This window comes from Macrotis lagotis, chromosome 2 (genome assembly GCF_037893015.1).
Source record: "Macrotis lagotis isolate mMagLag1 chromosome 2, bilby.v1.9.chrom.fasta, whole genome shotgun sequence".
In the NCBI taxonomy this organism is placed as follows: Eukaryota; Metazoa; Chordata; class Mammalia; order Peramelemorphia; family Peramelidae; genus Macrotis; species Macrotis lagotis.
Genome location: NC_133659.1, coordinates 237,376,864 through 237,439,751, shown reverse-complemented (window position 1 = coordinate 237,439,751; position 62,888 = coordinate 237,376,864). Strand labels below are relative to the sequence as shown.

General features: G+C 37.2%; 2 protein-coding genes across 11 annotated transcripts in view; one reads left to right on the top strand and one right to left on the bottom strand.

The window, feature by feature from the left end:
• Positions 1–25,403: 25,403 nt before the first annotated feature.
• On the bottom strand, positions 25,404–49,898 carry SH3BP5L (SH3 binding domain protein 5 like). Of its 7 annotated transcripts, none has more exons than XM_074225238.1 (8): positions 49,399–49,575; positions 48,783–48,985; positions 47,638–48,251; positions 37,518–37,580; positions 36,891–37,019; positions 35,923–36,084; positions 33,977–34,150; positions 25,412–33,047 (listed from the first exon to the last, which is right to left on the bottom strand). In XM_074225238.1, exons 3-8 carry the CDS (start codon positions 47,821–47,823, stop codon positions 32,598–32,600), a joined length of 1,164 nt encoding a protein of 387 aa, XP_074081339.1. In that variant the 5' UTR covers positions 47,824–48,251; positions 48,783–48,985; positions 49,399–49,575; the 3' UTR covers positions 25,412–32,597. The 7 variants fall into 7 exon arrangements, with proteins under 7 accessions (XP_074081342.1, XP_074081341.1, XP_074081339.1 ...); XM_074225239.1 differs by having other exon boundaries at positions 48,835–48,985; XM_074225237.1 differs by lacking the exon at positions 49,399–49,575 and adding an exon at positions 49,618–49,898 and having other exon boundaries at positions 47,638–48,985.
• Positions 49,899–59,818: 9,920 nt separating this feature from the next.
• The window catches only part of ZNF672 (zinc finger protein 672), a 16,622-nt gene continuing 13,552 nt past the window's right edge, over positions 59,819–62,888 (top strand). For 3 of the 4 annotated variants that reach the window (XM_074225228.1, XM_074225230.1, XM_074225231.1), the window contains exon 1: positions 60,430–62,888. This exon is cut by the window's right edge and continues 302 nt beyond it. The gene's annotated coding sequence lies outside the window, so the exon portion shown is untranslated. Of the gene's footprint in view, positions 60,038–60,429 lie in introns of those variants that run through there. The other variant, XM_074225229.1, reaches the window with a different exon arrangement.

Genomic DNA, 62,888 nt, shown 5'->3' with positions numbered 1-62,888 from the left:
TATGTAAAGATAATTTCAACATTCATTTTTGTAAAGTTTTCTCCCTGCCGTCCTTCCCTTCCCCCACCCTAGGACAGCAAGTAATTTGATACAGATTATACATGACAATCATGTTACACATATCTCCATATTAATCATGTTGTGAAAGAAAAATCAGTCAAAAAGAAAAAAATACAAAAAGAAAAAATGAAAAACAAATTTTAAAAGGTAAAAACAGTATGTTTTTATCTGCATTCAGATTCCATAGTTCCCTCTCTGGATGTGAATGGCATTTTCCATCACAAGTCTTTTAGAATTGTTTTGGATCGCTATATTGCTGAGAAGAGCTAAGTCTATCATAGTTGATCATCACACAATGTTGCTGTTGATATATGCAACGTTCCCCGTTCTGCTTACTTCACTCAGTATCAGTTCATCTAAGTCTTTCCAGGTTTTTCTGAAATCTGCCTGCTCATTATTTCTTATAGAACAATAACATCCCATTATATTCATATACCACAATTTATTCAGTCATTCCCAGAAAGACAGGCATCCCCTCAGTTTCCAATACTTTGCCATAACAAAAACAGCTTCTAAGAATATTCTAGTACATGTAGGTCTTTTTCCCTTTTGGGATTCAGAGCTAATAGGGATATTCCTGGATCAAAGAGTATTCACAATTTTATTGCCCTTTGGACACGGTTCCAAAATGCTCTCCAAAATGGATGAATCAATGCACAACTTCATCAACAATACATTAGTGTCCCAGTTTGCCCATATCCCCTCTAATATTGATCATTTTTCTTTTTTCATTTATCATTTAGCCAGTTTGATAGTTGTGAGGTGGTACCTCAGAGTTGATTTAATTTGTTTTCTCTAATAATGATTTAGAGCATTTTTTATGTGACTATAGATAGCTTTAATTTCTTCATCAAAACTACTTATTTATATCCTTTTATTATCAATTGGGAATGACTTGCATTCTTATAAATTTGCCTCAGGTCTCTATAAATTTGAAAAATGAGACCTTTATCAGAAACACTGACTTGAAAAATTATTTCCCAGTTTTCTGCTTTCCTTCTAATCTTGATTGTATTAGTCTTGCTTTTGCAAAAACTTTTCAATTTAATGTACTCAAAATAAGCCATTTTCATTTCATAATGTTCTCTATTTCTTCTTTGGTAATAAATTCTAATTCTCTCCATAGATGTGACAGCTTAAATGATTAGGAGATGCATTCTTGATCAAAGGACAGAGGCAATTACAAAAGCTAAGACAGATAATTCCAAGTACTTGAAGCTTAAAAGCTTCTGTACAACATTAATATATCTAAGAAAAGAAGGGAAATGATCTGAGGGGGAAAAATATTTGTATCAAATTTCTCTGAAAAGTTTTTGGTATCCAAGATGTATCAAAAATGTATAAATATATATTATATATGCATATATGTATGTATATGAGTCATCTTGTGTATGTAACTAATATCCATTCTCCAACAGATTAATGGTCAAAAGATATGACCATTTTTCAAAAGAAGACTTGCACATTTTTCACAACCACATAAATGCTCTAAGTCACTAATAATAAGAGAAATGCAAATCAAAACAAACCTAAAGTTTCACCTCATTATCCTGCAAATTGGAAAAAAAATAACAAAAAATGCTAATAGTCAATGTGGGAGGGTTTTGTGGAATGATAGACACACTAAAACATTGTTGGTGAAGCTGTGAATCAATTTGGAAGTATACAAATAAGGTAATTAAAATGTCCATACCCTTTGAACCAGAGATTTTAATCCCAGGTTTATATCCCCACGTTAGGAACGTGTGTGTGTGTGTGTGTGTGTGTGTGTGTGTGTGTGTGTGTGTATGCGCACTGTAAATTATCATCACCTGGTGTCCTTGAGCACCAGAGCCTTGATTTGCTATGGGAGTGGGAGTGGATTAGGGGACTGGGAAGGTATCTAAGCACCAGTATTTTGGTAAATAAATGGAGACCTTGGGGACCTTGGGGGACCTTGGAGTACTTGGGGAACTTGGGGATCTTGGTACAAAGGGAGAACTTGTCTTCCTTGTCTCCCGCCCCTTCAAGGTTCACCTGGGGAAGATTGAGGGAGTCCAGAAAGGGATTCAACATATGTCAACTGAACTGGGAATCAACATCCCAAGGAAGTTATTGTTTAAGAAAAAAGTCACCAAAGCACTCAAATTTTTATAGCAATACTTTTTGTGATAGCAAAGAATTAGAAACAAAGTATTATTGATCATTGATTGGGAGTAGCTAATCAAAATGTGGTACATGAATGTAATGAAATATTATTGTGCTGTAAGAAATGGCACATGGGAGAAGCCTAGAAAAATGAATATGAACTAATTCAAAGTGAAGTAAGCAGAACCAAGAAAACAATATCCACAATGATTACAACAATGTAAATGGAAAGAATAGCCACATAACAAAAAATTCAAAAATGAGGGTAACAGGGGCAACTAGGTGGTACAGTGAATAGAGCAACAGCCCTGGAGGACCTGAGTTCAAATCCAGATTCAGACACTTAATAATTACCTAGCTGTGTGACCTTGGGCAAGTCACTTAACCCCATTGCCTTGCCCAAAAACAAAAATAAAAAAATGAGTGTAACAAAATTATTAAAGATCAAACAAATGAAAAGATATGAGAAGACACTCTCAATTATCTATTTTGTGGAGATAGGAGGTCCATAGTTATTAAATATTGTATGTTTTGGGGCTCATGAATTGTGCTTTTTAAAAATATTATTTGTTATATGAGACTACTCTGGGAGGAAGAAGTAAGAAGAAAACTGGGGATAACTTATGATGATGCAAGAAACAGAAGACATCAATTAAAATAATTCTGTGTGCTCTTGTCTGCAAAGTCAAGGAAAGTAGACTGAAGAATAATTAGATAGGTAGGAGGTGGAGCAGGAAAGAGTGGTGCCATGAAACCCTGGAGAGAAAAATAATACTGTCAAAGGTTACAGAGATCAAAAAAGATAAGAACTGAGAAAAGGTCATTAGATGTGATGATCAAGGTTTCTTTGAAGAGAATAGTTTTACTTTGGAAAAAATTAAGAGAAAAAAAAGGAAAGGAGCAGGAATAACTATTGTGGACTCAAGGAGTTTGGCCACAAAAGGGAGAACATTAGGAGGATGATTAGTAGGGACAGAGAGATCAAATACGGGATTTTTTTGAGAGTGGAGGAAACAAGCATGTTTATAGGCAGAAGGAAAGCAGCAAGTAGATAGGCATTGAATATTAGTGAAAGAATGAAGATTAAAAAAAGGGGGACAATCTTCTGGGTACAACTGAATGGAATGGGATCACTTTGCATGTAGAGTAGTTTACCTTGACAAGAAGGCCCATCTTTTTATGTGAGACAAAGGTGAGGGAGGAAAAAATCAGGAAGGCCTCTAAATGGTATGTGATGAAGAGAAGAAAAGAATAAGCTCTTAGCAAAGGTCTCAATTTTTTTTCAGTAAAATATGAGTTAAATTTCTCAGTTGATAAGGTGAGGTGAAGAGAAATTTGGAAGGTTTTGAAGGGGGATGAAAAGGTTTGTAAGAGCTGCTGTGGAGAATAGGATAGCAATTCAATTAAAAGAGATATAAAAGATATTGTGAGGATCCTATATAAGGTATAGTGCTATAGTGAGGATCCAATTGAGATTATATAACATGAATTTGTAATAAACCCAATTAGCATGGTTTCATAATTTTCACCTGTTTCATTCAGCAACACCAATAGGAAAAACAGCAGGGGGTGATGAGAATATTCCAACACTGGGAAATGTAAAGGGTCAAAATGGAGAAGAGAAGAAAATGTAGCCAGTGTAAGGATAATGACCTGGGAAATAATTAACAGGTGGAGAGACTGGAAGTCTGGGAGAGAACAATGGGAGAAGGAAAGGTGAAAGGATAACATTGTAATTCCATAATTGTACCACAGCCAAATGTGAAAAAGGATAAAGAAAATGAAGATCTCTAGAGCTCAGAACAGAAAGGAGAATGTGGCAACAGGAAACCATAAGAGAACACAGGGACAAAAAGAAAGTCAACTCTATTCACATTACACTACTATCTCAGATATCTTCACCAGAAGATCAGGAGAATTTTTTTTTAATTTTGAGAATTGGCTGAGAAATGAAATGTGCATGTGGCCTAGAACAGGACATTTGGGAAACCCAGAAACTCAATTTTGCACAAGCATGAGAGGAGTGGGTAACTAATTGTCATATAATCGTCAAGGATAGAAGGAATTGGGCCAACCATATCATGAGAATATCAGAAAGACGAGGTTCTGAATTGATCCCCATGGAATAGATGTTTAATGATCTTATCCTAGAGAAAGGTACTTCAAATAGACACTCTAACAAAGATTTGTGGAAGGTTTTATATATCATTAATTCTGAGTTTATAATCCACTAAAATTCCCAGACTTTTTTCATAGGGAATATGTGCTTTTTTTGGTAACATTTTCATAGTTTGTCAGTGTTAGAAGCAGAGTTTAACCCATACACAGGAAGAAAATGAGAGCCAATAAAAAAAAAAGAGTAGTCCCTATCCAATTGCAGATTTAAAATTAAGGAATTTCCATGATGCATAATCATGATAAAGAAAAAGAATATATACCTTCATTTGAGAATCTCTATCCAGTCCTTCTGACTTGGAAAATTAATACCCTGGGAAAAACTAGATAAAAGTAAATACTTTTATGTTGGGTTTCCTTTTATCTTAAAAATGGTCTGGTCTCCAGGATAAATAATAAAAAATAATGACAAGAGATTGCTGCAATTCTTTCAATGAACCATCAGTAAATTCTTATAATTCTCTTATAAAATAGGGTTTGGAGGAATTCATTTACTGCATCCTACTTATGGCAATGGATATTGAACAGTAATGCATCAAATGAAGTTACTGGCCTCAGTTGACCTAAGTGACTTTCTCACTTCTTTCTTAGTGATAGGGGAAGGAATAAAATTCTGTGACACCCTACCCTGCATTACCTTCCCACTTACTTCTTTGAGTGATTCTATAGCAGGAGAGTTTGACAATGAAGGCCCAGATGAGGATAGTTTTTCCTCCACTGTCCACAAAGATTCAAACCAAGTAGAGGGCAGTCAATGGTGGGCCAGTTATAGCATCTTGGCTCCAGAGATTGTGGAGAGAACCTTAAAAATAGGCGATAAAACAATTCTATAAATAATGACAGTCAATAAACTAGATCAACTCTGGTCTCCAACTGGTTTATGAAGAAAGGATTCTTTACCAGGTTTGTGGAGGGGTATTTAATCACAGAATGAACTGCATCCATTTTAATAGTAATATGGAAACAGGTGCTATTATCAGTGTGAGGAACCATTAGAAACATTCTTCCACATCCTTTGTCACTGTAGTACACACTTGAGTGGGGATATAACCCAACAGCCCAATGCCATCTTAGACTAGTGAGGGTCATTAAAGTGCAAAACTCATCAAGGTAGGGGTGGCTAGGTGGCACAGTGGATAAAGCACCGACCCTGGAGTCAGGAGTACTTGGGTTCAAATCCAGTCTCAGACCCTTAATAATTAACTAGCTGTGTGGCCTTGGGCAAGCCACTTAACCCCATTTGCCTTGTAAAAACCTTTTTAAAATGGTTAAAAAAACTTACCAAGGTTCAAGTAAATTTGACTAGTGTAGTGATGGAAAAGATGCTTTGTTCAAATTTATTAATCTTTGACACTGACTAGCTCTGTGACCCTGAGCAAGTCACTTAACCTCTGTTTGCTTCAATTTTCCCATATGTAAAATGAGGATAACAACATCTACCTCATTATTGTGAGATTGAATGAGATATTAAATGCAAAGTGCTTAGCATAGTGTCTGACACATGTTCTTCAGTCATTTTTTATTTGTGTCTGGTTCTTCATGATCCCATTTAGTATTTTCTTGGCAAAGATATTGGAGATCTTTAGCATTTCCTCCTCTGGTTCATTTTACAGATGTAGAACCTGAAATCCATTAACATGGGTTAAATACCTTGCTCAGGGTCACACAGCTAGTGTCTTGAGACCAGATTTGAATTTAGAAAGATGTGCTACATACAAAGTGCTATTATTGTTATCGATGGTTCCTTTCAGAAAATATATTTTTCTGAGTGGACAAAATTGAAAAATATTAAGTTAGTACCTGATTCAGGAGAGCTCCAGAGGGTTTGTTAGTAACACAATAAGAGTAGAGGTTCTGGGAGATTAGAATATGATTAATGATTTAATACTATTAAAGTTGAAAATGAGTAGGAGGTATGCAAATCTCATGAGAAAACTGATGGTATAGGACTTGATTAGATGGTGCAGGGATATAAATATAAATATATATATATATATATATTATACACACACACATATATATAAAACATATCACTAAGAGACAATCCACAGGATTAATATAAACTAGAAATGATCATGTCTTCCATCATTTTAATAGGTTATAAACAATTTTAAATGTTAATTTGAGTGGTAGTTTTATCTTGCATAGAATTATTTGCATAAATCATCTTGTTTTGCTTGTTGCTTACAAATAACAGATAATCATTACATGTTTACATGTATGGATTTTAAATTTCTGTTGTTATATTTTATTACTACAGGTGTATACTTGTTTAAAAAGAAAGTTCTGAAACAAACCATCATGTGGTTATAATATTTATATTTTTAATGTTAAATGAACAAAGGAAAAATATCTGAGCATAGGAAATAAACATAGGTGACCTTCTCCTATTCCAACTTCTTCCCTGTTTATATAATTTAGATACACAGTTCTCCAAACCAAGATCCAAGCAACCAATCTGTACTCCTCATTCTTTATTCTATTTTTTCCTCTCTATTCCTGACTGCTTTTAGGGATCCTACTGACTCATCCTTTCAGTATCTGCTTATTTTTATTGCACTTTTATTTCCAATTATAATTCAAATCCAGTGATCAAGGTATATTAAGTCATTGTATTTCTCTTCCTTTTTGTGAACCACATCTGGCTCTGCCCAAATGTGTCTTTCTCCCACCCCACATTTCAACTGCCAATCTCTTTTTGCCATGCCCTTTTTCATTTTCACCTCTAGTAATTGTTACTCCTGTCTGATATTATCCTCAATTCATGTCCATTGCATCAAACTCTAAATAAAAATTCTTTTCCAAGAAGCTTCTCATTATGAAACACATATAATCCATTAGTACATACTCAGGCTATGCTGCAGAGGTTGTTCATTTGTCTCTTTTTAGTTAACATTTTGTTTTACCAATGTCACTGAGTTGCTCAAGAACAAGAAATGGTCACTTAATTTCTTTTATATCTTCATTCAACCCCCTGAGTACAGATAGATGTAGATACCTAAGAAGGAATTCAATACACACCAGTTGAATGAATAAATAATTTGAAATTTGTTTTTTTTCCCTTAACCATTATAAACTCATAGCTAGTTTATTTAGTTATAAAACTAGTTTAGAAAGAAGTGTTTCTTTCTTGTATTTAATAGCATACTATTGTGTTGGGACCAAGGTTTTTCCCTTTATCTACTCCCTCTTCCAAAAACCAATCAGTGAGGGAAATCTCTCTTGAAGATTTACCCAGGCCAAGATCTAATCCAACAGTAAAAGTTATTCTAAGATACATTTCTGCATATTGTGCTTGCTCAGATAATATGGGGAAAAGTTGATACTCCTTTTTGTCAGAGAGGTTATATGGAAATTAATATCACTTTGACCAAGATTTGGGTGCCCCAAGTCACATACTCCAAGACCCCCATTTTAACATAAACAACCTCCCATTATGCTAACCATTCAGAGTTGATTAATATCCCTCAGGAACAATTACTCTTTGAAGGTCATATAAACTGTGAGCCCACTGTCATGAGGGATCTTTGGTCTAAGAGAGAAGGCAAAATGACAATCTTTTTATTAATAAATGTGTTGGCCTTGTTTTTCAAAAAAGAATTTGTCACTGTAGGAAGCAACTAAACATAATTCAAAGAATTGATCTCACATCTTTACATTGATGAGCATACAAAGTCTCTTGCTTTAACAAAATGAAAAAAATGACCAAATAATCTCTAGAATAATAGCAGAAAAATACCATTGTCAGTGAAAATTGTAGATATTGATGAACCATGCATTTCTTCTAATTAAAAAAACATTGATTCTGTGATTCAGTGGCTGGTCGACTGGATAGAGGAATGATCTGTTGTAAGATTACTCAGAAAAGCACCATCCATGGAAGGATGACCAGTAGAGATGGAATGGAGAAGAAAACTGGACCTTTGGATTCCAAAAGGGATCTAGCATTCACACAGATCTTCTCCTTAATCCAGAAAGGGAAATCATATAAAGTCTTAACTTCTCCTTTACAATCTTATTCAGAGTCACATTTCTTCATTATCATGTCATAGTAAGACTCACCTGCAAAGAATCAGAAATGAATTTCTTTTCCCTTGCCTTTTGTGAATCTTCTAAATTACTCATTCAGGTTTTTACTCCATGGAGCCTTTGTCTTTTTGACAAATGTAGAGTCCCAGTTCCTGGTCTCCTTCAATCTTCCCCAGGCCAGTGTTGAAGGTGTGGGGGGGGGGATGGGGTGGGGGAAGATAAGGATTACAAAGGAGATAAGTACTCCATCAAGATCTCCAAGATCTCCAAGTGCTCCAAGTGCTCCTTTTATTTACCAGAATAAAAGTGCTTAAATACCTTTTCAGTCTCTAATCCACTCCCACTCCTGTGGCACTTAACCAAGCAAGGTTCTAATGCTCAAAGGCATCAGGTGATAATAATTTACAGTATTCCCAATACACAACAGTTCCCAACAGACAAAGAAACAAAATCTCCTGTTATAGAAGTGATTCAGTTGCTACTGATAATATCCCTAAAGACTGAAGCTATTATTTTATATCCCTAATTTCACTGAAGTCATTCTGTGAATTGTTATCTTACCTCTCACTCTTTCATTGGGTCTAGGTTTAAATCTCTCCAAATAATAAGTTCAATAAACTTCCTCAAAGAAGTTTAAGTTTCTGATTCTAGAATTATCAGCCCTGCCCTATCCCACACTATTCCTATTCATATTTTCTATATCCCAACTGAACTGAACAATATATATATTCCCCATCCTCCCCCCATTTTTATTTCTCCTTCCCCTATCTCTGTGCCTTTACCCTGAAAGAAATTTTCCACAACTCCATCAGAAGAGGAAAAAACTATTCCCATGGTTGGTGAGTGGGGCATGGATAAGACTATCAAGAAAAGAAGACATGATAATGATGACGATGATGATGATGGTTGTCCTTCATTCCCAAAGAAGACTATGACATCAGGGACTTGCCATGACAAGTATATGAATTGGATTTGAGTGAGGGGAGGCTGTGCTAAGTCACCAGTCTCATTATCTCCTCCAGGGTCATCTGGATCTGGTGACCAGATATGAATCAGGACAACTGGAGATGGCCTGGGATGTGAGGCAATCAGGGTTAAGTAACTTGTCTTAGTTCACTCCAGTAAAAAAAGTCTGAGAAGGATTTGTTAGAATGGTAGGAGCAGGGAACATGGACATAAAAATTAAAAGAGGAGAGAAAATCCAGAAGAAAGAAGTGGACAAAATGTCAAAAGTTGCAGAGGAGTTAAAACTAAGAAGAGAGAATTGGAAGTAGGACTTAGTCATTGAGAAATTCTTGGTACCCCTTCATTTAAATGAGTGCTAGGATAAGAAAAGAGATTGTTTATTTTCCCTAAGAGTTTGATTATAAATAAGAAAAAATACAGAACAATAACTTCTTATTATAGTTAGGTATGCATGCATAACTGATGTATGTGGCCAGAGGGGATGAGATGGATAAAGGGTTGCGATCTTTCAACAGGTTAAAAAGTTATGAAAATTACAAGCACATGTATACCTCGATGGTCTTACCCTCATTGTGTGTGAAAGGGGGAGGGATAGAAAGGCAAAGATAGAATTAAGAGGATGACAAAAGTTAGCAAAATCTCTTCTTCCAAGGGGTGGGATTTATGATTTCAATATACCAATGCCAACAGAATAACTCCTACTATCCTGTCTCCTATCTATAGTGGGAAAGAGAGCCTGGCAGGTGAAGGACAGGATTTCAAGACACCCTCTGTTTACCATTGATCTAAAACAGAAAAATCTGGGAAAATTTTTATACAAGCTAATGCATTTTCAAATTCTTTGAAAAAATTCTGACTATCATTATTATTATTATTATTATTATTATTTAAAAGGTGATCAAGTAAAACATCAATAACTACTAATTTAAACTACTAGTTTCCAATCACTTCAAAAATTTTTATAATATTAATCTTAGCTAGGCTAATCTTGCACTGAGTGTCCTTAAAAGTATGAGAAAGGAACAGAAAAGTTTTCACACATCTCACTCTATAGGAGATCACATTTTTATAACCACAAATAACTCAAAGGTGCAAGGAATACAATATACTACATCTATGTGCTGGATTGCTTTGTTATGGGTTTTTTTTTTTTTTTTGCCATAGAACAAATTAGAGCCTTAACAATCCTCCCCTAAGGTATCTTCATGCATGTGTTAAAATCATACAAAATTCCTTAAAAGATGTGGCAGAAAAATTTTTTCCATAACCCTCTGCTTATTCTATAAAGCAAAACACAAAAAGGGAAACATACATTTATCAAAAGTAGTTGTTGGGGCAGCTAGGTGGCATAGTGAATAAAGCACCAGCCTTGGAGTCAGGAGTACCTGGGTTCAAATCCAGTCTCAGACACTTAATAATTACCTAGCTGTGTGGCCTTGGGCAAGCCACTTAACCCCATTTGCCTTGCAAAAAAAAAAAAAAAACTAAAAAAAAGGTAGTTGTTATTGTGCTAAACATTATCCATGATGCAGTTCAAATTGAAAAATACTACATATTAATGGACACATTAGACTGATTACACCAATCTCCAGAAGAATGCAAATTTAAATAAAATCTATAATCACTCAAAAGAGCTTAGGTCTAATTATGTATATAAGAAAAAAACAAATGGTTGAAGAATGTCTATTGTCAAAACTATGGTATGCAGTTGAATGGAATTGGTCTACCAGTAAATAAGTCATACTTTATTTTACTGTTTCTCATTTTATTGCACTTTACAGATGCACAGTGAAATTAAATCCAGCATGTCACCAATGAAAAAATGTAGTATAAAAATTGTCAATGAATTATATAACCAAAATGAGTGAGATAAGAGGCAGATCATGAAAAAAGATCAAGAGACAAAGAAGCATAATTAAGACCTGGAACAATAGTAGAACTATAACTGAAGACCTCAAACTATAGTAAATTTGAAGCTGAAAAAAAATGACAATATATAGATTTAAGGTCTATTGCTTTCACGTTGTTCTTTTTTCAATCTTTTCTAATTCTTCTTGACTCCTTTTAGGGTTCTTGGCAAATATTCTTAAGTGACTTGCCAATTCCTTCTCCAGTTTATTTTAAAAATGAGAACCCTGAGGCAAATGGGATTAAGTGACTTGTCCAGAATCACACAGCTATTAAGTGTCTGAGATGGATTGGAACTCAGAAAGAGGAGTCTTCCTGTCTTCAGGTCCAGAACCCCATCCACTGCACCATCTAGATGACCATTGCTTTTATGCTAGCAAGGATTAAGAAAAAGTAATTAAGAAAAACCAAAAAATCTGTTTGTTCTTAATTATAATAAATAAAATGATTCATTCAGAACTTTTTCAACTATTTAGATTTCATTGGGGAAAAACAATTAGCAACTTTAACAAAGTTGCAAGATTAAAAAAAAAAATGATGAGTATTTCTATATAGTTCCAACAAAATCCAGTCAGGAAGAGAAAGAAAAATTTCTTTAAAATAATTACAGATAAAATGGATAATTTTGATTACATTAAATTAAGAAGTTTTTTCACAAATAAAACCAATACAACAAAGATTAAAAAGAATACAGTAAATTAGGAAACAATTTTTAAAACTAGTGTTTCTGATAATGGAGATTGGTTTAGAAAAATCTGGGAAGATTTTTATATAAGCTAATGCATAGTGAAAGGAACAGAATTAGGAGAACATTATACCCACTGACAGCAATATTGTAATGATAATTGTCTATTCAGTTTAATTAACTACTCTGAGTAATACAATAATCTATGACAATTCCAAAAGACTCAGATTGAAAAATGCTACCCACCTCCAAAGAGAGAGAACTGAACTGAGTGCAGGATGAAGCACATTTTTTTCATTTTATTTTTCTTACCACTTTTTGGTAACATGGATAATGTTTTACATGACTTCATATATATGAAAAGTATCATAGCTTACCATTTCAATAGGTGGGGGAAGGTTGAAGGTAGAGAGAATTCAAAAGTGAATATAAATTTTTCCTAAAAAAGTATCACTGGGGATCCTTGATATTATATCTTATGTTTATTATATCTACATAAGAAATCCAGTCCACAAACCTAATCACAGGAAAGAGAACAGATGAGAAGCTGTTTAACTGTTAAAATGTAATCAAATCAGGTGGTCCTTTTGAGGTACAAAAGAAGCAGTAATGATGAAATATAGATCATATCCCCTGGGCATTTTAAAGTCAGTTCAATGAGTCTAGGAAAAAAACTTCTAAGACATCTCCTCTACTGATGAAATGAAGAGAAAAATGCAGAGTTGAAGAAGGCTAAACTTTGAGAAGCCATGTAGTTGGAAAAGTGGAAATGTCAGAGATAAACACCATAAAGAAAGGAGCCAAGGGGTGGCTAGGTTGCACAGTGGATAGAGCACTGGCCCTGGAGTCAGAAGTACCTGAGTTCAAATTGGGCCTCAGACACTTAATAATTACCTAGCTGTGTGACCTTGGGCAAGCCACTTAACCCTGTTGGCCTTGCAAAAACCTAAAAAAAAAAACAAAACTTTTACTTCATCTATATAATGAGTGTTAACCATAAGTATTTGCTAGTCAGGATATGTCTATTGGAAATGTAGTTAAAAAGAAACCACTTGTGTGGGATAAGAATCCACTTAAAAAAATATAGAGACTCCTCTGAGCAAAAAGGAAAGTTTATTTTGGCTTTTCTAGAGAAAAGGGCACACTCCAAGTCTCACAAAGGTAGTGAAGATCAAGGATCTGCCTCGAGGTGACAGTCAAGCAAGATTGTATGACCTAGCATGATTCCCCCCCCTTCCAACCTGATTGGTTAAGGTTTTCAGAGTTACTATATTTATGTGAAAAATCTACCCAGCAACAAAGAGAAGAATAAAAGGTTTTCATAAAATATTACCTCACCATCCAGATGGCGTGGAATTAATGTGTGGGTATGCAAGGTCTTCTAAGGAACTCTACTATCTTCTTAGCTTAGTATTTATCAAACAAGAGAAGCCAGGCTACTGTTCTCACAGTATATTATCAAATAGGTGACTAACTAAGACTGCAAGGTCTCTTCTCTGAAAGTATTTCCACTCTTTCCCTCCCTAACAGAATCAATGCAAGGTCTTTCTGGAAATAGTCCACTGTTTCACTCCCTGGCAGAATCAGGAGGGTGTCTGACTGAGAATGCAAGACCTCTCTCCCTCTTCTAAGAATAGTCTAAGAGTAATTGTCTTTGTTCCAATGATTTTTAACCCTGGAGGACTTCACTAGGAATATTAACTCTTAAAAGAGAATATTCCTCTCACACTGAAACCACGAAGAAATAAAGAAAGATCTAACTCTGAGGTGGTAGACCAGGATCTGAACAAATCAGTCATTGGGATGAGAAGTAAGTAGGTATGTTTTAACAATTCTGATCATCACATCATAACACACCTTCACTCCTACAACTAAATGCAGAATTGCTGAACTTGCTTCCTCAAAGATGAAAAGTTCTACAATATTCAACATCTAAATGCTAAACCTGAAATAATTACCTAGATTTTTTGTGAAAATCCTGTATTTAAAAGCTACCAGATTATCTTTACTTCTCAGATTCTCTCATTTTCTCTCTGTGTCTGTCTGTCTGTCTGTCTGTCTGTGTGTCTGTGTCTTTCTGTCTCTCTCTCATATCAAATTTATTACATTTTTTTGACTATGTAAACCAGCCTTGCCAGGTACCCTGACCCATTGATTTGTTTTGTGAAACAAAATAACACTCTATGACGAGTGATATTTAAATTTCAATCAATCTACTTGATTTTGGGGGGGGGTTGTATTTTTTATACTGAATTTTCCTAACATAGACAGAGACAAGTGGGGTGACTAGGTGGCGTAGTGGATAAAGCACCGGCCCTGGAGTCAGGAGTACCTGGGTTCAAATCCGGACTTGGACACTTAATAATTACCTAGCTGTGTGGCCTTGGGCAAGCCACTTAATCTCATTGCCTAGACAAAACCTAAAAAAAAAAAAACCCCATAGACAGAGAGAACATGCAACTAGAATCAGTGAATCTCATTTTGTGTCCACATGCTACTACTAGTGTAACTTTGAACAAGTCACTTAACTTTCCTGCCTCCGTTTTCTAAACTACAAAATGGCAGGTTTGGGTAATAGACGTTGGTTTCTAAAGTCTCTTATATCTCTAAATCTCATGATCCCATTTAAAGAAAGCATTATTTTTATGTCATTGGGACTACAGATCAGCTATGTCTTAAGAACAATAATACAAATCTCCCTATATTCTTGCTTATAATTTTTCACCCTCAAAATCCCACAAACTAAAACTGGCATATGATTTCAAATAGGGGCAGCTAAATGGCACAGTGAACAGAGCACCAGCCCTGGAGTTAGGAGTACCTGAGTTCAAATCCAGCCTCAGACACTTAATAATTGCCTAGCTGTGTGACCTTGGGCACATCACAGACCCCATTGCCTTATAAAAAGCAAAAACAAAAATAAGAAAAAGAAAATTCTATTTAAAAAAAAAGAATAAGGGGAGACAACATTCAGATATTAGAAAGACTCATATGGCAAGGGAATTAGATTTATTCTATTTGGCCCAAGATTAAAGAACCAGGGGCTACAAGAAAGCAGATTTTGGTTTAAGGTAAGAAAATGTTTCCTAACAATTACAACTATCCAAAAAATCAAATGACCTGCTTCTCAAGATAGTGAGTTCCCCATCATTATAATTCAAAACTCAGTTGAAGATACTATAGAGGAAACTTTTCATCAGACATGTGTTAGATCCTGTGACTTCTAAATTTCCTTCCAACACAGAGTGATTCTATAATCCAGATTGAGTTTCTCTTCATCTTCATCCAATCTTTATCCAGAATCATTATTGGAATTTTTCTAACATTGGTCTCATAATCCTTCCAGTCCCCATCTAATCAGTATTAATAGGTCTGTTCTCAATTCATCAGCTATGGCCCTCAAATGACTGTTTGATGTCCCTCTGCAGAAAAGCAAAAATATATATATTATACAAGAATCAATTCTTCCTAGTACTCTTTTTTGGGGGGGGGGAGTTGGTTTTTAAAATCAATAAACCCAGAGAAATAAGCTACAATTGTTGTTCCTTCTCATTCCTGTTCAAATACAGAAGAGATTTCCATGTTTCCATAACAACACTGAAAAACTTAGGGTATGTCTGCAAGTTCTCAATCACCTTTCCAAAGGAATGGTTAAGCACAGATCAAGGAAGCCAGAACATTGACCTGTGTCTAAGACCTCAGCTCACTATTGCTACAATCTCCATCCCACCACCTTCTCCAAAGGTACTCTCAATATACCACTTCCTTCTTTTATTAATCTCCCCCTATCCTGCAACCTTTCTCCAGACCAATGTTTCCTATCCTCACACCTGTCCCCACCAGCACATACTCAAGTTTCTCCTCCTCCACCCACCAACAAGCTCTGTTCACTGCCCTATGATTGAGCCCCTCCCCAGTTGTGGCCCAGAGGAGCATAGGGACTGAAACAAAATCCCCATTTTTGTGCTCCTGTAGAAAGTGAGACAACTCTTGTTCATGTAGGTACACCACTTGAATTCTTCATTGCAGACTTGCTGAGCTCCTTAGTGCATTGCAAAATGGGCAAAGTAGGCCATTGGAACCTTTTTTTTTAAATTAGTTCCACCTCTGACACAGCAGGTGCCAATGGTCTGTTCCATTGCTCTTTCAAGTCTTGCCATGAAATTGGCAAATGTTGCTTCCCTGAATGGTCAGCTCTAAAAGGTTCATTTATCTTTCCCTCAGCATTTCTTTTTCTGTCTTCATTCCTGGCTTTTGCACATGATGGGCAATTCAGACTACTAGAGCTGTTTTTTTGAACTTCTGTCTGTGCTCTCTTGGGTCCTTAAAGAAAAAGAAGTAAGACTCTTTACAATACTTCTCTTTCCTCATATTCTCCACACTTGAATCATGCTTAGAAATTTTTTAACCTTCAGTAAGACTGGGTTTCTACTCCACAAAAATCAATTCTATCTCAGCCCCTAAGGGTTGAGGGACAATACATTTCATTTATATATATTGCTTTATAATTTCCTAAGTATTGTCACAAATATTATCATATTTCATCTAACACCAACCTTAGAAGGAAGGATGTTTAAAAGTAAAATCTCCATTTTTACAGATGGGGTCTACTGAGACCCAGAGAGATTGAAAAAAATATTAAATATCCCAGAACCATATAATCTCAGAGACAGATTATGACAGCTAGTTACATCTATCTCTGAACAGGGACCCCCTTTAAAATATCTCTGGCAAATCTCTATCTTGTGCCTACTTAAAGACCTGAAGTGATAGGGAACCTGTTATCTCTGAAGGCAGTCTATTCTATCTAAGTATTAAAAAGTTTTCCCTTCCATCCACTTGAAATCTGCTTCTCTGTAACTTGCACACAATGCACTTCAGGGGTTTTGCTACCTGTGTTACCTTGGACAAGGCACTTAACTTCTCTGGGCCTCAATTTCCTCATCTATAAATTAAGAGAGTTAAATGCAATGGTCTTTCTTTAAGGTCCCTTCCAGCTCTAAATCTATGGTCCTATGATACTAAGAAAGATAATAGGAGAGGGAAAAAAGTTATATAAAATATTCCAGTATTGTTTTATCCAAAATTTACTCCTAAAAGCACAATGAAGAACAAGACAGTATCCTACTAAAAAACTCACAGCCACAATCCCTTTTTTACCTTAAATACAAATCATTGTATCAGTACTTGTAGAGAAGAAGTATGATGATGCCTACAGGGGTCTTTTTTGATTCCCTTCAACACCTAAAAAGACTAAGATTATTTCCCTTCATGAACAGAAGCTCAAAGTAAACAGAAATCTCAGCATATCATAATGGAATGAGTTTCAATTGGGAACCAGGAGAACAGGTTCTGGTTCCAGTTCTGACACTAATTGAGGGTCACTTAAAGAGTGATAGATGAAATGTTAGTAGACAGGAGTAGGCTACAAACATTAACAACCAAGAAGAGAAATGGTTTTAAGATTATCATCACTGAGATGAAGAAAGGTCAAGGTCATTATTGTCACCTTGAGTTATTTCTTTATTCTCACATAAAATAAACAGGCTAGACTAGATGATCTCTGAGTTACCTTCTAGTTTTAATAGTTCCTTTAAGGTAGAAATAGTTTAAGGTGTTTGTCTTTGAATTCTCAATATTTAGCACAGTACCTTGAATGTAATAGGCTTTGAATGAATACCTCTTTGGTTGAATTGACTTCTGTGATTCAAATAATTAACAGAAAATTTTACAATTAGAGAAAGTTGGGTATAGAGTTAAGCAGAGCTATAATACCTACTTGTATGATTATAGGGAAAATGGAACATTTCCCTATGTGCCTTCTGATGCCCACAATGACAGTCAAAAAAAGTTTAATTTAGTGGTTTTTAATGACTAAAGTTACTTAAAGTTAAATTCTCCTGGACAAGAAAGCCTTACATCATATTTTTTGATGCAGTGGGAATGATTCTTTTCCTTTAACATAAGATTCCCAAAGAGGGCTAAAGAGGGAAATGAAGTGATAGAGAGGGAAAAGGGGAAGAATTAGGAGACAAAGTTCAGGCCTCCTCACTGAACATAAGAAAAGATCAATAACATTTCATCCAAAATCTAAATTTATTCATTCATAATATTACATTTATTATATATTAATAATTTATATTAACTAGAATTCATTTATTCATTCAACAAACATCTCTTGAGGATCCAATGATGAAACTAATACAGTACCTGTCCTCAGAGAATTCTGGAACTTGAGTTAAGTACTACCAATCATTACCTACTTGACGTTGGATAAGGAATCTCCCTTTTCATCAATAATATGAGAGAAGTTGGATGTGAAAATGTCTAAGATCCATTTGAATTTGGGGCTGTGATTCTAATAAGAGTTAGCCTAGTATAATGATTAGAAAGCTGGCCTTGAAGTCAGAAAAACCTGTTTCCAGTTCTGTCTCAGACTCAAACTAGCTGTGTGGTCCTGAGCAAGTCACCTAACCCCCTAACCGCTCAATGCCCCAAGACAACTCTCTAAGACTATCATTTACTGTGAAGTGTTATAAATACACGATAGAAACTTACAGAACAATTATTACCCTCCAAAAAAAAAGATTACATCAGAATGGGGAGTTTTGATTTTCCTGTCCCTACGTTCCACACAATCTTCCAGTCTTCCTTCTTCCTTTAGCATATCTCTATCTAGAAGTCCCTTCTGATTCGACAGAACCTCTGAACAGCCAGGACACAGAAGAGAAAGTTAATTTAGGACAGAAACAGCACAACTCAGCCTTCACTAGTGAAACAAACATTGTGATTTCTGGTTTCTGACCCAAATCTACCTACATTCAGACCCTCCGACCACAATACTGCAGAGTCTAGATTTTTACTCTGGGTTTCCATTTCTCCCTTCCTCTCAAAGGCAGGGAAGTGAGTCTCAGGTCACAAAAGAAACAGGTTCAAAGAGTGCCTCTCAGAATGAGAAAATTTTTTCTTCTCCCTATCCTCCAGATTCCAGGTCCCTTGTGGAGGAAGAACTGTCTAAGAAAGCCCATCTTCTCTCACCTGTGACAATAAGGGCGAGGGCAAAAGGGATGAGGAGCCACTTCATGGCTGAGGACAGCCTTCCTTCCTCTTTCTGAGTCTGAACCTGGGAAGATAGAAAATGATAAAAGGAACAAAAGTCCTTAACAAAAGATAGAATTATAACAAAAATCCCCATGAAGTAGTAAGGGAGCAGCTGATCCTTGACTCAGATCCTTATCCTGTCATCTGGACAGGCTTATTTTCATATTCCATTGAGATTTTCTAAGGGGGAAAAAAGTCATCCTATGAACTGGTGATTAGACTGCGTAAACCATGAGGAAAAACAGCAGACCAGACAGGTCAAAATAACTTGTCCACTAACCTTTTTTTTTTTTTTTAGGTTTTTGCAAGGCAAACAGGGTTAAGTGGCTTGCCCAAGGCCACACAGCTAGGTAATTATTAAGTGTCCGAGACCAGATTTGAACTCAGACACTCCTGACTCCAGGGGCGGTGCTTTAGCCACTATGCCACTATGCCACCTAGCCACCCCCCACTAACCTTTTTCTGCATAGTCTTTCTTACTCTAGAGCAAGAGAATCTGAGTTCAAATCCTGCCTCTAACCCCTGTTTGACCTCTCTGAACATCAGTTTCTCTATCTGCAAAATGACTGGGTGGGACTAGATACCTCTGAAGTCCCTCCCAATTCTAAATATATGTTCCTGTTTGTTGAGTTATGCTCAGTTCTGGGTTTTGACCCAGACCTGACCTTTTACTTCCCCAACAATTTGTTACATATCAGTGTAAGGTTGCCAGGATCACCTCTCAGAAGATTGTTAAATTTTCAGTGTGAACATTTTGTGCCTTGGAAATAAGAAAAATAGTTATCATTTATAAAGCACTTACTTTCTGCCAGATATTGCTCTAAAGTGCTTTACAATTAATATCTCATTTGATTCTCACAATACCCTTGGAGATAGATTCTATTATCATCCTCACTTCTCAGGTAAGGAAACTGAGACAGGATCACAACTAGTAAGAATCCGAAGCACATTTGAATTTAGACTTAATATTTTGTTGATTGTTCAATTTAAGTGGTATAACTGTTAATAATGCAGATTAAACTTTATAAGTATGCTTTCCTAGAAAGGAATTTTGTAGATTATCAAAGGAACCTAATGGTATCCAGAAATTAGACTCAATAGCTGACAACAAAGAAACTATATTCAAATATTTTTACAAGGAAAAAATCTGTTTTAGGTTTACAGGATCATAGATAGAGCTAGAAGGGACCTTAGAGCTCACTGAAATCAACTCCCTCATTTTACAGATAAGGAATCAGAAACTGAGAGAGATTAAGGTCTAAAAATTATTTGTTCCAGGACACCTTGTTCTTGTATACAGAATGCTGAGGTGTGCAGAGGGTAACCTCCAATGGTTTCCTTCTCATGAAAAAAATAGAGAAATTCTAGAAGAAAAATGGCCTAGATGACCTGCCTGTGATCCCTTTTAACTCACAACACACTGTGATTACCATCTTTCCATAAAAAGCCTAAGGTCCCAGGACTTCAACACCTAAAAGAAATTATCATCTTCAAAGATCTCTTGGTCTAAGTCCCAAACCTCCAGAGGGAGAATCCAGCTAGCCCAATGAAGCAGAGGATGAGTATGTCTTGCACTTGCGGCACAGAGAGGGAGAAAAAAAAAATTCAGAGACTGAAAAGCAGAAACCATCTAATACAAGTAGACAAAGGGAAAGACCAAGATGAAAAGCTATGTCTTAACAGAGACACCAGATACGAAAGAGAATGAAGGAGATAGAAAGTGGGATGGCACAGTTAATGAAAAGAGTAGAGGTAGAGAGGGTGAAGCAAGAAAAAACCTGGGGGTAAACTTCACAGAGATTTAGGACACAAAAACAGAGGGACAAAGAATTATCTAGAAGGGTAAAAAAAAAAAAGAGAGACAAGATCCTGCACTGAGGTTTATTTTACATACCTGCAACTGAGTTTTTCTTCACTGAAAGAATCCCAGAATCAGTAGACTTTATTTCAAAGGCAGAAGAGGAGTGATTGTAGAATTAAGTAACAAAGAAAAGGAAAAAGAAAAATCCCAGTCTCACCTTCCTGCATTCTTTTAAAGGGCAGCCTGATTTCCTAAAAGTTACATTGTCTATAGTTTCAGGATCTGTTGTTTGGTTTCACTTATCCCATTGGTTCCCAGATTGCCCCTTCCCTTGACTCTGAACCAATGAGAGCATTGTTGCTGCCTTTCAACCTTTTCTCTTCCTCCTTCCCATTTTTATCAAAAATCAGGAAAGCATAAAGTCATAGAATTTTTTTTTAGGTCAAAGAAATTTAAAGTAAAAGATTATCTAGTCTAATGCCTTTATTTTACATGTGAGAAAACTGAGGGCCAGAGGGGTAAATAAAATTGACCAAACTAATCAACTGAGTAATTTGCTTAGCATCTAATAGTTGCTGCCAATTAACAGAGCTGCCAAGGACTGGGACCTACATTTTCTGTCTCTATAGGTCACTGTCAGTGTTGTTGTTTTGCTCATTTTCATTTGTTTTCAACTGTTCATGACCCCTTTGGGGATTTTCTTAGCAAAGTTACTGGAGTGGTTTTTCCCTCTCCAGCTCATTTTACAAATGAGAAAACTGAGAAAAAAGGTTTAAGTATTTGCCCAGGGAGGTCAAATTTGAACTCAGATCTTCCTGAATCCAGGCCCAGCATTCTATCCATTGTACCACCTAGATGCCTTTTCAATGCCTGTGTTTTCTATGAAAATGACAAAAAACTTTTTTCCCCCTTTCCTTAAAATAAAATCTGACTCATTTAACTTCTTGGCACTTGACTCAATAACCCTAAGGTGGGGCATGGGTAGGGGGACTTTTGGAGGAATTTGAGGTAAGAGGAAGGGAAAGTATTTGTAAATGTCAGATTCTATATACTCCCTCTCAACCTTGGTTGTCTGGTTGGTTGGTTGTAGTCCTTCATTCTCAGAGGACCAAAAATGTCTCTACTCAAAGTAAATTCAGTGTGCATGAATGTGATTGATCAGCTCAATACGAGCTCAGAAGGCTCTACCACAGGTCAGGCACAAATAGTCCACGAGAAAATTTGAAATGGGGGTGGCTAGGTGTTGCAGTGGATAAAGCACCAGCCCTGGAGTCAGGAGTACCTGGGTTCAGAGCTGTCTCTGACACTTAGTAATTACCTAGCTGTACTTAACCCCATTTGCCTTGCCAAAAAAACCTAAAAAAAAATTGAAATGGAGATACCTTAAATTTGTAAATATCATTTCTTTTGAGCTACTGAAATTCTGCTTCACTCATGGTGCACACACAGATGTGGGCATGTCACACAACTGATTCCAAAAGTTCTTCAGAGAGAACTTCAGAGTCCTTTCTCCTTCTACTGAGTGCTTGCCTTATGTGCGTTCTCTGTAAAATAGTCTTTTAGACAAATAGACATTTGGCATTCAAAAAACATGGTCTGTCCATCTGAGTAGTCTATCTGTAATAGACTTTGAATGCTTGGCAGTTTGGCTCAACAGACCTCAGTGTCTAGTGCTTAATTGTTGCCAAATAATCTTCAGAATCTAAGACAATTCAAATGGAAAAGATTTAGTTTTCTGGCATGTTGTTGGTATACTGTCCAGGTTTTTTCAGGTCTTCAATAATGAGGACATCAGAAAATTTCTGTAGACCTTCAGTTTGGTAAGCAGTCTGATACCTTTTCTATCCCATACTTTCCTTCAGAGCCTCCCAAACTTTGAGAGCTCTGGCAATGTGTGCATCCACCTCATTATCTATGTGGACATCCCTGATCTCTAGTCTTCCCTATTTTTAAATCCTATTAACTAGAAATTCTTTCTCTTCCACTAAATTTTTCCAGGTCCTTACCACTTTGTCCATAAAGACTTTGTTCTCAGACATCAGTTTTTCTTTTAACCATTTACATTTTTAAACTTATTTTCATCCAGATATGTTATTTCATTGGTATAACTTTTCACCTATACAAATCAGGAATTTTTTATAACTCATAGGCAAAACTCTGATCAATGCAGTAACCAGTTATGATTTCAGAAAGTTGATAATGAAACATACCTCCTCACTTTTTGATGGAGAGGTGATGGAGTTAGAGATAATAAAATATATATTCAAAGTCATTATGTTTGCTTGATTACACTCGTTAATAGGGAGGCCTGGATAACCAACAGTGGACTTACTGAGCTGTATTGGTAAGTGACATAGAAAAATAAGATCAAAAAATCATTTAAAAATAATCATACTTAACCCCATTTGCCTTGCAAAAAACCGAAAAAAAAAAAGTAAAAATAATCAGAGCAAAAGTTCAGAAAAGGACACAGAAATGAATAATGTTGCTTTGTTAGACTGAAGATAAAACTCCTATATAGGTTTTTTTTTGCCTTGCAAAAAAAAAAAACCCTAAAACTATAGAAAAGAAATTTAGTTTCATAGACAATAATTTTTTTTTTATTTAAGGCAATGGGATTAAGTGACTTGCCCAAGGTCACACAGCTAGGCAATTGTAAAGTATTTGAGGCTGGATTCAAAACCAGGTCCTCTTGACTCCAGCCACTGCACTACCTAGTTGCCCCAATAACATAATTATTTCTGTAAGATTGTTATTCTATGACTTTAAGTTCTGTGAAGGTAGAAATTATAGCTTTTTTTAATCTTAGAACTCAGTGTTTAGTACAAACAATACATAAAACATTTGTTGAATTGAATAAAATTTGACATTGAATTTACTATGCAGTACTCATTTCTGTTGTTTTGATTTCTAATAAATATGAATTAGATGTTGCTTATATATCAACTGAATACCCTAGAAAATGGAACAAATCCAAATGTTCCCAAAGACAGGTTCTTCTGGGTGAATGTGAACATAAACAATCGTGATTGAATCTCATTTGATATGGGTAATAAGATTCTCCTGTAATCTCTCAAAAAAAGTTCTGTGAGACATCTTCATTAATTTACTCCCTCAAGAATAATGAATTTGGAGTAAAGTTTGGGTTCTTGTCTTTGCTACGTCACTAACTTATGAGAATTTGGGGAAATCTTTTTTACTTTTACTTGCTTTAATCTGTAAAATGAAGGTACATGAAAATATCAGAAGATAAAGTCTCACCTTTCAAAATCATCTTCATTTAAAACAATAACAAAACACTTGGGGATTAATCAAGATACACTCAAAACTTATATAAATACAAAAACAAGATATTTACAGAAATTAAGGAAAAACTAAATAATTTGAAATGCATTCAGTATAAGCACCTGGGACAAACTACTATAATAAGGTAAATAATACTACTCAAATTAATCTAGAGACTTAACAATATACAAATCCATTTAATAATAAGATACTTAATAAAACTGAATAAAAAAAATAAAGTGCATTCAGAAGAACAAAAGATCACAATACCAAGGAAAATAATGAAAAAAAGTAGATAGGGAGTCTAGCACTACTAATCTCAGTAGCAATCATCAAAACTACCAGGCAATAGATGTTAAAGAAAGTCCAATAAGACAGATTAGGTAAGCAAAATTTAGAATCATGCACACAGTAGTCAACAAATTCAACCATATAAATTATTGGAGAAAGTAAGTATGAAATTTGCTGAAGAAACCTATAAGCATTTGGTGGGGGAAAAAAAAACAAGTGAATATACCAGCATCTCTTATTATGCCCCAATGGGGCTATAATCTCATTGATATGGGTACTGTCTGCACAAATGCAGAATGTAACCCATCCATACTTGCCCTATGACTTTTTTCCATGACTTCCTATAAGTTTGTCTTGGGGGAACTATCCAGCATGGTGAAGAGCATTGCTCTAATGTTCCTGATATCTCATGTATACCAAAACCACAGTAAATTCCAACTACAGCAATAATATAAACATATAAAATCTTAAAAATCAAAAATTATAAATCATTACACTTGTGACTTTTATATCTGTGCAAAAGAGGTTCATTCCTAACTAGCCATTACTTAAAATAAATTTTTTAAAAGGCAAAAATTGGATTAATTTGATTAGATATGAAAGCATGTAAAGTAATACATCCAAAATCAGGAAAGAACTTGTAATAAAATCATTGCATTGAACATTTTTTATAAATGTCTGACATCTAAGATCTATATAGAATTGACAAAAATTTACAAATACAAGAGTAATAGCTGTTCTACAAGAAATAAAGAATCAAAGGACAGAAACAAATAACAATCAAAAGAAAAAATAACCACTTTTAAAGTATTCAAAATTTCAAATTGGAAAAATGTAAAAATCTTAAGATTAATAAAATTGAATGATAGCAAGGATATGGAAAAAACAATTAGTACTACAAGTTGAATTATGAATTGGTTCAATCTTTTTAAAAAGTAATTCATGAATTAAATTAATTAGAAACTATTCATGATCTCTAATATAGAAATCCTACTATTATTACAGTCTAAAAAAAGTTAGGAAAAAATGCTGCTTACATATATAAAATTCTATTTATGATTCTACTTTTTAATGTAAAATTCTAGAACTAAAGTAAATGCCCAGTGACTAGGGAAAATCAAATAAATTATGGTATAAATTGTCAGAATTCATTGAGGTGTGGGGAATTGTGAGGAATAAGTGAAAGGGGTAGAAGAAATAAGTTCTCCTGTCCACATTTAGCACCAATTGTTTAGATGACTTTGCAGTAATCCAAGGACTACACCAGAGAAATGATAGTGTGCATCAAAATGAGAGTTATTAAATAGTAGGGGGGATATTTTTTGTTTTTAATAAAGATGTTTGGGCTGGAATTGCAGGATACTGCAGGAAGTTGTAAAAAGTATTCATTACACTAACAATGATCAGTTTTATGAAAAGCAGGTCAAAAGTAGCTTCCAACCTTAGCCCTCACATGTAGGACAGGAGCCATTACATCAGTGATGTTTCATTCATTTTCTTCAATCCCCAAGTGTTCCAGGATAATGCTTACTGGGAAGACAAAGTATACTTATATTGCTTCTACTTTCAAATCTATGCTTTAGGATATCTTGAGTCTTGTAATCAGTTGAAGGAGAAAGAAGGGGAAAAAAAGTATGGAATCTAACACATCACATGGCTGATTTTGAAAATTAAAAGTGAACTACAAAATTGAGGCCTGATTTCATGACCTTGATTAGGGTCTGCAAACTATTTTCCCAGAACCCAAGGCCTCATTTTTTTACACAAATAGTCACTGCCTATATAACTGTGGTCTTATGGTAATTGGATAGGCGACTTCATGTTTTAGAGAACGCAAAATCAACAAATGACCAAAACAACAAAGATGCTATTACTTGTCCATGACCTAAATTTCTAACTCTTAACACTTCCAAATCAGTTTCCTTACTAAGGCAAGCTATCTGTACCAGTACATTAAATAGGTTAATATTCACTGAGGGCTTGTTTCATGTTTCATATATTGTATTATCTTTATGAAATGGATCAGCAGATAGGTTCTGGAGTTGAAATAAGCCAACAGAACACTATCCAGTCAATATTTACTGAATATAGATCTTATATTTAAAGGATAAGCAGTTAAATTGTATTTACACTCGACCTAAAAATTGTGTAACATCCTCTGCCCCTGCATAGGCAGAAAGGGTTGCACAGGGTTTAGTGACAATTTTGTTTCATTGTCATACCCAAAGAAGCTTCCTGGAGATAAGCTTCTCTGTACTTTGGTAGGTTGTTACTCAGAAGACAATAGATGGGACTAAATTTAAAACCTTCCCCAAATTGCAAAACCTGGACATCCCTCTCCTGAACTGGTCTTTGAGAATTGTCACCTTCATGATATAATGAGCTATCAGATTAGGATTCTGGAATTATACCAACATATGTAATGAACCCCCTATGTAGGATTTATAGGAGGAAAAAAGATCAGAGGCAGCCTCATCAAGTAGTGCTCTGCATCACATGAAACAAGATGTACTCAAGTGATATAGTAAATGCTATTATACTGTAAATTATTAAGTGTGCTGTGAACTCAAAAGCTGACAAAGTTCTTTGACTCAGTAAAGAGACAACCTCTCCTATAGGACTCTATATGCCAGGCCTTTTCCAGTTTGCTAGAAAGGTGGTCCCTTTAGAATGATGAATACAGGGTATAAACTTTCCAAGTATAATAAGGTTATTATAAAGTACTCAGCCTTCACCTATCAGTCACCTTGACACTTTCTAAGAAATCAAGACTCCTAGATCTCTCCCCATGTTAATTATAAACTCAAGACAGTGATCAGGAAACTGGAAGACTTGTCCTGCTAGGATGAGACAAAATATCAGATCATTTCTCAAAGATGATGGTCTTTGAGAAGCCATTTGGGCAGCTTAATTTTGTGCAACTTCCATTGTCAAGATATAAAAGGTTAATAATTTTTCCTATTCTTTGTTTATTTTCCCTCTCCCAGTTCAGGGTGGTCATCACCTTAATAACCTCCACTTAGAGGCTAGAGGTAAGATCTTAGAGAATAAAACTTCATATGTCTAACCTATATTTTCTGTCATTTTATTTTAACTCTATATTTTAAGGCTTTTACAGTTTTTGGGGTTCACAAAACTCTAAAATGGTTATTTGAAAATATGCCTCAGGGGTGACTAGGTGGCGCCAGTGGAGTCAGGAGTACCTGAGTTCAAATCCGCCCTCAGACACTTAATAATTACCTAGCTGTGTGGCCTTGGGCAAATCACTTAACCCCATTTGCCTTGCAAAAATCTAAAAAAAAAAAAGAAAAAGAAAATATGCCTCAAATCCTAAGTTCAAATCTGTTAGTCACTAGATGTGTAAGTCTGAACCTTATCTGAGCCTCTTTCCTCATTTGTAAAATGGTAATAATCGGCACCTATCTCACTAGGGTTATTGTGAGGCTCAAATGACAAAAGCACCTTGCAAATTCTAAATAACTATATTCTACAATAAAATGCTATTATTATGCCACAGTATAGAATGGTCAACTTGGAAAAACTAAGTTCAAATCTGACCTTAGACATTTATTAGTTGTATGACTCTGAGCAAGTCACTTCATCTGTATAGAATGTAAATATAATAATAGCATCCAGTTCACAAGGGTCACACAAATTGTAAGGATCAAATGAAATATTTGTAAAGCATTTGGCACAGTGCCTAGGATCTAGTAAGCACCTTATCAAGGCTTTTTCACTTTTCCCTAACAATAAGAGAAATGAGTATTAAAAAATGACTGTGGATTCGCCATATGCAGAAAATCAGAAAAGATGAGAATAGTCAGTGTAGGAAAGGTTGTGGGGAAACAGGCATGCAGATGTGCTTTTGATTAGATGAACTGGTCTGTCCATTGTGGATGTTCACTTGAATTATGCAAAGATAAATAAGTGACAACATCCTCTTTACCCTCTGACTCAGCAATTCAATTAAGTATATCTTCCCAGTATAGAAAAGACAGAATCACAAGTCCAAAATATATATACATAGCAATATTCTTTGTAGTGGTAGACAATTAGAAACAGAGTATCCTATCAATTGAGGAGTGACTGAAAAAAATCAGTGGTGTATATACTCATGTATTATAAGCTCTATTACTGTGCAATAAAAAAGGACAAACGAGGAATTCTGAGAAACAAATGAGCTGCACAAATCCTTACATAAGAAGCAAAAGAACATATATCCAAGGACTACAATAACACAAATGAAACTATCAATAAAAGTATACTAATTATTGAGTTAATAGAAAAACTAGATAATATCATTAATAGATAATGAAACAATCTTCTGAATGACACAAATAAGAGATCAAATATGAATGTTTTAGATAACACTATTGAATTAGTTTTTGGATTTTTTAGAAAAAGTTTTCAATAAAGGATGGGGAAGTCACCATAAATAAACTATACATGACCAAACACATCAACAAAAACATTTAAATTAATTAATAATGCATTGAGTTTCCACCTCACCATCATCAAACTGGAAAAGATGAAAGGGGTAAAATTAAATGTTAGCAATGTATGCTGCATGTACTATTGAACTGCCATTGGAATTAGGAAAAGATTTAACATTTTTGGAAAGCAATAAGGAATTATCCAATAAGTTACAAAATTGTACACACCCTTTCTCTATTCCAAATAATTACTGACAGGAAAAAAGGTTCTATTGGTAGAAAAATATCCTCTAGTAGCACTACCTGTTATAGCAAAAAACTGAATTACCTAGGTATCTATCAAATGGGAAATGGCTAATCAAATATTAATTTTTAAATATAGGAAATTATATTCTAAAAATAATGAATATGAAGGATTCAAAGAGGGATAGGAAGACATAAAATGATGAAAGGGAAGCAGAAATTAAAAGAATATATATATATGAAATTATGTAGTTAAAAACAATTACAGCAACAAGTTCATGTGACAAAGAAATGGTAAGAAAAGATAGGAAGGGGCAGCTAGGTGGCACAGTGAATAGAATGGCCCTGGTCACAGGAGGATGTGAGTTCAAATCTGACTTCAGACACTTAAATGACTAGTTGTGTGACTTTGGGCGAGTCACTTAACTCCATTGCCTTAAATAAAAGAGAAAATTTTTTTAAAAGATTAGGAAAAGGACAATGTGGGCATTATTATGTTGAAAGACAATATATACATCTTTTGGGGTTGAGTTCAAAACAGTAAATAACAGAAATTAAAGACAAAAAAAATTTCTATCTTTTGATTTCTCTTTACATGCCCATGTTTTACGTTCTTGCTTTTACGTATTTCTGTATTTTTCAGTAATCTACTATTACTGAATAAAAATCTCTAATTAAAAAATTTTTACAGGCCCAATGAAGCACATACAGAGAAGTACAAATAAAATGCTAAATGAGACCAGAATGGAAAAACGTCCAGAAGGATCAAGGAAGTATTCCCAGAGATATTCTTTCATTTAGGCTTTAAAAAATGAGTAGAAATTTTAACAGTAGGGGAAGGGAATATGGGCATTCCAGGCATGAGAAACAATGTGACTAAAGGCAGAGAAGTAGGAAAATTTGAGGAATATTTCAATAGCAAGTAACCAGTGATATGACATAGCATAGTTGGTAAAATAATTGGCTTTGAAGCCAGGAAATTCTAGGTACATGTCCTGACTCACAAATACTATCATATGACTGAAAATTTTGCCTCAGGTAACTCTCAAGATTATAAATTGTATAGAATGCCCTGAACAATACTAGTTGGGAGTTTCATTCCATGAGTATTAATATTATCAATGAAATCAAAGGCCCAGTTCATATACCTATAGTACAAAGCTTATGGAAGGCTTTGAAAGTCAAAGGAATTTTATTTGGTAGGCAATAGGGATCCAATAAAGATTTTTGAGCACTAACATTAACTGTTCTATGACTAGAATATCTTGACATATATACAAAAGTTGGTTTGGAGGACTAAGCAGCAACAGGAACACCTATTAAGAGGTGAGTTGTAATAGGGGCCTGTACTAGGGCAGTGTCAATGGGAATGAGACAGGGGAGATAATTCTTAAGAGTCATCAAGACTTGGTTTCTGGATATGAAAGAAGGTCAAAGAAACAGAAGGGAAACAAGGTAGTATCAGTCAGAAGATTTGACTGGTAAGAAATTTTTTCGGATATGCTGAGTCTAGTGCTGATAGGCCACATTTCTTAGGTAGCAAACTCCTAAAGCCTTAAGAAGGTAATGGTATTCTAGCAATTAAGATTTATTTGCTTATAGATCAAAGTATCTGATATTAACTTTAACTTATTTATGGTCAACTATTTAACTTACTGCAAAGTTTACAAAACTAAGCTAAATTCTAAGAGATACCAAGACACAAATACTATGCTACCTCACCCTTTCAAATCTTGTTATTCTCACAGCTGTTCACCATTTCCCTTTGTATACAGACAAGACAGCAAGAAATTCCAGTTGCATTTTTTATTTAAATAAAATCCTATCATTCTTCTCCTCCATTCTCACAAACACTCCCCATCTTCCTTCCACCTCCACCCAACAGTCACCTCAAACACAATGGTTTTCATTGTGACCATTTTTCCTTGCCCTGGGGGAGTGACACACAGGACAGGAATTTAAAATGTAAACCTTCATTCTCCCAAAAACTTATATATGGAGATGAGCATATTTAGGGTGGGTAAGGGTAGAGTACCTATGAAAGATAGATGAGAGCAAAGGCAAATGGATCCCTCTATGCCCCTTGTCAAAAGGAGCAACTTTCCATGTCTACTAGATAATAGGAAAAGGGAAATAACCTCCCCCAACACACATCCTTGGGATGTGTGAGGATCATTGTGTACTGCAGGTGTGATGGATCTCCTAGTCTCTGATTTCCATGGAAATAAAGGGCTATATCATTGCCATATCTTATTCTCCAACTTCCATAAATGAAAGATGGGAGGGGGGAGGAGAAGAGAAAGGAGTAATATAGCAGCCAAGTCAAAAAAATTTCTAGAGATATAGAAACTTATATAGGAGGAGGGTAAGGGAGAAAAGGGAAAAAGGACTTGGGTCCAGACCCAACTGTACCCAAGTTTCCCTACCCACAATGTAAGAGAGATAGTAAAATTCATAATTCTATCCTTCACCATGTTGGGCACCTGAGGAAGAGGACTGGTCATCATCCACTTGACAGACAAAACATGGTGAATCACTACCAGCAAGAGCATGGAAGAAAGTCATCTATTTTAAAGTTGGGACAACTCACTCCAGGTCCTCCCAAATTGAACTCTCAAATTAGAAACTCCACAGGTTATTCTCAATTTTAAAAAGAATCAGAGGTTGACTGGGTAAACATCAAAAGTTATCTATCTATGGAAACTGGAGCATTGTGTGTACAAACTCATAGCCGGAAACCTAGAGTGTCACTGCTTGGGTTGGGGGAGGGAGGGAAGGAAAAGGATTGGAAATTTCAGATTTCTTCCCCATTATCCTAGAAGACTTGACTTTTTTTGAGTTACCTAACAGTTACTAAAAACTAGGGAAATGCATCTTGAATAAATGAACTTATATGTAGGGTTGCAACCTAGGCAATCTGGGATAGGACAAAAAACTTAAGACTCCCCAATAAGGTCCAGCAGCATTGGGGGACTTATTAAATGAAGCTCAAAGAAGGAAAGATTGACAGTGGAGGCTGGGGGGAGTAAAGAAAATGAGAAGAGTTAACTTGGAGCCTCTATGGATGACAGCACTCCTCCCCTAGTCAACTTCCTGTTCCTTCTGGACTAAATTCCCTGAGGGGAAAGAGAGAAGAAGTGAGATAGACAAAAATGGTGAAAGATGAACAGAAATTCAGGTAGAAAAACATAAAGGGGAAAGGAGACAGAGAATGATTTACAGGGGTCCAGACTAAGAAAGAGGGGTGAGAGCAGCCTCTCAGAATAAGGCAAAAGTGAAACCTACACTAGTGAAAGAAGAGACAGGAGCATGAGACAATGAGGAAAGAAAAAGAGAACATCACAGAGAGAGGACATAGATATAAGGGGCTTTTCAAAATAAAGAAGCACTCAAAGGGAAAAGGGAGACCAACAGCATCTGTAAGAATCCCCTGAGTGAAAAAAGGAATAGGGCAAAAAGAGGAGACACTTTCAGTTCTTTGGGAAAGTGAGGGCTATAAGCTGATGCTTCGTTGGTGACGACCTCGACTCCCACTTCCTCGATCTCCCCCACCCTCAGGGCTTAGCTCCTGGCCATCTAAGCTGGCATGGTCCGAGAGACCCCTCAAGTGCTCCACCGAATCACATTTCTGTAGGTCTGAGGCAACAGTGCGAAGGCTCAGGAGACTCAAGGTATCAGGGGCAGGGCCAGGTTCAAGGGCCCCACTCTCTTCCAGATACCCACCCTCTGCCCCCTCAACCCTAATTTCTCCACTCTCCCCACTCTCAGGTCCAGCCTCAGCCCCTACAGGGGAAGAGCGCCTGTGAACTGGGGCCTGAGGTAAACCCCTGCGGCGAGCATGGATCTGCTCGCTGATCTGCTCCAGATTTCTCAGGGCAACTGAGTAGCGAGTCTTTGCCTGAGACACTTGCTGTTCCAGCCCAGTGACCTTGGCCTTGTGTTCCTAGGGGAGGCAAGAATAGAAATATGAGATGTCCCACCAATCCAAAACGTTTTAGGATCTTCCCAAATCCCTTCCAGCATCATCTTCTTCTATTATCTTCCCTATTAGTTTGTCTTCTCCTTCAAATCAGTTCCCTCTCAACTTTACCTTTTCTTAGTCTCTCTCTCCTCTACCACTTTTTAACTCTTGACACTTTTATCTTCACCTCCTCTCAGGATTTTCTTCCTCTTTCAACTTAAAGGAAATTTTCCACTTTTAACTATCTGGATTACTACCACATTATCTGCTTCAAACACCCTCCACTTTCTCACCAAATATATTGCATTCTTCCCCTTTCCTACTCATTCCCTTATTCTTTTCTTCACCTAATTTCTCTGCTCATTAATTTTACCCTTAATCCTAAAATTATCTTTGCATTCTTTACTCTATCTGTTCTTCCTTTCTCTCCAAAGTCCTTCCTCTCCCCATTTTCCTGAGTTGTCTCCTGCCTAATGTTTTTTAAGCATCCTTTATATTCTCTAAGGTCCCTGTCATCTTCCTTCTCAACATCTACACTTTTCCCAATCTTTTCCCCATCTCTTTACATTTTCTCTACCTTCTCTTTTGCCCACCTTGAATTTCACTATACCTTTTTCTCACTTCTCAACCTGCTATGAAAGTCTCCTGAACTCTTTCTAGACCTTCCTTGGCAAAATACAGGGTAGAAGTCCACTAAATTAAAGTATTCCATTTGTATGGTCACCAAGGATCTACTGGGGGTTATCTTGAATAGCAAAATATCTACTCTTCATACCACAAACTCACAGTTCACCCTTCTCTTCTCCTTTCCCTTTATCCCTATATACTATTTTCTCTTCAGCTTTCTTCCAGGTTCATCTCATTCAGTTGCCTCCTAATCTCACCCATGCCCATCTGCCATGGCAACTCACCTCTAATATCTGGTTAAATTGAGCCTTAAGCTCAAAGTATGGACGGCTCTTGCCAATGACCCGTCTAAGAGTCTTTTGTAAGGCCTGTACCCGAGCCTCTGCCTGCTGACATAGCCTGGTCACCCGTTGGTGCTCCCGTTCTCCCCGAAGACGTTCCTCCTCTGCCTCATTTACCTGAATCCCAAGGGAAAAAAAAACACAAAGCGAGAAAGAGAGACAATTGGATGCAATCACTCCAAAGGGTTTCTTCCTTTGGCCTCTCTCCAACCTGCCATTCAAAAGCTAACCTGTAGGGAACAAATCTGGTACAATGATCACTCTATGCTAAAGACTTCAGTGAGTGCAAAGATTTTAAAGGTCCACATTACACACAATAAGGAGACATGGGGAAGGCAACAAGCCTATTTAAAGTTAAGACAGACTTTATTCCCTCCCTATTTGTCCATACACCTGATTTGTTTGTAATTCTGAGGCATGTGAGCCAACAACAGAATACATATGGTCCTGTCATAGTATCAGTCTCTTTGTTTACTCTATGCTATTTGAGGAAAGTGTGATAAAATCATCACATTAAACCATCCTGCTGAAACATTAGCAGAAAGACATTTGTTTTTTGTTATATTATTCTTGATAAGAATGGGTAAAGATTTTCTTAGATTTATGTCATGCCTCTAACACTTACAAAGCATTTTCTATGTACCAGGCACTGTGCTAACTGAGAGGTATAGGGCTATGTATTTTATAGATGAGAAACTGAAGCAAGCAGAGGTTAAATGACTTGCCCAGGGTCACAATGCAAGAAACTATCTGAGGCAAGATCAGAACTCAACTCTGATTCTAAATCATAACAAAGCTTATCTCCACTCTTATTTCTTTTCTTTTTTTTTTTTTTTTTTAGATTTTTCAAGGCAATGGGGTTAAGTGGCTTGCCCAAGGCCACACGGCTAGGTAATTATCAAGCGTCTGAGGTCAGATTTGAACCCAGGTACTCCTGACTCCAAGGCCAGTGCTCTATTCACTGGGCCACCTGGCCACCCCTCCACACTTATTTCTATGTGATTATATATGTCATTTAAATTCTCTAAGCTTCAATGTTCTCATTTATAAAATGGAGATAATGCATATATATCTATTTTTACAGAATTGTTATTAAGAATCAAATGAAATAATATAAAGTGTTTCGCAAAACTTAATATAAAAATGTCAGTTATTATTATTTCAACCTCAATGAGAGTCAGTATGGTAGAATGGATATAGCAGTGAAGTTTAAATTCTGTCTCAAGAACTTTCTTGCTATATGATAATTTTAGGCAAAGGAAATAATAATAAAACCTACCTCATATGGATGAAAATAAAATATGATAATGTATACAAAGTGCTTCCCAAGCTATTAAGCACTATGTAAATGCTAATAATTATTAGTGCACAAAAAATGTATTCAAATACTTAAGAGATTCATAGAATACTAAAGATGTCAATTAAGGGACTGGTGAAGAAGAATATAAATAAGAACTCAATAACAAAGATATAAATAAATATAGCTGCACAGAGCTATACACAAAGACTAAAGTAATGCTAATATAATGGAGAGATGAATTGTGTGAGATTAGTTCTCAAGGAATTAGCTGATGAAAGAAAAATCTGATAAGAGAGCAATAAATAAAGAAGCCCAGGTCAGAGGAACTACCTGGGTGAGTGATTATGCAGAAGAAGATAAGAGGTTAGTGAAGAACTTTTCTTGGTTGTAACAGGGAGGGCAAACTTGGGAAGTCATGAAAAAGAAAAATAATTCAATGTAAGGAAAGGTGGCAGGGGTAGAGGGAATGATAAAATAGTAAGGGATAGAATTTTAGAAGAGAGGGAAATCAGATATGAATTAAAGGAAAAAATATGAGAATTAAAAGAAAGGAAGTAAAGAATGATTGATGATGCTGGCTACCCCTCACCTTACAAGTGGCATGATTAAGCATCTCCTGCCATGTGGGATCAAGCCGGTTCTTGTCAGCCATGACACCTTGTTCTGCCACAAACACCATCTCTCGAGCAGCGTTGTGCATGCTCACCGCCCGTTCATAGCGCAGGGCTGCCTTCTGGGTTTCCTGCTGAGCCTGGAGGGAGGGTGGGGAGGAGTCACGGGAAAGGCCCAGACTTCCCCTACCAAGAAAACCCTGGCTGAGGAAGAGCCAGTCATGAGAAAGGTAGATATTCCCCTATGTCTGCCCCAAGAGGATGGCAATCCCATATCCTGTAGAGAGACAGAGTTGGAAGAAATGAGAAGTCAATCTCACTGTCCTCCTTTCTCTCTCAAACTATTCAATGAAGAGCCTAATTGGAGAAACATTTCTGTAGAAAGATAGAAAAAAGGGGAGGGGAGAAATGAAGAAAGAAGAGATAGATGTAAGCGAAGTGGTAAGGCATGGTAGATAAAGCACCAGACTAGGGGGCTCAGGAGATTTGGTTTAAATTCCTACCTCAGACACTTTCTAGTTGTGTGACCATGAGGAAGTCATTTACCTCTCAGAGCCTCAGTTTCCTCATCTGTAAAATGAGAATAAAAGTACCTACACTATCAACCTCATAGTATTGTAAGGAAAGCCCTTTTCAAGTCTAACAGTGACTATATTAATGGAAATATGAGGAGAGGTTTGGAAGAGACCTTAAAAATCACCCAGTCCAAAGCACTCATTTTACAGATCAAAAATTGAGACCAAGAGAAGGATAATTATTTATCCAAGACTATACAGTTGGCCAGTGGCAGGCAGGTCAACATCAAAGAGTCCACTCCAAATTTGAGTCCAGCAGAAAAACTAGCAAGCACTAAATGTGCACATGTGAAGATGCAGTAAGCTTACACACGAGCCAGACCTTTATCTCAGGGTTTGAGAACAGGGGATGGAGCACCCAATTCCTGTACCTCCTTGGCCAGCCTCCGTGCCTCATAATATGGCCGGGCCTTATCAATGCAACTTCCCAAATGAGAGCCCTGTGTATTGAGCTTTCGAGCTGACTCCTGCAAGATCCTCCGATATGTGGTCCGAGCCTCCTGATAACAAGATATGAGAAGTCAAGATTACTGGATAGTCCCCACTAGCTGCTCTAAAATTTCCCTTCCTAAAGACTGTTCCCTTTCCCCATCTCCAAAATACATCATGGTTTCAAGTCAGAATTATAACCAGAAAAAATCAACCTTGGTCCTAGGAATCCAAGATACAGTTATGTTTATAATTACTGCTGTCTCCTTGTCTTCCATTGTTAAAGCTAAAGGAGGAAAAAAAAGGTTTCTCTTCCTGCATTTCCTCCTCTACCCCCCCTCCAATATAAATTTAAACAAAAAAGACAAGGGAGGAAGAGAAGGGACAGTTCAGAGAATTATACAATCACAGATTTATTGCCGAAAAGGATCCTAAAAGTTTGTGCAATATAATCCACTCATTTTATAGTCATCTAAATCCTCTGATTCCAAATCCAATACTTGGGAATCTACTCTAACATGGACACCCATATTGGTATCCCTGAGTGGATGGACAGGTGAAGGACTCACATCCAATTGTAGCTCTACTTGGTTGATTTCCTCACTGGCCTGGTTCAGGTGCTCTAGCTCCTCCTGTCCAAAAGAAGATGAAAAAAGAAAGATTAGTCAGATGGGCCCTAGAAGGTATAAATCCTATCATAAAAAATTAAGAACCTTCTATAAAATTTTAGAGGATAGGAAGGGTTATTATATCTATACAGAGAAAGTCTTTTAAAAATAGGAATGGCAATCAATGGTGTGGACTAAAGGAAAAGTGTCTGGAAGAAGTCTTCAGTCAAAACTTATCTCTCCCAAAAATAGACCTGGTATTTTCTATTCCCAAAGCACACTGTCATAATAGAAAAGAAGGTATCCAAGAATCTCCCTAAAGAAAAATAGTCACAGTTGCTAGAAAGTATCAGGAGTCTCTAGATTTATCTATAAAAGCATTTTCCCCCTGCTCAAGATGGAAAGGAGACTTATTTGTCTACAGGCAAGGAAAGGAGCACAAAGATGGGCTCTAAACATGTCTATGAATGGGCAATGGAATCTCATTCCTTCAAAGATAGAGAGAAGGATCCCTGGTATGACAAATGAAGGGTCTTAACTACAGTACTAACCATTCTTGCCTATACTGGCCCCATCATCACATCAACATAAAAATGTAGTAAACAAAACTGGGTCATGAGCTTAATGTGCATGTACCCTCATATGTGAAGAAGTATATGCCCTTTCCAATTTTTTTATATACATCATCTCATTTAATTTCCCTGGATATAAAGCTAGAGCTGAGATTACTATTCTTATCAATAAAAAAGGAAATTGGTATCCAGAAAAATGACTTGCCCAAAGTAATAAGGCTTTGTTGTTGTTGTTGTTGCTGCTGCTGCTGTTATTGTTGAGTTGTTTTTTTCAATCATGTTCAACTCTTGACTCCTTCTAGGGTTTTTTTGGGCAAAGATACTGGAATGGTTTGCCATTTCATTCTACGGTTCATTTTAAAGATGAGGAAACTTAGGCAAACAGAGTTAAGGAACTTGCCCAGGGACACATAGCTGGTAAATCTCTGAAGTCAAATTTGAACTCAGGTCTCTCTGACTCCAGGTCCATCTATCCACCAAGTTATTTACCTGCCTGAAGGTCCCACAGACATCTTAAATTCAACATGTCCAAAACACAACTCACTATCTTTCCATTAAACCTCCCCCCTTTCTAACCTCCCTGTAAATGTTAAGAGTACTACCCTTCCCTCCAAAAGTAAAATCCTGTTTTGCTTTTGAAACTCTTCATAACCCAGACCTTTTCCATCTTTTCGGTTTTATATCTTTACTCTCCTCTACATAATCTTCAATCCACTCACTTCTGGCCTCCTTGCTGTTCTTTACACATGATATTCCCTTCCCTGACTTTACTACCTCATGCCTGGAAATCTTCTTCCTCATTTCTATCTCCTAGCTCCCCTGGTTTCCTTCAAGTTTTAGTTGTACTTTCACTCTCTGCAAAAAACTGTTCCCAGGCCTCCTTAATCTTAGTAATACATGAGAAGATTTAGATGAATTAATGCAGAGTTAAGTAAGCAGAATTATGTATGTGTATATATATATATGTATATGTATATGATTACAATATAAACAGAAAAATCATAACCACAAAACAGAAAATATTGAATAATTGCAAAAAAACAAGCATAACACCAAAGAAGAAAATAAAAATTTCCCTACTGTGCAGAAATGTAGGACTATGTGTATGAAGAATTATATATGTATATGTATATGTATATGTATATGTATATATATATATATATATATATATATATATATATATATATATATATATATATAATCAGATTCTGGTTAATAGTGATCAGTTTTGCTTTAAAAAAACTTCTTTCTTGTTAGTCTTGTTAAGAGGGATAGTTCAATGAGAAGGGTTATGTTCAGAAATTCAGTCAATGTAAAAACAAAATATATAACAAAATTATTTTTTTAACATTAGTTAAAACTAGGTCATAACCTAGTTTTGCTCATGTAAAATGCAAATGTAAAAAAACAAAATATTTTTTAACATTAGTTAAAATTTGATCATAAATTTGATTCCAAAGCAATCTAATAAATAAATGTTTACCACCTTGCTCTAAATGGAAAAACAATTCAAAATTGCAAAATAAAACACCTTTTGAAGTTTCACTTCAAACCCATCAGACTGACAAAAACAACAAAAGATGAAAGTAATAAATGTTGGGGAAGATGAGTATACTAATGCACTGTTGATGTAATTCTGAATTGTCCAATCCTTTTAAAAACAATTTGGAATTATCCTAAAAAAAAAAATCACTAAATAGTACATATTCTCTTTTACCCAGCAATGCCACTACTAGTCATGTGCACCACAATGAGGTCAGAGAAAAGAGAGAAAAGTCTCTTTCTCCTTTCATACAAAAATCTTCAAAGTACGAAAGAACTGGAAAAAAGGAGGTACTCACTTTTGGAGAATGGGTATGAATGTAATGAATTACTAGTACACTATTAAAAAGATAAATATGAAGAATTCAGAGAAAATCTGGAAGATCTGTAAAAATCAATGCAGAACAAAGCAAAGTCAAGAGAACAATTTATAAGATGATCAAAACAAAGAACAAAACACTAAAAGACTACATAATCAATACAATAACCAATGATGACTTCATTGTAATTAGTACTAGATTTGTAATCAGAGGACCGGAATTCAGATTATAACTTTGCCATTTGCTACCTATGTGATATTAAACAAAGTCTAGGCCTCAGTTCCTTATCTATAAAACAAGGAAGTATAGTTATAGGATTTAGCTGGTCCTTTCCAACTCTAAATATATGATCCTAGGATCTGTCCATCACCCCATTTCTTCTCTCCCTTTTTCTATCCTTCATTTCTTCCCAGATGTCCATGTTTAATTATCATTAGAAATGACTCCAACTTTTTGACAGACAGGTGGTAGACTCTAGATTCCAAATAAGGTACACATTTTCAGACATGGCCAATGGGATATTTGGTTTCATTCTGCTTAAATATACTTATTTATTAAAGGGGAAGGTTAAGGGAGCCATTGAAAAATAAAGAGTAATGGGGGGGGAACATAAATAAAACATTTAAAAAGGAAAATAATTCAAGTTTTTGTTCTAATACTGCTGGATCAATCCACAAGCAAATTAAGTCCCTAATATGTGCAAAGCAATATTAGGCACTAGGAATACAAAGATAAAAATAAATCCCTGATTTCAAGAAGCTTAAGCTATCAACAGCAGACATGCACTTAAATACAAATTATACACAAGATAAAAATAAATATAAAGTATTTGGGAAGTGGGACACTACCACTAAGGAGAAAGAGATCAAGAAAGAAGCTGAGCTTTGGCACTGAAAAGAAAATACATTCTTGCCATGGAGAATAGCAAGTACAAGGTACAGGGGAGATGGAATGTTTTGAGACATAGCAAAAAGGCCAATTTGATTGGACATTATGTGCTTAAAGAAAAATAATGAGGGGCGGCTAGGTGGCGTAGTGGATAAAGCACTGGCCCTGGAGTCAGGAGTATTTGGGTTCAAATCCGGTCTGAGACACTTAATAATTACCTAGCTGTGTGCCCTTGGGCAAGCCACTTAACCCCATTTGCCTTGCAAAAACCTAAAACAAACAAAAAAAAAAAGAAAAAGAATATAAAATAATTCTGACAGAAGAGGTTGGTATGAAATTGTGAGGGATTTAAAATGCATTTGATCCTTGAGGACCAACAGAACTTACTAAGAAAAAGTGACATGGTCAAATCTATTCTTTAGGAGTATCAACATTTTGACATCTATGTGGATGATAGAGAAGGAACAGATTTGAGATAAAGAGACAAATTAGGAGACTACTACAACAGTTATCTGATGAAGTTTTGAATAAGGTGGTGACTATATATGTCCACAGAAGGGCAAGGATGCAAGACATACTATAGAGAAAGATATGGTTTCAAAAGACATTGTAGAGGACAAAGACATAACAACTGACTTGATATGTAGAGTAAGAAATCAAAGACTGTGAACCTTTAAACCTAGAAGAATGGTGTTGCCCTTACTAGAAATAGGGATATTCAGCAAGTTGGTTTGACAAGAAAAAAAATAATATTCCATTTTAGTTATGCTGAATTTGAGATGGCTTTGAGACATCTAATTCAAAATGGCAAACAGGCCAGATGATGCAGGATAAGAACTCAGGAGAGAGACTAGGACCAGAAACATAGTCATCTTTAATGACAATAAGCCCATGGGCACCAAAGAAGAAATGAAAAGTTGGGAAAGGGGAAGGGAGGAAGAGGGCTAAGGCGAGAGCATAAAGGAGATCCTAGGGTCCATAGGACTGTATATTTAGAGTTGGAACAGATCTTAGAAGTCACTAGTCCAATTCCCTCATTTAGATGGGAAACAAAGGCCCAGAGAGTCAACCTCTTGACTTGTCCAACATCACATAGGTAACAATTGGCAATGAATCTGAATTCAGGTCCTCTGATTCTAAATCCAGCACTCTTTTCAGTGTACTATGCCCTATATAAAAGAGAGCACATGCTCACTATGCAGGATAACATGCAATTAGATTCTTAATAAAAGCTTTTTTAATAATAATAACAGATGAGGAGGGAGGCCAGCATATGTTTTATGAGTCGCAAATTTCTAACTATTCTTCAAAGAAACAGGATAGTAGCCAGACTAGGATGAAGGACAAAGCAAAGATGAAGTGAGGTCAGGAAATTTCTGCTGACTTGTGCTATTTCTCTATGTGTTGTGGCCATTGCTTTTTGTATTTAGTGACACATGCCTCTACAGCTTTCAAGCAGAGAGTTCTGAGAATACTCAGCTGAAATGGAATGCATGAAGAATAATTTCTGAGTCAGCTCACTTCATCTGTCAATGAGTCAACAAAGTAAGCTGACCTCCCCAAAATAGGTCACATAAATTCCCAGGATGCCTGGACAATAATCTGAATTCCTGAAGACTCAGGTCACTCATTTCCCTCCACCAATAGAAAAATATAACTAGAATAAATTACCCCAAATTACAAGGGCAATTGTCTCTGAAGGAGTCCTTTATTCAATAATATAAATGTATATAGATTATTCCCAGTATGTAAAGCTTGTATTGAACTCTAGTTAAGGTAGAGAAGAAAATCAGAGACAGTCTATAGGAGAGTCTATACAGTCTGTAAGTCTATAGGAGAGACAGAAAAAACTCACTAATATGAAAAAAACTCAAACACATATGTACAAAGCAACACAGCAGTGAGAGGAGAGGGGGAAGTACTTAAATCCTAACAAGAATGAAAGTAAAGCAATGATTGGAAAAGGCATGATGGCATAATGAATAGAGTGCCAGGTCTGGAGTTAGGAAGATTCATCTTCCTCAATTCAAATTTGACCTCTGAAATGTTATAGCTGTGAGACCCTGGGCAAGTCATTTCCCTGTCTGCCTCACTTCCTCATCTATAAAGAGCAGAAGATAGAAATGGCAAAACACTCTAGTATTTTTGCCAGGGAAACACCAAACGGGATCACAGAAAATAGAACACAACTGAAACAAACAATATCACTTAGAGAAAGAAATAATGACTAAGATATAGAAACAGAGAAGATGAGAAAGGACATTCCACATAGGGGATAGTGGTAAAGGTATATAAAGTCCAAGAAAAGTATTTGCAAGGGACATTTAGAGACCAAAATGTACATCCAAGAACAAAATCAGTTACAGATTCCAGGGTACCAGTCATTGAGTCTATATCATTATTCTCTATCAATAAGCCATCAGGATATCAAAAAACCTGGACTACTTAAGATCCAAGTACTGAGGTAAATATAACAAGAATTAGTATGAACAGTTCAGTGACTAGCAGGCTTCCACTACAAACTCAAATCTCAACTTGAATCAAGTCTTATAAAACCTTATCTGAGATGCTACAATCTTCTCTGTATAATTTAACATTGGTTTACATAGTCTTACATTGTTATCTAGTTTTATGTTATATGTTAAAATCTTATCTCCTCCTTCACCAAGATAGATATCATTCCTTTTTTGCTTATTTTATCTGCTATTCTATAAGCAGTGTGCCAGTAACCAGAAAACTTACTCTTTCTAGTTTTACCTACCACAAACTGTGAATACTGGCTAATCACTTCCACTCTCCAAACAATTTTCAGAGATTATATATTACAGCCAGGTAGGTGATTTGCAAAAGAGAGAATCTTTAATAGTGAATATTCAACAAACCAATGAAATCAAAGATCCAAACAAGAAGTCTACCTTAGCTTCTCCAAGTCTAAGCTGAAGATTCCAAGGCAAATTTATACACTAAATAAAGAAACCTAGCTCTAGGTCAATAAGAATGTATATGTTGTTAGGAATAAAAAAGCAGTAATATTAGAGTTAAAAGGAATCACATAATCATCTGATATAACCCTTTCATTTCACAGAAGAGAAAATGAAGACTCAAGAGAAAATAAGTAACCTGTGCAAGTCATAGTTTGTGGTAGAGTTGGAAATAGAATTCACATCTCCTAACTCCCAGGTCAAGGCTTTTTTTACTTGACTAGCGGACTTACATTTTTTTAGTTCATAAAAGAATTATGGGGTGCATTTCATACAATGAAATAATAATATAAGTCAATTTATTTCAGTCAGTCAGAAAAACATTTGCAAAAAAATCTGTGTAAAGTGATTAAAATGGCCATACTCTTTGACTCAGCAATAATACTACTAGGCTTATACCTTCTGTATATCAAAATATAAGAGTTTTCATGATAGTAAAGAATTCAAGGGGCAGCTAGGTGACACAATGAATAGAGCACTGGCCCTGGAGTCAGGAGTATCTGAGTTCAAATCTGGCCTCAGACACTTAATAATTACCTAGCTGTGTGGCCTTGGGCAAGCCACTTAACCCACTGCCTTGAAAAAACTAAAAAAAAAAAAAAACCCAAAGAATTCAAAGCAAAATAGATACACAAAGGGAATGGTTAATAAATTGTGGCGTGAATATAATGGAATATTACTATTCTATACAAAATGATGAATATGATGAACACAGAGAGTATAAATGTATAAATCTGATGCAAAGTAAGCAGAGCCAAGTAAACTACAGTCATATAAATAAGAAAAGAACTACTACCTCAAAAAATTAAAAGTGAATATCACAGAATTACAAAGAATAGCCATCATCTCAAAGAAGAGCTTTGCAAACCTTAAACAAATGCTTCGCAAACCTTAAAGCACTATATTATCTCTGTTGTTGCTATTTTACTGAGATACCCTCACTCTACTCTTTTGCAGAAATGGGAAGTCAACAGGTGCTGCACATAGCATAAGTTCTCATTTTTTTCAACATATTTATCAGATCTGTTGATTTTTTTTCCTTCTTCCTTTCTTTCTCTTTAAAACTATTTGTTTTAGGGGATGACTCTATGACATATGACAGGAGGAAAGATTCTCAAAGACATTCTGGTGATATTAAAAGTTATCTATAATAATTTATTTTAAAAAACAAAGAGAAAATAATGTTAGAGTGATACACTACATCTTTGTAGTATCTGTATATTAATCTGAATATAGATGTGCCTCCAACAAAGCTTGTAGGAAAAGGTTCAGGGATTTGGGCTAAGTGGTTTCTCAGAAACTATACCCATGACAGTGGGGTCTCAGCAACATTACTCAATAAAAAGGTCAACTTGGTCTCCATTACCTACTTCAGAATGTGCCTCCTCCTGATATAACTGACTCCACTCTGTTAGTTCCTCTACTCTTAAGTCTCTTCAGCACTCAGAAATTCAGTTCACATTCTATTCATTTCGAACTTTTCATATGTTGCCTCATGAAAAATACTTCTACACTAAGTGTTACCCTCTAGATTTGTAATAAGCCCTTAAAAGACTGTTAGAAAGGGATAGGAGAGTGGGGCGGCTAGGTGGCGTAGTGGATAAAGCACCAGCCTTGGAGTCAGGAGTACCTGGGTTCGGTCTCAGACACTTAATTACCTAGCTGTGTGGCCCTGGGCAAGCCACTTAACCCCATTTGCCTTGCAAAAAAAAAAAAACCTAAAAAAAAAGAAAGGGATAGGAGAGATCAGGGATAGGAGAGGCAGGGTACTGATAAAAGCTTAGCAATCAGCACTATGGGGAAAAAGTATGCACAAGACAATTTTCACTTTCATCTGCATTAACATTTTTCCATCGATTTAAAATCAATAAAATCATAATTAATAATATGCCAATTTATGAGGTAAAAACTTCTTACATTATGTCATGGAACACTATTGTTCTATTAGAAACCAGGAGGGACAGGATTTCAGGGAAGCCTGGAGGGATTTGCATGAACTGATGCTGAGTGAGATGAGCAGAACCAGAAAAACACTGTACATCCTAACAGCAACATGGGAGTGATGTTCAACCTTGAAGGACTTGCTCATTCCATCAGTGCAACAATTGGGAACAATATTGGGCTGTCTGCAAAGGAGAGTGCCATCTGTATCCAGATAAGGAGCTGTGGAATTTGAACAAAGTGCAAGGAATATTCCCTTTAATTTAGAAAAAAAAACAGATATCTTATTGTCTGATCTTGTTACCTCTGAATCTTGTTACCTCTGAAGACTTCTCTTCTCTTCTTTTAAGGATATGATTTCTCTCTCATCACACCCAATTTGGATCAAGGTACAACATGGAAACAAAGTAAAGACTGACAGAGTGCTTTCGGGGGGGGGGGGGGAGCAAGATTAGGGGGAAAATTGTAAAACTCAAATAATATCTTTAATAAAAATAAATTTTAAAAAACTTCTTACATTAAAAATATAAACTATTTGCTCTTAAGAGCCAGCTTAAGTTGGTTCCTGGGCTTCCTTGGGAAAAGGAAAAGGGAATATTAAGGATAAAAATGTTCATCTAAACTTGCTCACAGCTGTGAACTCATCCAACCTTTCTGGAGAGCAATTTGGACTATGCCCAAAGCACAACAAAAATGTGCATACCCTTTGATCCAGCAATACCACTACTGGGTCTACACACTGAAGAGATCACATGAAAAAGAGTAAAAACATCACTTGTACAAAAATATTCATAGCAGCCCTGTTTGTGGTAGCAAAGCATTGGAAATCAAGTAAATTTCCTTCAGTTGGGGAATGGCTTAGCAAACTGTGGTATATGTATGCCATGGAACACTATTGTTCTATTAGAAATCAGGAGGGATGGGAATTCAGGGAAGCCTTGGAGGGATTTGCATGAACTGGTGCTGAGTGAGATGAGCAGAACCAGAAAAACATTATACACCCTAACAGCAACATGGGGGTGATGATCAACCTTGATGGACTCACTCATTCCATCAGTCCAACAATCAGGGACAATTTGGGGCTGTCTGTGATGGAGAATACCATCTGTATCCAGAGAAAGAACTGTGGAGTTTGAACAAAGACCAAGGACTATTACCTTTAAATTAGGGAGAAAAAACTGCTATATCTTATACTTTGTTTCTTCCTTAAGGATATGATTTCTCTCTCATCACATTCAATTTGGATCAATGTGTACTATGGAAACAATGTAAAGACTGGCAAATTGCCTTCTGTGGAGGGCGGGGGAGGGAAGTAAGATAGGGGAAATTTTTAAAATTCAAAATAAATAAAATCTTTATAATTCAAAAAAATAAACTTGCTCACATAAGAGGAATACTCAAGAGGTCAAAAAATCCAACACCACTCAAACAAAAATACCTTACAAAATCTCTAAATAATGTCAATTCTCTGCCTTGATACTTCCAGAAATGAGAGATACACATTACAATAACAAAATCACAAAATGTTAAAAGGATTGAAAGGGATCTTGTGTATTAGATAATTATAGATTAGTCCAATTCTTTCATTTTGAAGTTGAAGAAATTGAGGTCCAGAGAAAAGTGGTGTGCACAGGAAGGTCACTTAGTGATTAGCAAAGTCATACAGTTCTTTTTGTTGTAAATCCAGTGCTCATTTTTCCTCCCCTAACCAGCCTTATATCAAACTGAAATCTATCTCCCTTACAACTTCTACCCTATTCTAGAATTTCCTCTGAACAAAGAATTAGTTAAATTTCTCTTCTCTATAAGAGAGGTTTAATTATTTTAATTTTCTCACCTGTATTCTAGGATCCAGTTCCTCCTCCTCTCTAGGAGATAATTTTGTTTCACTGCTACTACTGCTTCTTCCTCCTCTCATCTCCTCTGGACTTGGACTTCTAGGGGTCTCATCTTCAACAACTTCTGGCCGAAGCTCCCCCTGTGGAGTTTCTCGGCCACCTGGGACCTGTCTTGGCTCAGCCATGCCAACCAGGAAATAGGCAAGGCCCTATTCACAAAAGTACACTAGCATGTTGGGACCAGGGACCCGAGCTAGAGCTATTATGGAGAAGTTTCTCCTCAAAAGGAGGTATAGGACAAGAACTCTCAAGTCCTCAAAGAGGGTAAAACAATGGTTAGAGGGTCAAATTTAAACTGATAAATAGGTTTCTTAGTTTAGAGAAATACTGTCTAAGGAAAACTCCTTGTTTCCTGGTAAGGGTCCTTCCACTAGGAGAAACTTGGAATAAAAGCTCTGAGGTATGGCACAGAGGCGGCCTGGATCCTGGGCCAGCAAGACGTAGCACCATTCGGGTAGAGAAGAGGCAGAGTGCCTCCAGGATAAGGTGAGGGCTGGAGTAGAAAGCTTGAGCCTGAATGAAGGTAGAAACCTGGCTTGGTCTCTGGAGATTTCTGAGAGATTGCAAAGATCAAAAGACAGATTAATCTCAAATTTGTAGCCCCAAACAATAAGCCCTCTCAACAAATGCCAATTCATTCCCAATCTCCTCCCTCAAGTCTCCCATAATGCTTTTAATTTCTCCCTTTATTTCTATGGTCATTAATCTATATTCCTCCCATTTTCTATCCCACTCCCCTTCTCGAATAATCTTCTCTAACCAAAAGCTGGCTGCTTACCTCAAACAAATCTACCAAATGGAAATCTTCCATAGCTTCTCAAAAAAGCTAAACTTCCTTTTCATCTGCCCACCCTTTTTTCCTGAACTCTCTATACTATTCACCAATTTTTCTCCTTCCCAACACTAATTCAAGGTACTTCTTTCACCCTACTTCCCCAACACCAGAACCCTCTGCATCTTCTTTCCCTTCTTTACTATTCATTAACATTTTATCAACCACCTCTTATCTCCTCCAAATCCCTCTACAATCTTTCCTCCCGGTCTAGAGGGAATGGAGGTAGAGGGTAAGAGAGGAAGCTCTCACCTTCTCCCTCTTCCTACCCCCTTCCTAGCTCCTTGCTTTCTCATCCTTTTACCAGTCTCCTTCCTCCTCTCTCATCTTCTCCTCGACCTTTACCAGCCTTCTTCTTCCTTATGAACCTTTACCAAGCTCCTGATAAAGGATGGTAAAAGACTTTGAAGCCATTCCATATGAGGATAAGTTGAATGAAGTGAGGGACGTTTAGCCTGGAGAAGAAAAGACACGATAACTGTCTTCAAGTATCGGAAGGCCTGTCATCGGGTATAAAAGGATTATACTAATTTTGTTTGGCACCAAAGAGCAGTCCTAGGAGCGATGGTGGAAATGGCAGGGAAGAGGGCAGAGTTGGAAAGGTAAACTTCCTAAAAACTGGGATGGACTGCTACTCAGAGTCTTCAAGGCTATACTGGCTGACCAGCTGGGAGCTGGGACGCGGATTCTCAGCCCGGGAATCGTTGACTAGCCGGTGCTGGGGCCCTTCAGCTCGACCAGTCCTCCGGCTCTTGCGTTCTCCCCTTCTCCCTCAGAAGTCGCGCCCTTTGGGGTCCCACCTTTCACCCCTCCGATGCCAGTCTCGGGGGTCCCACGGGCGCCTGCCAGCCCTGCTCACTGCCCTCACCTCAGTTCTAGCGCTATTCCGCCAGCCCCGAGTCACGTGCACAGTGCCTGCTCGGCCCCGGGGCCTCCCGCACCTCAGTTTACCTTCCTGTCCGGGGCTTCTCAGGGGCAGCAACCTTCCTCTTCTCCCTCCCCCCGACAAACCCGTCCAACCACACACTACGAGCAACAGCAAAAGAGGAAATGCATCATTGCTTAGCAACCCCGCCCCCCCGCACACCTTCTGGTTCCGCCCCCAAACACCATCCACTTCCGACTCTGCCGGCCCGCGGCGGTCCGCCTCAGCCACGCGCTAGTGTTCCGTACAACATGGCGTTCGCCTGTGCGCTCGCCACGAACCACCTCGGAAGCGTCTACGCCGTCCCAAGCCCGTGGCGGGAGCAAGAACGGAGAGCTAAGAATGCAAGAGAAGGAGGCTGCCTTCCTGAGGGGGCGCGCCGCTGTTACTCGCAAAACACGGGAAGGCAAAGCGGGGGCCCCCGTGTTGTCCCGGGTTCCAGGCTGACGCAGGGCGACGTCGAGGATGCGGGGGGAAGGCCGGACATCTTAGGAGGCGACTCCTTCCGGCGGCGGTGACGCCGGCGAACGGCTCCCGGGGCCCTCCGCGGGGCTCTGGATTGGTAAGGTGGCTCGGCCAATGGGAGCCGTGAACGCGGCTCTGCCGGAGGCGTAGAGCCATTTTGAACTTTTCCAGGAATTGATCCGAAGGTGGGAGAAAGTCTAGAAGCATCAACGTGTCTACATTAAGGACTAGGGGCTGTTTAAGTGTGTAAATTTAAGTTTTCTCTTTAAAAGTAAAGGAACTCCACCCAGAATGGTTATTTAGGCTTTAGTGTGGCAGAACGCAATGATGCTAAATATTTTAGAATGACAGTATTTATCGATAGCCTTGCCCCAGAGTGCCTTGCAAAGAACCAACCATAATTTATAATAATCAAATGTACTAATTAAAACAATTCACTACATAACTACACCCCTCCCCCCCGGCCACTCACTCTTCTGACGTTACTTTCATATATATAAAAATATACATATACACGTTAAAAATTGAGTGTGCTGTCTCAGCATTCTTGACTTTAAGGTGAATTGGTTAGATTTAGAATACATTCAACTTTCAATACTGATTAGATATCCAACAGATGTGGATTAATTATTAATGTAACCTCTAGGTTCAGAAATTAGCTCATAAGATAAAACAAGGGCCAAAATTTATGATTTGTTCAAAGAAGGCAACAACCATTTATGTGTTTATTATATACTATGTTTCAGGCATAGTAAGAGATGATGGGGATACAAAACAAAAGTGTCACAATACCTGCTCTTGAGCTTTACATGTAATATTCATAAGGTTAGATGGCTGAATGAATAAATGAATTTGCAGGTGGATTGTAGACTCCAAAATACTTTATGAATCTGACTCTTCATGACCTTGTGCACCATACTGTTCATAGGGTCTTTGATTTTCCATTTCCTTTTCAAAAATAAATAGCTAAATTGATGTAAAATATATACCAAGTGATAGGAGATGGAGGAAGAACTGGAAGCCGTACTAATAACAAATTAAGGTCTCCTGAAGGAAATAGCACTGAATGAACTTTCCAAAAAAGTGGACAAATGGAGAGAAAATCATCAAGGGAAAAAGGACAATCTATGTGAAGTGATGGAAGTGGGAGATGAAATGCCTTCTCAGGGAAAAGTAAGTAGGCCTATTTCAATAAAGATTAGAGTACAGGAGTGGATGCAATTCATAATCAGCATGGAAAGAAAGGAAGTAAAGGGTTTTAAGTGTCAGAGAGCTTATTCCAAAAAAATTGAGATCCAGTGAAGCCTCTTGAACAGGGGAGTGTTGTGGTTTTTCAGGCCTTGCTCAGGCTGCTCCTCTGACTAGATCTTAGTCTAAGATTTACTTAGCTCTAGGAGGGGAGAGATATTTAACAAAGATATCCAGAGCATTATGTTAACTCAGCTAAGCAGTTTACCTACCTCTGTGTTACCCATGGTGGTCTGACAGCAGTTCCTCTTGGGTTTTTGTATTCAGATAATGAGGCATTGAAGTTAAATAGGCAAGAGTCTAAGTTCCCTGAGCCAAATGAACTTCAAGGACAGTGTCAATAGTCTTAAAAGAAAAATTAGCTTAATTTGCATGGGATAGGGCCTTTTTAGATATTGTTCCCACCACATTCCACTCCTTGGTAACAAGGTATTTAAAATCTTTAATGCAAGTTTGGCATAGGTAACACCTGAAGAGGAAATTTTAAACCAGACAGATTTCAAAAACAAAACAAAAGACAACAATGTAATACTCACCCCTAAAGAGTGATTACATATGGAAGAATGAAGACCCAAAATTTCAATTCAATTTAATTCAATAAATATTTAGCATAATTCTACATAAATTAATTTATTCAAAACACAAAAGAAAGTTGAAAAGCATTGGGGGGGAGATAGGAATCTATCAGGAAATACCATTTGGACATGGTACAGAACTCCTAATAGAAAAATGGAGAATTTTTATTTATTCTTTTATTTAAGGCAATAGGGTTAAATGACTTGCCCAAGGTCACACAGCTAAGCAATTATTAAGCATCTGAAGCTGGATTTGAACTCAGGTCCTCCTGATTCCAGGACAGGTTCTCTGTCCACTATACCACCTAGTTGCCCCCAAAATAGAGAATTACATGGAAAATTTCCAGTCCTTTACAAAAGGACTTTATAAAAACATTTGGCAGAAGTTTATCACCCCACCTTACAGTTCTCTAATAATTTCATATATATATATATATATATATATATATATATATATATATATATATATATATATCAAGGAAGAAATTAATTGAAATGATGACTTTACCACAGTAGTAAAGTATAAAATAAACCCACAGAATTCAGTATGTAATATTACCAACAAAAAAAAGAAAAAAAATCAATTCATAAAACATTTGGGAGTCTACTAAAACATAACTTCACATACAGACCAAAATAATTAGAGAAAATATTTTAACTTATGGGTAAAGCTGAACCAGTATAATGGAAATGACAATGCTGCCTAAATTACTTAACTTATTCATTCTCATACCAGTCAAACCACCAAAGGATTACTTTATAGAAATACAGTAATAGTAATAAAAAGTTTTGGAGCAAGAATTCTTAACCTTTTAAACTTAACTTTCATCATATACCCCTTTAGCATTCTGGTGAAGCCTATAGACTCTCAGAATATTGTTTTTAAATAAATAAAAAATATATAACATTACAAGGAAAGCAGTATAGAAATGGAGTTATGAAAATATTTTTAAAATAAGTTTATGAAGCCTAGGTTGAGAACTCTCAATCTGGAGAGAAAAAAGGTAAAGAATTTCAAGAGAACTAATGGAAAAAAAAAAACAGGAAGGAAAGGGACCTAGAAGTACTACTACATTTCAAACTCTACTACAAAGTAGTAATAATCAAAACTATTTGGTACTGGTTAAAAAATAAAGAGATCTGTTAATGGATGTTCGTTAAACCTCAAATTCTAACTCCTGGGTTAAGGACAAAAACTGAGAAAACTGAAAGTAGCCTGATAAGTTTACTTTAAGAAATCTAGAAAATAAACTAAAAATCTAATTGAAATAGTCACCAACTTAAGCACAGTACAGAAGTCACCAATTTAAGCAGTACAACAGGAAACATAAAGAAGTACAGCAGGAAAAAAATAAAATGGGGAATTCTGTCTAAAAAAGCTACAAAAATATAAAATACTTGGGAGTTTACCTGCTAGGATATAAATAGGAATTATATCAGCATGATTACAAAATATTATTTACATAAAAACAAATCCAAATAATTAGGAAAATATTACTTACTTATAAAACTAAGCCAATATAATTACAACAATTCTACCTAAATTAATTTTCTCATTCAATTCTATACCAATCAAATTTCAAAAGAGTTATTCTATAGAACTAGAAAAAAATAATAAAATTCCCCTGGAAGAAAAGAGATCAAGAATCTCAAGGGAATTAATGAAAAAATGTGGATAGAACCAGCTTTCTATATTAAAAGGCAGTAATGATCAAAACAATTTGATACTGATTAAAAATATGTTGATTAAATCACCAATGAGTGTTTTGGAATGCCTGAGTCATTCCTATGAATACATTTACCTCAGCCATTCCTTACCCATCCAGGAAACCAAAAAAATGTTCTCAGATGTTACTTGATTTCAGGAGAGCAGCTTGAGCTTTGCAAAGAATCTTGTGTTGATTCTGAGAAGTCTTATATCCTATCACTTAAGGTCCATGATTTCTCAAAGAATAGAAGTTAAATCTTTAATTATATATTTCTCCTATAAGAGAAGTTCAAAGTGCACAAATGGGTTTCATTACATGAGCAGGGAAAAGGATGTTGATGAAAAACGTCTATTTTCAGACCATGAGTGATTTCTTTGCTGAAACATCTGAGACCCCTTAAACTGCCAGAGACACTATTTTAATTTTAATTTAATTTCTTTTTTCTCTTTTTATGCAATCATATACATGCCGAGTCCGGAGGAGGGAAGCCAGGCCGACATCAATATGATGCATAAGCTGGTTCCTTTATTGATCACAGGATACATACTTTTATACTCTACATTTACGTAACCAATTACATAAGCATTTTAGCAAGCATTTTTTTCACATGCATATCCTTGTGTATGTCTTAGGTGATTGTTTTGAGAACCAAACAGTGTTTTGCTAAACAGAGAGAAGATTGTTTTGAGAACCAAACAGTGACTTGATAAACAAAGTGCAGAAGGTAATTATCTCAGAATGTGCTATCTATCTGGGCCTGGGAATGTACCTCCTAGCTCATACATGCAGCTATTCCCTTGTCTAAGCTCTGAAGCTCATCTTGCTCGTTAAAGCACATAACTATTTCTGTGTTAACCCTTCATAGCTCTAACCTGGAATACATATGACACAACATATACATATCTCAAAAAGGCATAGGATGTTACTAAAATCCAAAAAGGTAAAAATTCCCCAAATAAAAAATATGTTAATCAGTGTAACACATCAGACATACAATATACAAAAATAAATGTAGTCTAATATTTGAAAAACCCAAAGATCCTGCTCACCTTTTAGAATAAGAACTCAAGAGTTAACAAAAACCATTGGAAAAACTGAAAATTAGTTTGACAGAAATTAAGGTTATAAACCAAAATCTCATACTGCATGCCAAAGATGAAATTATAAACAAATTAGAAGAGTAAGGAAGAAATTACTTGTCAAATCTACAGATGGGGAAGAGTTTATTACCAAGCAAGAGGTAGAAAGTAGCAAAAGATAAAATGGATAATTATATGAAAGTTCAAAATTAAAAGTCTTTTGTACAAAGAAAACCAGTATAGCTAAAATTAGGAGAGAAGCATGCTTAAGGGGGGAAAAAATACTTGTAGCAAATTTCTCTGACAATTCTCATGTCTAATATATGAAGCTAATAGTGATTCAAATAAATATGATTAAGAACTATCATTCTTTTTTTTTAGGCTTTTGCAAGGCCAACAGGGTTAAGTGGCTTGCCCAAGGCCACACAGCTAGGTAATTATTAAGTGTCTGAGGTCAGATTTGAACCCAAGTACTCCTGACTCCAAGGCCAGTGCTCTATTCACTGCGCCAGCTAGCCGCCCCAAGAACTATAATTCTTGAATAAATGAAGGATATGAATCTATATTGATCAAAGGAGGAAAATCCAAGTTGTAAGAAAAATACTCCAAATGGCTAATAAAGAAATGCATATAAAAAAACAACTAATATCATTGACAAAAAAAAAGGAAAACCATAATTGTTAAAGGAACTGTGAGAAAGCAGGAACACTAATGGATTATGTTTGGAGTTAAGGATGTTCTGAAAAGCAATTTGGAACTCTGCCCAAATGCCATTAAATCAACATACCCTGTGACTCTAAGATGCCCCTATTAGGCTTGCACTCCATAAAATCAGAGAAAAGAGGAAAAAGACCCATATATATAAAAATATTTATTGCCTGCCAGTTCTTTTTGTAGTGGCAAAGAACTAGAAGGGAAGGGACTATCCATCAACTGGAGAAAGACTGAAAAAAATTACTATATGGAATATTATTATACCATAAGAAATTATGAAAGGGACAGTTTCAAATAAACCTTGGAAAACTTGCAAGAATATCTAATGCAGAGTGAAGTGAGCAGAATCAAGAAAACCATGTATGCAAACAACTTTTAAATACTCAAGAATTCCAATTGGTGCAATGACCAGGATTCCAGATAGCTTAATTCTGAAACCTACTTAACAGAGAAGTGATATATTTGAGATACAGAATTATCCATGCATTTTCATGCATGGCCAATTTTTATTTTGTTAGAATACTTATTTTGATCATAGAATTTTTGTTTTTGATTTTATCTTTTCCAATTTGGAAGAAAAGAATATGAGGAGAGGAGAATTAGGAATAGGGTTGTCAAAAGAAAAAGGAAAGAAATCAAGGTCATTGAAACATATTTTTTAAAAATGCATAGATGTAGAAGGCCAGAATCAAAAATAAACAAAATAACTTTGAAAGTAACATGCAGGGGCAGCTAGGTGGCGTAGTGGATAGAGCACCGGCCCTGAAGTCAGAAGTACCTGAGTTCAAATGCAACCTCAGACATTTAATAATTACCTGGCTGTGTGGCCTTGGGCAAGTCACTTAACCCCATTTGCCTTGCAAAAACCTAAAAAAAAAAGTAACATGCAGGGACAATTAGGTAGTGCAGTAGATAGAGCAAGAGCCTTGAAATCAGGAGGATGTGAGTTCAAATGCAGCCTCAGACACTTAATACTTGCTTAGCTACGTGACCCTGGACAAGTCATTGCCTTACAAAAATAAAAAAAATAAAATAAAAAAGAAAGTTACTTGTTAAATTTATTATATACTTGCAAAGAAAGGCAAGGTGTGCATAAAAGAGTTTCATTGCAATCACATTTCAGTTCTACAAGATCAATGGAAATGTTCATTTTATTTCCTATTTGTTCAGTTCAGAAGTGGGGATAAAGAACACAATGCACATAACACTTATATTGCACTATATCTAAATATATTTAATATATACAAAATAAATTTTAAGGTTAATTTTTGAGGAGGAGGCAGTAAAATGGAAGAAGAGGAAACTGGGAGGGATGGGTTATAAAAAGTTAAAAATTCAGAGCTAGAAGGGAGGTTAGAGATCTTTTTTAGTCTCTTAATTTTCCAACAAATAAAATGACTTGGGGAAAGTCACAGTGACAGAGAAGAGGAAAGATCTGAATACAATTACTTCGGCTCCAAATCAACTTCTCTTTTTCCTGGTACCTCTTAACAACTTAGTGAGTTTGGTTGTGCAAGTTTTGAGTTCATTTTACAATTGAGAACTTAAAAGGACTTGTTCAGGTCATAGAGATAGTGTTAAATCTAGGGCTTGAATTTAAATCTAATCAAGTCTGATTTTCACTCTTGGACATATGCACCAACCTTTTTCTGTAGATTAATGAGATTATAAGCATAGAAATTTGTTGCTATGAAATACTATGAATGTAAATGATTATGCTTCTTAATTGAAAGTAAATTCCATAGCCTGTGTAATTGAGTGAAATAAGATCAATAAGCATTTATACTTATTATGAGTTAGTTACTGTGCTAAGGAATGAGAATACAAATACAAAAATCCTCAAAAAATTACTTCCACCCTCTTCCTTTTCTGTTTTATCTTGGTGGCTCCTGAATACCACTATAAGAACTTAACTATCCAAATGACTGGGTCCATTACAAATTTGTGCTATCAAATCTCAGGTGTATCCTGCATGCCAATCCATTTATTCTTGCCTTGTTACTTATATTCCACTCTCAAAAGAAGATATTTCAAGCTCCCTGCATTATCACCTCCCCTTTCCATTTCGAGAGAGGGCTTGTGTCACTATTCAGTTCCTGATGAAATAAAAGTTAATCCAGAAGAGAAGTAAACAAACAAAAAAGTAGCCAAATGACTTTAAATGAAAATATGCTTACTTTGCAAGCAAACATACTAATTTTGAAGACAAGATGGATTGTCTCTTAAAAGAACATAACAGGGGGCGGCTAGGTGGTGCAGTGGATAAAGCACCCGCCCCTGGAGTCAGGAGTACTTGGGTTCAAATCTAACCTCAGACACTTAATAATTACTTAGTTGTGTGGCCTTGGGCAAGCCACTTAACCCCATTTCCTTGCCCAAAAAAACCCCTAAAAAAAACATTTTAAAAAAATGAACATTCAATTATAAAGTTTAAAACATTTTTTCAGAAAGAAAACCAGATGTGAAGAGCTCTCTTCTCAAATGCCTCAACAAATGCAGGAGGAATAAATAAAATTTAATAGCCAAAGACTTTATAAATGTATATAAGGAGACGGGTGAAGGCAAAAGTCTGATGGAAATAACAGTGAAGGGACAGGAATAGAAAATTATGGAGATAACAAGAGATACCCTGCCTACAGGTGAATAAATGGTTGTGTGTGTGTGTGTGTGTGTGTGTGTGTGTGTGTGTGTGCGTGCGCGCGTGCGTGTGTGTTTTGGTGGGATTACATTACAGTATAGGAGGCTACACGAAAGTGGGGAAGGGGAGTAGGGAATTAGTGAGATGAGTGATGCCCTGGTTTCAAATTGAGTAAAGAGAAGGTGAGCCTTGCTATCCAAGAAAGAGAAAAGCTTGCAGGGGAATAGAAGAGGAGGAGGATGTTATATTTGAAAAGGAGAAAGGAAAGAGGCCTTGCTTGGTTACAGAAGGGGGTTCCACTGATGAATACTTTTGTGAAAGGAGATGGGACCCTGCATTGTGTGTGACCTGAGGGATTTTGTTCTTGAAAAGTCTCTTCCTCCTACCTTAAGGCAGAGGTAAATGGAACTCTTATGGGCAACTGACCCTTAGGGAATTGGAGAGTATGGACCAAGAGAGGAGAATGTGAGACAAATGAGGAAAGAAAGTAGCCAAGGAAAAGGTGGGGGGGGGGTCTTTCATTGGGGTAGTGTCATCTCTGACTCTATGAGGCAGTGGAAGAAGCCGCCCAGATTGGGTAGCCTAGAATGAGGTTCCTTGGAAACTTTGATCTCATCAGAAATACAGGGAAAAGAGACTAGATAATTATAGGTGTCACGAATTAGAGAATGAAGATCTAAAGAAAAAGAGAAGATGGATAATGAAGAAAGCTAAAGAAAGCCCTCTCTGGAAAGGGTCACAAGAGTGTTGAAATCTGAACAAAAAGCATTCTTCTTCTATTTTACATGGATAGACAGATTCAAGTGCTTTGAGTGATTACAGATCTCTTCCAGGAGGCTCTGCAATGTCTTCAAATTTGATGGAATCAGCATCTACAAACAGAAGCATCTGAAAGATTCACCACAGGGAATGTCTCCTTGACCTTGACTTAATTTCAGGAAGCATCCTATTTTTCCTCAAAATAGCCTTGCTTCCCACACTCAAAATCTTGCATGAAAATGGAAGAAAGGGGAAAATATAAAATATTTCATTTATATAGATTAAGAATCTTATACCTTACCTTGATATTATTATCAGAGGATTGTTGAACAGAATTATTTTCTAAGGAATTCTGAATGATCTTGAGAGATATATAATGACTTGGTAAGGTACCATTTTAGTCTATTGTTTAATTCTTAATAATCAGTAAACAATAAGTACAATAGAATTTTAAAATATATCTTTCAGTTAACTGTGAAACGGCAAAGATAGGGTCCATTGTTGAATATTGCTTACGAAAACCTGTTTATCCCCCTATTAATAACCTCATTGAGGTTTGCTGATGTGCCTCACAGAGATTTTTGTAGTAGTCATATAATTCCCCCTCCGGGCTGACAGGGATTAGTTAGTGGGGAGGGGTCGGAGAGTGGCCTTCCCCGCTCATTCCCAGGAAGCCTGTGGCCGGCCTCCGGACCTCTGCCTGGTCCCTGGGGCGGCTGGGGGTTGCCCAGGCCCGGCCGTGCCCGCCTCGGAAGCAAGCTGCAGGCCGCCAGGAGCTGGCAGTTTGTGAGCGCCACAGGGCAAGCCATGCTGCCAAGCAGCTATTGCTCGGCTCAAGCGACTCGCTCTTGGGTGGGCATCGGTGGGGGCAGGGCTGGTGGCTAAAAGGGGAGCCAGAACTTGGACCCCGAGGCTCTGTACAGCCATAAAGCAGAGCCAGTAGGGAACCTGGGAGTATAGAGGCGGGGACCGAGACCCGAGGAAGACCTCCCAGTCGCACAGTCACCCCCCACTTCCATCCTGGCAAAATCACCCATCTGGCACTTTTCTCCTCCCCTCCCCCCAGGCAGCTTCTCCAACCCGCGACTTCGAACGCTAGGCGGCGCTCCGGTGTCTCGGGGGGGGGGCGCGTCAGGGGGATAGTCTGCCTAGCAACCCATGACGCGCGGCCGGGCCAGGAGCGCTCCGGGAAGGAGGCCGGGGCTCTGGGGGCGGCGGCGGCGGCGGCCCGGGGAGCAGACCCCGAGCCTGAGCTGCCGGGGCTTTGGCACCTCCCTCCCTCCCGCTTCTGACCGGCTGGCGCTCCCGCCCGCTCTCGCAGCTCCGGCGGTTGGGGGCCGTGGAGCCCACCGGGCGGGAGCAGCCCGAGCGTCGGAGGAGCCAAGCCGAGCACCGGTGAGGGAACCCGGGCCGGGCGGCCGAGGGGAGGAGGATGGCATCGGGGCGGGCATGCCGGGGTTGGAGACCCGTCCGGGCTCCGGACCCTTGAATCTCGCGCGGCCTCTTCCCCTGGAGCAACCCTCGTCTTCCTGGAAAGTCTGCCCTGGCAACGGAGGGACGCGTGGGGGAGCCCGACGAGCGCGCGCCCCGTGCCCGCGCCCGTGCCCGCGCGCCGGAGGCTGCCAAGGAGGGGGCATCCACCAGCGGAGCCTCGCCCTGGAGCCTCCCGCGGCTCCTCCCCGCGTCGCTCCGGACCGGCTTCGCTTCCTCGCCTCCAGGCTTCCCAGTTTACCCTAAAGCTCGGGCTTTCCCCCGCCTCCCCCGCCCCGTCTTCCTCCTCCTCCTCCCTCCCGCTTGCCCCCTCCCCCTCCCGCTCTTTTGGCCTTTCTGACTGGGTTTCCTCCAGAGACTGCCCAGAGATCGGCTTTGGCCGGTCTGGGGTCGGAGAGGGGGGCTCCGCATCTGTAGGCAAAAGCCTTAGGGACAATCCGTGGCTTCTCGGCCTGAGGAAGTCATCCGAGTATGCATTAATTTGGGGAACAGGAGAAGGGGAGAAACCTCAACCCTTACCAGAGAGGAGTTGGGACTTTAAAGTACCCCGCCGTGGAGAGCACTGTGCCATTCCCACATGTGTGTGTGTGTGTGTGTGTATGCATGCATATATGGGTCTGTGTATATATGCACTGTATATGTATGTATATATATGCAAATATATATATATATGCAAAGAAACAGGAGTCAGAGTGCCCAAGGCAATATTAGTAACTTTCCGGTGTGTGAATGAGGAGAACTGATCCCTTTTCCCAACATTACTTTTTTTGTGTTTTTTGTTTTTTTTTTTTAGTTTTTGCAAGGCAATGGGGTTAAGTGGCTTGCCTCACACAGCTAGGTAATTATTAAGTGCCTGAGGCAGGATTTGAACTCAGGCCCTCCTGACTCCAGGGCCCATGTTCTATCTACTGCACCACCTAGCCACCCCTAAGGAGATTTTTTTTTAGGTTTTTACTTTTTTTTTTTGCAAGGCAAAGGGGGTTAAGTGGCTTGCCCAAGGCCACACAGCTAGGTAATTATTAAGTGTCTGAGACTGGATTTGAACCCAGCTACTCCTGACTCCAGGGCCAGTGCTCTATCCACTGCGCCACCTAGCCGACCCCCCAACTTTACTTTCTTAAGGAACTGATTTTGGTGGAGTAAATAGGCTGGATGGAGGAGCAAGGTAGTTTTGTCACTAATTTGCCATATGATTTTGGTCTAAATCTTTAGTCTTTCTGAGTCCACTCAGTGAGAAAGGGTTTTTATCCTGCCTACCTGAAAGAGTTCTTAGGAAGATTAGAGGTATAATTGGTTGTGAGCCTACGGCTTAGATTCCTATCTCCTTTCTCTCCCTCCCTTCCCCATCCCAAGACAATAACAAATAGCCCACAGATATCTTTTTCTGTTCCTTCCATAATTAAACACTCCGGTTATTGAGTCTTACTACAGTGGTAGTTACTAAATAATAGGTTCTTGCCATCATGCCAGGGGAAAAATAACATCTAAATTTAAGAAAAGTGGGTGGCAGTCTCTATCAAAAAATCAGTTATTAAGGGGCAGCTAGGTGGCAGTGGATAGAGCACCAGCAAATGGAGTCAGGAGTACCTGAGTTCAAATCCAGCCTCAGACACTTAATAATTACCTAGCTGTGTGACCTTGGGCAAGCCACTTAACCCCATTGCCTAGCAAAAAACTAAAAATAAAAAAATCAATTATTAAGAAGAGGACTGCTGATGAACATGGGAGAAATTGTGTAAATGAAGTTTCTTTAGGGTTCCCCAGATTTTAGGACTAGTTTGTAATGAAGGGAGAGTCCTACTTGTATAGTACAAAGAGGATATTATTTGAACTCAGAAAATATGAATTTGAACTCTACAGCTACTGCTTGCCACCAGCATGATGACCCAGAGTCAGTTTTTCTGGGCCGAAGGATCTCACTGGCAAAATGAGGGCTTTGGACCAGATTCAGTTCCACAGTGGTGATGTCTGTCAAGGAATCTAGAAACCACCACTGATACTTATTAGCTTTGTGATGCTCAGGCAAGACAAATACTACCTTAGATATTTTCATGCTGTGACCTTAAGCAAGTTGATTAATCTATCTGAGTTGTTTTGACAAGATAATTTGTCTAAGATGCTATATAAATATTGGCTATTATTAAAACTTTTGAAGGAAAATTAGGATCACAGGAATTTTTATTATCAAGTTCCTTTAAAAGGAATTTAAAGTGGACAAGATGAGGATTTCCAACTTGCTGACTTCTTCAAACATACTAGAGTGGTTCTGAAACAAAAGAAAGCAAGTGAGTTTTGGAAGAGGTTGTAATACCCTGGCTTTGTTGGAAAATTAAACAAAGATATTTAAGTCCTTTGAATTCCACAAATGATCCTATCCCAAGATGAGCATTTAACTTTGAGTTTGGGGATAAATGGGAATAGGCAAATAAAATCTGTTTGGTTTTATTATTATTATTATGTATTAAGAATTTAAACGGCAATTCTAAACCACTGGATGAAAGGAATAGGCTTCTCATCTTTGTTGGATTTGAACTTTAAAATCAGGACAGTCATAATTTGAATCTTTAACTTTTCCCTAATTGAATTTAGTTTGGAACAGGAGGGTAGGATGGGATGTTAATAAAAAAAAAATTCCCTTTTCCTAAATCTCTCTCTTCTCTCAAACCTAAGATTTTAAAAAATTCCACAGCATCCACAATCCAGTTTTCTGTTCACCTTTTTGCCCCTCATAACTCTCTGTATATGTGTTTATCTC

Coding starts and splice junctions, on each gene's coding strand:
- SH3BP5L (XM_074225237.1), bottom strand. CDS start 47,823: ATGGCTGAGCCAAGACAGGTCCCAGGTGGCCGAGAAACTCCACAGGGG. Junction 37,020..37,517: donor AAGTAGAGCTACAATTGGAT/GTGAGTCCTTCA, acceptor TCTTGTTATCAG/GAGGCTCGGACCACATATCG. Junction 33,048..33,976: donor AATTTAACCAGATATTAGAG/GTGAGTTGCCAT, acceptor TGCCTCCCCTAG/GAACACAAGGCCAAGGTCAC.